The sequence below is a fragment of the Salvelinus fontinalis genome, chromosome 25 (genome assembly GCF_029448725.1).
Source record: "Salvelinus fontinalis isolate EN_2023a chromosome 25, ASM2944872v1, whole genome shotgun sequence".
NCBI classification, from domain to species: domain Eukaryota; kingdom Metazoa; phylum Chordata; class Actinopteri; order Salmoniformes; family Salmonidae; genus Salvelinus; species Salvelinus fontinalis.
In genome coordinates this window covers 25,875,502-25,928,001 of record NC_074689.1, presented here as the reverse complement: position 1 = coordinate 25,928,001, position 52,500 = coordinate 25,875,502, and the positions used below count along the sequence as shown (strand labels likewise).

The following is a 52,500-nucleotide window of genomic DNA, read 5'->3' as shown; positions in this document are numbered from 1 at the left end:
GGGCATAGGTATGGCTTTCTGTCAGTCCCACTCATAGGTAGCGCCACATTCATGCCCACTAATTATATGTGGGTTGTCAGCACTGGTAGAGCTAGAGGTTCACCACTGGGAGACTCTGGGTAGAATAGTTAGCGAGATTGAAGCAGGGACGAGACAAACCTGACAGGCCCGGCTCCCCACTCACTCTATTTCTGGGTTGGATTAGTTTGACGGGCTAGGAAGGTGAGGGTCTAGGACTGGGGCACTGGATCCAGGATGGTTGTGTGCGCAATAAAATTACATTGCTATTATGAGATGGAGATATCTCTGTTTTATAAAATGATTTATACAGACAGACACTGATCTCAAAATAATTGTCATGTTGAATAAATTGTTTGAGTTATGTCTGTGAATCTTTATTATGGTGTGTGTAAATATCTCTTACAAAACAACTACATACAAATCTACTGAAAATAAGACATCAACTATCAGATAGGCCTGTCCCTATCAAGAGGCATTTGCATTTAGGCTAGACATGCCAAGTAAACAGATGAAGGCTATTAGACCTATTACAGGAAGTAGAAACTGCAGTATGGAGTTTCTACTTAAGGGACACATAAGGGACTAGTATATACAATATTTTAATTGATGACTGTCAACCATAATGTCTGACTGAGCAGGATGTCCTGAATCAGTGTTTCCAGGAAGTGGAGGATTTGTCCGTGTGATATACATCTGTGCCTATCCTTAGACTAAGTGGATAATGCAGATAGGGTATTAATAGAGGTTCAAAACCTACATGCATATTGGTTTGTTTTTAAGCTCTCTCCGTGGCCCCCGGACTTAAATTGAGATAATCAGCCCCAAAGTTATTCAAACCCTATGTTATATCTCTCTGTATGGCTTGACTCTCTCTCTATATCTTTCTTTCTCTCTCTCTCTCTTTCTCTTTCTCTTTCTCTCTCTCTATATATATATATACACAGTATATGTAGATATATATATCTTTAACACACACACATATCCATACATATTTAACATTTTTATATACGAGGCTGTGACTTGCATTGCATACAGCTTCATTATTTAATTGAGTTAGCTGCTACGTTGGGTCTGACAATAATGTACTGAACAGATGAACGAGAGGACCAGATGCTGACCTGCTCACAACAGAAACGGAGGAACACGATCCTCATGTACTATACCAGCACTTCAGCACATAGACACTCCACCAACAACATTTACCATAAGAAAAATGTATGGATCATCCATACTCAAATTCCTTTTCCATTGCCATCCTCCATTCCCATTTCCATATTAATTGTTGCAAAAGTGTAATTAAATTGATATGGTGTCCGGGGTTGTGTCCGAAATGAATCCCACCCCAAAAAGAACCTGTGCTCTAGTCAAAAAGAACCTGGGCTCTAGTTAAAAAGAACCTGTGCTCTAGTTAAAAAGAACCTGTGCTCTAGTTAAAAAGAACCTGTGCTCTAGTCAAAAAGAACCTGTGCTGTAGTTAAAAATAACCTGGGCTGTAGTTAAAAATAACCTGGGCTGTAGTTAAAAATAACCTGGGCTGTAGTTAAAAATAACCTGTGCTGTAGTTAAAAATAACCTGGGCTGTAGTTAAAAATTACCTGGGCTGTAGTTAAAAATAACCTGTGCTGTAGTTAAAAATAACCTGGGCTGTAGTTAAAAAGAACCTGTGCTTTAGTTAAAAATAACCTGTGCTCTAGTTAAAAAGAAGCTGTGCACTAGTCAAAAAGAAGCTGTGCTCTAGTTAAAAATAACCTGTGCTGTAGTTAAAAAGTGTAACGGTTGTCCTCCTCCTCTTCGTCCGAAGAGGAGGAGTAGGGATTGGACCAAAGCGCAGCGTTGTGATATGACATAATTTATTTATTAAAGTAATGACGAAACACGAAAAATACTTCAACAAACTACAAAAACAAATAAACAATGTAGACAGACCTGAACGAGAGAACTTACATAAACACGAAGAACGCATGAACAGGTACAGACTACACAAACGAACGAACAAACGAAACAGTCCCGTGTGGTGCACAGACACAAACACGGAAGACAACCACCCACAAACAAACAGTGTGAACAGCCTACCTTTATATGGTTCTCAATCAGAGGAAACGTCAAACACCTGTCCCTGATTGAGAACCATATAAGGCTAATTACCAATGACCTAAACATAGAAACACAAAACATAGAATGCCCACCCCAACTCACGCCCTGACCAACTAAACACATACAAAAATAACAGAAAACAGGTCAGGAACGTGACAAAAAGAACCTGTGCTCTAGTTAAAAAGAACCTGTGCTCTAGTTAAAAGGAACCTGTGCTTTAGTTAAAAATAACCCCTGCTATAGTTAAAAAGAACCTGTGCTCTAGTTAAAAAGAACCTGTGCTCTAGTTAAAAAGAACCTGTGCTCTAGTCAAAAAGAACCTGTGCTCTAGTCAAAAAGAACCTATGCTCTAGTTAAAAAGAATCTGTGCTCTAGTTAAAAAGAACCTGTGCTCTAGTTAAAAAGAATCTGTGCTCTCGTCAAAAAGAACCTATGCTCTAGTTAAAAAGAATCTGTGCTCTAGTTAAAAAGAATCTGTGCTCTAGTTAAAAAGAACCTATGCTCTAGTTAAAAAGAATCTGTGCTCTAGTTAAAAAGAATCTGTGCTCTAGTTAAAAAGAACCCATGCTCTAGTTAAAAAGAATCTGTGCTCTAGTTAAAAAGAATCTGTGCTCTAGTTAAAAAGAACCTGTGCTCTCGTCAAAAAGAACCTATGCTCTAGTTAAAAAGAATCTGTGCTCTAGTTAAAAAGAACCTGTGCTCTAGTTAAAAAGAACCTGTGCTCTAGTCAAAAAGAACCTGTGCTCTAGTCAAAAAGAACCTATGCTCTAGTTAAAAAGAATCTGTGCTCTAGTTAAAAAGAACCTGTGCTCTAGTTAAAAAGAATCTGTGCTCTCGTCAAAAAGAACCTATGCTCTAGTTAAAAAGAATCTGTGCTCTAGTTAAAAAGAATCTGTGCTCTAGTTAAAAAGAACCTATGCTCTAGTTAAAAAGAATCTGTGCTCTAGTTAAAAAGAATCTGTGCTCTAGTTAAAAAGAACCCATGCTCTAGTTAAAAAGAATCTGTGCTCTAGTTAAAAAGAATCTGTGCTCTAGTTAAAAAGAACCTGTGCTCTCGTCAAAAAGAACCTATGCTCTAGTTAAAAAGAATCTGTGCTCTAGTTAAAAAGAACCTGTGCTCTCGTCAAAAAGAATCTGTGCTCTAGTTAAAAAGAACCTGTGCTCTAGTTAAAAAGAACCTGTGCTCTAGTTAAAAAGAATCTGTGCTCTAGTTAAAAAGAACCTGTGCTCTCGTCAAAAAGAACCTATGATCTAGTTAAAAAGAATCTGTGCTCTAGTTAAAAAGAACCTGTGCTCTCGTCAAAAAGAATCTGTGCTCTAGTTAAAAAGAACCTGTGCTCTAGTTAAAAAGAACCTGTGCTCTAGTTAAAAAGAATCTGTGCTCTAGTTAAAAAGAACCTGTGCTCTAGTTAAAAAGAATCTGTGCTCTAGTTAAAAAGAACCTGTGCTCTCGTCAAAAAGAACCTATGCTCTAGTTAAAAAGAATCTGTGCTCTAGTTAAAAAGAACCTGTGCTCTAGTTAAAAAGAACCTGTGCTCTAGTTAAAAAGAACCTGTGCTCTAGTTAAAAAGAATCTGTGCTCTAGTTAAAAAGAACCTGTGCTCTAGTTAAAATTAGTGCTCTGTATAGGGAATACATGGGGTGCCATTTGAAACACAGTCTGGGCTCCAAACAAGCACACAAGACCTACTTGCCTACCAGGTAAACATTACCGGATCCTATTCAGAGTGACGACCAATTCCTCCTCAGAATAATGTGAATGTTCAGCCCCCAACCCAAACAACTGACCCACAAGCCCTGCAAGGGGATTAGACCTAAAACAACTTCTGAGCACCTGAGACTAGACTCTATCTCCCTACAGCACAACAGCAACGCTGATAGGAAGTGATGGTGAGGGTGTAGTCAAACCAGGCGACCTTTCCACCTTTTTCAAAATGGCTATTTATCCCCATTTACCTCTTACAGTATCAGCCAAGGATAGATAACACGATTAGAGGTATGTTTATATGTACATGGCTGTTTGGTCACTGACAATGACATTGACCTTGATAGAGCCAAATGAAAAGGGTATTGTTAGTGACGCGTCATTACCCTGCTAAATTGGGGTGTCACAGAGAAGGGTAGGTGGAAGATGACATGGAAGGGCGGCCATCTTGAAGATTGCGACAGGTCTTCAGGGCTTTCTCATTGATTACCTGCCTGCCACTCTCCTTCATGAGGGGTAGACGTGGCCTCAGTAAACAAGGAGACCTGGATCAATGACTTAATGTTCAACAGTTTTGTAATTGTGACAATGTACTGGATTGTCATAATTAACATACATCAAGTAGAACTCAGTAATTCAGCATGTCTAACTTGATCGAACATGGATCTCACATTCCGTCCACTGTGTGACTGTGAAAATAAAGTTAAGACATTTGTGCTTCTAATCTTCCATCATGGTTTTACATTGTCAAGTCACTGATAGATATTAACAGCTATCATCGTCGACACGACTTATCATTAGTTTACAAATTACTATTTTTGTGTCAATAAGCTTGGAGGTCTGTTAATTGAAAATAATCTGAAAATACAGCAGGAGCTACTTGTCTTCTCAGAATGAATTCCCTTCCTCTCCCTCATTTACTGCTGTTGTTAGTCTCTGCTGTTTCTTGTCCTCCCCATAAGGCCCTCAGCACATTACACTTCAAAGGCGGCCCAGAATAAATCAAGACCACTCAAGATTAACAGTGGCAAATTATTCATGAACCCGAGGTCTCAGGACTGGAATAGCACAGCAGGACAGCTCGGCGCCAGCATCATGTCATAAAGTATCGCAACTAGTGCACACACACGCTAGTCTCTACTGCTGCTGCTAGGTCAACCACGCTGCAACCACCGCAGCAACCACTGCCGTTCCTCTCCCTGATTAAAATATTCATCTGTTTCTACCCCCATCCTGGTGCAGACAGAGTGGAGGGATGAGAGGAAGAGGAGGGATGAGAGGAGGAGAGGATGAGAGGAGGAGAGGAGGGATGGAGCGGTGGAAAGAGGTAGACAGAACCCAATACAATTACACATGCATTTTACAAGTGTTATATCTGGTCACGGAAAGTCAATCCCTTTTATATAATCAATGAAACAAGTATGTTTGGAGGGGAAAGGGAGGGGAAACGTGATTACTGGGGAGGGCTGGCTGCGGCTGCAGAAACAGGAGCCCCGATAATGCAGTCACGGGAAAGCTCGGAGGGAGTATCCGTTAGTGTTGACCAGCGCAGCCGGCGTTTATTCCTATTTAATAGGCTTTGGGCTCGGCTCCCATCGGAGAGTTTGCTTGACAATCTGACAAAGTTATCTCAAGATAAATGGGTTATGGGTCGGTAAAGGGAAAAAACGAGGGACTTGACTTCCCATGTATTTGGTTTGACGGAGGACGTGCCCGAGAGCGGCGAGTGCTGATGGCGCCCGGGAGTCCCTGCAGGTAGATTGGTATAGCCATATCTCCACACAGACCCACTCACAACACATCAGATAGTTTCATGATAACTTGGTTAAAAGGAAGACACCAGAGACAGAGAGCCTGGCCACCAGCTAGCCGTCACCTCGATCACTGGTCCAAAATGTAGATCACACCCTCTGATAAACAAGACCCACCCACATCACGCTGACCATTCCAGTCAGTCACGGGAACAGAGTAAAGCGCTTATCTCCTAGGGTCTGTTTCTAATGTCCATTCTCCTGATAAACTCACTTTTTGGAGATCCCTGTCAGTTCATGTTATCTCTACCGCCGGTGCTCGCTTTTTCCGCCGCGGAGCGAATTAGGCCCCTAAATGTCAAAATTGCTGCACTTTATTAAGTTAATTAGGCCCTATATGAGGAGACTGAGAGAGGACGATTGAAGCCGGCCACGTTACAAACATTGAGGAGCTTTGACAGGCACAGAGTTTTAGCACATATACTGTGCACACACACACGTACACACACACACGCAACCTTATCACTGTATATTGACTCACTAAGCCTAGACACCTGGGTCCAATGGTCATGATTAGGGCCCTGTGTTTTGGTTAGTCATGTCAAATGACCAGGATTTGAACCTTTTAATGAAAGCTTTTTCACCCCCTATCTTTTCTGTTTTATGTCAGATGGTCCAACACCATCCTCAGACAATTGCTTTAAGTTTGGATCAAGTTCTCATTTCTGGTAAAGGCTTTTTTACAACCAGTCTCTAGTCATAATGCAGGAATAGACGTTTTACTATACACTGTCTATATCCATCACTTCCAATGTAGTCCTACAGTATTTGAATGTTTCCACTTCAGACAGGGTGATCTGTACAAATCAATTTGAAGACTACTGTACAGACCAGGATTGGGCCAATGGTGGTGGCCTGTCTGAACTGGAACTTACAGTATATGAAACCGATTGTTCATTGCTGGGCTTTTTCATATTAGCCGTCTTTTATTCCTGGAGTATCGGAATGGCCTGAGGATATATTTTCTACTCGGAGCTCATGTGTTGTCATGCCAATTCCCAATGATTTGCCTTGTACAGTATGTTTCAAGACTTTGAAAAATGGGAAATATGCCACACAGTATGCTGAAAAATATATTACAGAAAAATTATATTTCTTACATTTGAGTGTCATAGTATAATTTAAATCACGATTCAATGTTTTTTATAAAAATGTGTTTGATTCTATTGTGTATTAATCATTGTTGCAATTATATTATTATAAAATAAAGGTATCGTATTGCTGTAAAAATATATTTAAAAATGTATAATCATAACCCCTGATTGATTGGATACAACACAAAAGTATACTGAACAAAAATGGAAACACAATCATTTCAACGATTTTACTGAGTTACAGTTCATATAAGGAAATCAGTCCATTGAAATAAATGAATTAGGCCCTAATCTGTGGATTTCACATGACTAGGCAGGGACCAGCCATGGGAGATTGGCCCACCCACTCAGAATGAGTTTTTCCCCACAGAAGGGCTTTATTACAGACAGAAATACTTCTCAGTTTCATCCGCTGTCCGGATGGCTGGTCTCAGACGATCCCGCAGGTGAAGAAGCCGGAAGAAGCCGGATGAAGTGGTCCTGGGCTGGCGTGTTACACATGGTCTGTGGTTGTGAGGCCGGTTAGACGTACTGCCAAATTCTCTAAAACAAAGTTGGAGGCGTCTTATGGTATAGAAATTAACATTCCCTCAAAAGACATCTGTGGCATTGTGTTGTGTGACAAAACTGCCTTTTATTGTCCCCAGCACAAAGTACACCTGTGTAATGATCATGCTGTTTAATCAGCTTCTTGATATGCCACACTTGTCAGGTGGATGGATTATCACAACATTTGAAAGAAATAAGCTTTTTTTTGTGCGTATGGAAAATGTCTGAGATCTATTATTTCCGCTTATGAAACATGGAACTAACCCTTTACATGTTGCATGTATATTTCTGTTCCATGTAGTATTGGAAGTGAATGATACACAGTCAGATGTAAATGTCATACAAATGTGCAATACCACCTTGCCCAGAGAACCCTGCTGGGTCTGTGGCTCATAGGGAAGAGACAGTATCCACAGATGCTACCTGTTTATTTATACAAGCAACATTTGCATCTCTGGTATGTAATCACAGGAGGTAAATAGTGGACTTTGTTAAGCCGTTAAAAAATTCTAGTGAACTATTGTAGCTTAACAGAGGATTCTAAACAAATATTTCCAAATATATTTGTGAGATGTGAGCGTCAGTACAGTACTGCTTCTGAATCCTTAATGAAATGCCACAAAATACATATCTCTGTCCCTTAATACTAGAGGTGAGCAGCTGGGCTTATATCTCCACTACAAGGACCGGTTCCAGTCATAACCCACTAGCCATAGATCAAAAAAATAGATCAATATTTTTAAGAACTCAGTCAGGGTCTTACTGTTGCTAGGTAGAATAGTAGAATACACAAGGTGCAATTTAAAAATGTGGATTTTCTCCTGTGATGTCACTGACAGTCACTCAGTTAGCCATGTCAGCTAACAGTTTGAGATTGGTAATCTAGCCAGGTATTTAAACTTGTAGTAATCATGGCCGAATACCGACCAGGCACACATGGCACCTGTTCAGGGCCCCTGACCTCCAGGGGGCCCCCATTGATTTTGTTAGTCACTCTCACTCATATTTCATTAACATGGCATAAGTAATGGCAGAATGTGTAGAATTACAGGAAATGTTTTTTTAAACTACAAATTTGAATTGCAGGAAAAGGTTAGGGCTGGTCCTGTCCACTATACACCCCACATAGCGCCACTCTAACCACTACTGAATAACAGTGGATATTATTCCTCTATCGTTCAGTGTGAGTCTCAGGTGAGGCCTGGTGGATGTTACCATGGTTGCAACCCCATCTGTCCCTGGGCTGAAATTGCCAATAAAGATGGCCTCATATAGATAATGGTGGCTGGGTGGGGGGCTGGAGATGTCAGCCAGTGTCAGACCATTGCCTGAGAGTAGGAGAAGGCCGAATAACCCTCCTCTCTCTCTCTCTCTCTCTCTCTCTCTCTCTCTCTCTCTCTCTCTCTCTCTCTCTCTCTCTCTCTCTCTCTCTCTCTCTCTCTCTCTCTCTCTCTCTCTCTCTCTCTCTCTCTCTCTCTCTCTCTCTCTCTCTCTCTCTCTCTCTCTCTCTCTCTCTCTCTCCCTCTCTCTCTCTCTCTCGCTCTCTGTCTCTCTCTCTCTCTGTCTCTCTCTATTGGAGTGTGCTATACAGATCGGGATATACTGGACACAACCATAGGAGAAAGAAGCCATGTGTCCTGTGCTTTCCCTTGGGTCCTCCAGGTAGTAGTGGATCAAAGTAATGGGCTAAAGACATGAAGATAGATGGAGAGGATAGAATGATCTGGTCCGCTGGTTCTGGCCTCACCTCCAACTCCTATATGTAACAGAGAGAGGGACACTGTGATCAATAACATGTACAGCATTCTAATAAAACATTGTTTTTACAGTACCGTATAGATGACTATGTACACTATATATACAGCAGTATTTGGACACCCCTTCAAATTAGTGGATTTGGCTATTTTAGCCACACCAGTTGCTGACAGCACACAGCCATGCAATCTCCATAGACAAATGTTGGCAGTAGAATGACCTAACTGAAGAACTAAGTGACTTTCAATGTGGCACTGTCATTGAATGCCACCTTTCCAACAAGTCAGTTTGTCAAATTTCTGCCCTGCTAGAGCAACTGCATGTGCTGTTACTGTTAAGTGGAAGCGTCTAGGAGCAACAACGGCTCAAGAGCGAATTGGTAGGCCACTCAAGCTCACAGAACGAGACCGTCGAGTGCTTAAGCACGTAAAAATTGTCTGTCCTCGGTTACAACACTCACCTCCGAGTTCCAAACGGACACTGGAAGCAACGTCAGCACTAGGACTGTTCGTCGGGAGCTTAATGAAATGGATTTTCATGGCCGAGCAGCTGCACACAAGCCTAAGATCACCATGTGCAATGCCAAGCCTAGCCTGGAGTGGTGTAAAGCTCGCCGCCATTGGACTCTGGAGCAGTGGAAACACGTTCTCAGGAGTGATGAATCATACTTCATCATCTGGCAGTGCGACGGACTAATCAGGGTTTGGCGGATGCCAGGAGAAAACTACCTGCCCCAATCCATAGTGCACACTGTAAAGTTGGGTGCAGGAGGAATAATGGTCTGCGGTTGTTTTTCATGGTTCAGGCTAGGTCCCTTATTTCCAGTGAAGGGAAATCTTAACACTACAGCATACAATGACATTCTAGACGATTCTGTGCTTTCAACTTTGTGGCAACAGTTTGGGTAAGGCACTTTCCTGTTTCAGCATGACTATGCCCCATGCACAAAATTTGTTCAATACAGAAATGGTTTGTCGAGATTGGTGTGGAAGAACTTTACTGGCCTGCACAGAGCCCTGACCTCAACCCCATCGAACACTTTTGGGATGAATTGGAACCCCCGACTGCGAGCCAGGCCTAATCACCCAACATCAGTGCCCGACCTCACCAATGCTCTTGTGGCTGAATGAAAGCAAGTCCCCTAAGCAATGTTCCAACATCTAGTGGAAAGTCTTCCCAGAAGAGACGAGGCTGTTATAGCAGCAAAGGGGGGATTAGCTCCGTCTTAATGCCCATGATTTTGGAATGACATGTACAATGAGCCGGTGTCCACATACTTTTGGTCATGTAGTGTACAGTATTCTACTAAAACATAGTAATGTGTATGGTACTGTAAACACAATGTACAGTATTCTACTAAAACATAGCAATGTGTATGGTACTGTAAACACAATGAGAAGCCAGCCCCACCATGAGGAAGACAGAGATATTGAGATCAGTCACACTTGTAGAAGATCAGTACAAAACTGTCTGTCCAGAAATTCCTAACCAGGAACGTGAGACAATGTGAAATGGCTTTTCTGAACAATAATTTTTTATCAAATACAACTGGTTTGTGTCTGATAATTGTGTCGGCCATTATGATTAGAATGTTCCGGTGTGTGTTGCTGCACCATCAACAGTCACACAACAGCTATTTTCTCTGATGGACTTGATTAAGCGTTGGCTTCAAAGAACGGCCATATCTGTGTTTGATCATGGAGGGCCTCTCAGTCTTTTTTTAAAGAACCACAGTGCTCCCTGCTGGCTGAAAGAAACATTGAATACAACAACAGAGAGCCTCGCTAAGCTGTACACAACACAGGTCAGATGCTGTGTGTGTGTGTGTGTGTGTGTGTGTGTGTGTGTGTGTGTGTGTGTGTGTGTGTGTGTGTGTGTGTGTGTGTGTGTGTGTGTGTGTGTGTGTGTGTGTGTGTGTGTGTGTGTGTGTGTGTGTGTGTGTGTGTGTGTGTGTGTGTGTGCGTGCGTGCGTGTGCGTGCGCGCTTGCGCTGGTGTGTGTGTGTGTAACTTACATATCCACATAGGTGTGCATAAGTGTGTGTCTGTGTATTTTTGAAGTCCATGTGTATTGCACATTCTCCAAAACTCTACATGGGAGTCTCTGTTATCATCCTCAGGGGCATAGCGAGAGCACAACCGCAATAGTTCCCACCAATAATCTGTCTGAATCACGGAGAGAGAACCTGCATGGCCAATGGGCAACTTCATTAAAGGCAATCTGAGTTTTCAGAAGCTATAATGATCAAAATCCTCCACTGAGGTTTATTTTTCTGAGGGGACATGGCTGAGGGTTAGAGAAATCAGAATAGTAATTAATAGTCCTAACTGACTGTTGTTGGAAGCTCTCTGGGATGGTACTATGAGCTGGTACTGTGTCCCCCAGCGTCTGGTTGGCATGGCAGCAAGGAGACGGACAAACTGTCTTTCTACTTGCTCAAACTCCTCCCTGGTTGTACCAATGCTGATCACAAGTGTTAACGGAAAGTCTAGAAATGCCACGAAAATATCCTTGTTCCATCATGTCGTCCTCTCATCTACCACCACCCTCAATGTGTGTGTGTGTGTGTGTGTGTGTGTGTGTGTGTGTGTGTGTGTGTGTGTGTCTTGGACATGTGAGGGAGGGGTCGTGTTCTTGCTGTGCGCGGAAGGCTGGTTTGTCAGTTCCTTACAGAGACCCCAAGGCAGGCCTGGAGCACTGGTGTTGTGACTCTCTTCAGTACTTCCACTGCTAGAGCCAGCAGGGTACATGTGTACACTGAAAGATTGTCACTTTTAGAGGCTATTAAAGGTTTGAAATCTGTCACAGTCTGAGCTTATGGCCCTTTCAGAGGGCTATAAGATTTACAGAGTTTTGCCTGTATCTGCTCTTAAAAACATTGAATATTTTCTGAAGCCTCCTCACAATCTTTTGCTTCTATTACAACAAGGCCAACACTGATACACAGAAATGTTACGTACCAGGTTTGTTCATCCACCAATCCTTTGTGAAAGCTGAAAGCTGTCTTGTCTCTGGTGTTGGGGAGATGTGAGACAGAGAGGATGCTGGGGTAGGATTTCAATCCATGTCTATCTCCATCCATCTCAGGCTTTTCTCAAATTGTCACACAGCCGCCCCGTGTCTGGGCCCATGTTCGTTCCAGCCCGGCAATCGGAGCCAATACGCAATTTCAACAATCCGTGCTGACAACATGCATGTCTCTGCTCACGAACTATCCCCCTCCATCTTGTGCATCTGTAGATTTAAATATCCAGACAATAACCTTACAGGTCATGAGAAGTAGCGGGGGAGACAGCTCTGCATAGGCCCTACATCCAAGCCAGACAAATCAGTGTAATGGGCGAAGAGATATCACGATTGAGGTACGCGGAAGCCCCTGGAAGCCCCACGGCTGTATGGGTGACCCCACAGTGTATTCTCTTACTAATGTGACCCGGGATTATGTATCACAATCGGCATAAGAAATACTCCCATGGGCTATGGATCATTCCCGGCAACTGGAGATCGTTGTCCTCAACACATCTGTTTACATACAGGATGTGGCAGCTCCAAGGCATTTGGGTGAAGGAGGTGCACTTTAACGCTGCAGGCATGCATTTAGGAAATCCTTACTGGGATAAAAGTGTACGACATTCTGCAATGCACAAACAAATGCACAAAACATGTTTTCTTTTTTTATATCATACCTTGTTCTGTGGCATCTAATCATGTATAACTAATTTGCATCCTGGGACAGCTTTTTTCTCCAAATTAGTTCTAAAAAGAACGTTTGCAATAGAAGATGAAGTGCACATGTAGTGATGGGGACAGGATACGGTGAGGATGTGTACAACGTAATAAACATCAACAAGAATGGTCCATCCAAGGCCCTATTTGCACTCGAACCAATCACAAAGAGGCCCTCGAATGATTCTGCTACAACTAGATGAAGAATGAGATTCAATATTATAGCCCTGACGTTTTACGTGACACTGCATATTGGGTTTATTTATATTGGAATATTGTTTTTATTCAACCTTTATTTTGCTGTAACCTGATAAATTGAATCAGAACACATTCTCATTTACAGAAACGACCTGGGGAAGGCTTAAAGGGGTTCATCAGTGTACTATCTGATCAATTCGATTTCATGTTATTGTGATGCATAACGTGCCGTGTGGGGAAATGGTAGAGTTCTACCACACGCTGTAGCTTATTCTTTTTTCCTGCTTAGAGTAACTGCCCTCCACGTTACTTCAACCTGGATATTCAGATACGTGTGACAACCAGGGAGGTGACTGACGGGAAGTTGTAGCATGCGACACCTCAGCGCAACAGTCACTTCCTATAATGTCATACACACACCTGGCCCTCATAGAGTTAATAAGCAGAGTTTGATTGACATCCGACATTTCATTATGGACGAGTCATAAGGGGACCGAACAAATCGAAACAGACATGACACACAACGGCAGAGCAAGGAGACACTGTGAGACAGACATGCCAGGAGACATGGGGGCAAACTTGCTGCAGGACTTAGGGAAACTAGACCTTCACTGTCATTTTGATTTAATTTTACACAAATCTCATACAACGCATTGAGGAAACAAGCATGTTACTATAAAATGTTGGCCCCTGTATATTTCCCATGTTTTGGTAGATTCAGCTGTAGAAAGGGTTTGAATGGTAGATTCAGCTGTAGGATGTGTTTGAATTACAGATTCAGCTGTAGGAAGGGTTGGAATTACAGATTCAGCTGTAGGAAGGGTTTGAATTACAGATTCAGCTGTAGGACGGGTTTGAAGTACAGATTCAGCTGTAGGAAGGGTTTCAATTACAGATTCAGCTGTAGGAAGGGTATGAATTACAGATTCAGCTGTAGGACGGGTTTGAATGGTAGATTCAGCTGTAGGACGGGTTTGAATTACAGATTCAGCTGTAGGAAGGGTTTGAATTACAGATTCAGCTGTAGGACGGGTTTGAATGGTAGATTCAGCTGTAGGACGGGTTTGAATTACAGATTCAGCTGTAGGAAGGGTTGGAATTACAGATTCAGCTGTAGAAAGGGTTTGAATTACAGATTCAGCTGTAGGAAGGGTTTGAATGGTAGATTCAGCTGTAGGAAGGGTTTGAATTTGGAACGATTCTCGTCTGTCGAAGGAGAAGAGGACCAAAATGCAGCGTGGTAAGTGTTCGACATAATTTAATAGACAACTGAACACTACACAAAATAACAACGAGGAGAAAACGAAACAGTTCTGCAAGGTGAACAGACACTAAAGCAGAAATAAACACCCACAACCAAAATGGGGAAAACAGGCTACCTAAGTATGATTCTCAATCAGAGACAATGATCGACAGCTGCCTCTGATTGAGAACCATACCAGGCCAAACACAGAAATACAATAACATAGAAAAAAGAACATAGACTACCCACCCCAACTCACGCCCTGACCAACCTAACACAAAGACATAAAAAAGGAACTAAGGTCAGAACGTGACAGAATTATAGATTCAGCTGTAGGAAACTTTTGATTTAGGGGAGTGGCCGAAAGTGCAGAGCACTCCCGTAACAAATCGAGGCACCCCTTTAGCCTATAATATTATCATGACATAATAAGAATATTGTTAACACATTGGTTCTATGACATCAGAAGTCTCTGCCCTCTGCCCCGTCTGCCTGTGCTTCTACGTCTGCATGGTTTGCTCTTTAGGGTTTTAGGCTTGGTGTCTGTAAAGCACTTTGAGACAACTGCTGATGTAAAAAGGGCTTTATAAAATACATTTGATTGATTACAGTTTGATCATAAAATGGAGCCAAGACATGCTGTATAGTGCCATGTGTAAAGAAAATATCTATGCCGTGCTGGCTTGGGTTGGCATGAAAAGGATCATTGATCAGGCTTGGTGAATTAAAATGAGACAAGTATTTTCTGTAGGATAACATGCACATCCATTACAAAATACACTTTTAATTCATTAAAACTCCTCAGTTAACAGTATACCTTATATTATTAACCAAATACCGTGTGATTTGTGAACACGAGCTATCCTTCCAACAATCAAAACTTCTCTTTAATGTGCCTCAGTGGGTTCTCTTTTTTTTGCTATTTTATTCTCCTGAAATATTGTTTTTTATTAATCAAGAAACATATAATTTTTGATATTTGAATTAAACAATTAAACATTCTCAATTTGATAATGTATGTGTAGCCTACAATGAACATGTAAGTGTGTTTTAAATATGTTTTAAAATATTCTGTAACAAAATATTCAGGGAGAAATTAGACCTATACTATTTTATAGTATAATTGTTTCAACTGGTCATTAAAGTTATTGATCTGATCTGATGCAATGTAACCTAAAAGCTAGCAGGGCTAAAAAGACAATGTAATGAAACGAAATAAAAACCACTTTTCATGTCACCATTGGCTGAATTTGTTGTCCATTTGAGTCTAGTGGGCGTCAATGACTAATCTCGACCAATCGTGTTGCCATCCCATTGCCCAGCAGACATATCGCAATGATGGCGTTGAGAGAGCTGTCATCGCTGGAAAAATCTTTAGGATTGAAAAAGCCTAACAAATACAGTACTCAGGGAGACAAGAAGGTGAATTTGCCATCTAATGGTTGCGGTCACAGTTATCTATATGTGCCAAGTATTATAGACCTTACCACATGAACAGTAGGTTAAAAAGAGTAGCCTGCACATGCTACTCTACTGTCCTTAGAAAAGCTAACGTTAGCTAGCTAACAAGATAATGTCCGTAACTTTAGCAACTATTTTATCTTCTATTTTTAGCGAAGGCAGGTCACTTAGGAACAAAGATGTGTAATAATCATTGTTTCAGATAAAAAGGTGTTGTCATTAGCCAGTTAACGTTAAGCTAACATTGAATGAATTTGCTGTCTGGCCAGATAGCTGACGTTAACTAGCTAACGTTACATGCCATGTGAATTGCATATTGGATTGTCAACATATCTTGCTGCTACTACTACACGTACTATAGCTAATTTCAGTGAGTGTGCAGTACTAGTTCTGCCTCAACAGCCTTCATTGCAATGCTAGAAACAAACAGACATACTGTACACATGGGGTAGTGACAGTGCGTGTGTTGTTGTTTAGGAAGCTAGCCAGCTATACAAATGACTTGAGCAAGTATGCAACTAGCGCTTAAATAGTGTCTCTAACAGGATGTTGACAAGTAGTTACAGGGTGGTCGTTTTATTTCATGTGCCCATAATTCCTATCAGGCTCTTATTGTGCCCAATAATGTTTGTACAATGTTTTGTGCTGCTGTCATGTTTTGTTGTTTTGTTGCTACCATGTTATGTTATTGTATTAGGTCTCTTATGTAGCGTCGTGGTGTCTCGCTTGTCGTGATGTGTGTTTTGTCCTATTACATTTTTAATCCCCCGTCCCCGCAGGAGGCCTTTTTGTAGGCCGTCATTGTAAATACGAATTTGTTCTTAACTGACTTGCCTAGTTAAATAAAGGTATACATTTTTTTTAAATGTGTAATGCACACACATTATTTTTCTCTCCCACCCAGGTACCCGTGCTCCACAGTAATAATGGCCCAGCTCTGGTCGGCTTGGTGACCATCGCCACTCACCTGGTCCAAGAGGCCAAACGGCCGGAGTTACTGGGTGGGTCAGCAGAACACAAGGCTGTAGTGCACCAGTGGCTGGAGTACAGGCTCACCAAAGTGGATGGATGCCACAAAGACAATATCAAGACCATACTGAAGGTAGAGACCCAGAAACAATAGTGAAGATTCTTCAGTATTAGAAAGTCAAAACATTTTAAATATCTTCCTCTTGCAAGTTAGTCAGTTTTATTGTAGTCTCTTGTCAAAGGAAAATGTGTACCACTACCCACTGTTTTTCATGAGAAGTCCCTTCTACCCTTGTGGGATAGAGGGGCTTGGTGAGCTGTGTACGGAGAGGGTCTAACAGGACCTTGGAGAAGCCCCTGAGCAAAACTCTCCAATCTTCTGCCAGCAGGGGCCAGACTGACAGTGTGTGTGGCTCATTAATGCGAGGCGACATGAATCAAGACTGATGTATGGCCCTTCAGTGACATGGCCGAGACAGGCAAAGCAGTGGACAACAGTAAAAGTCTTTAATGGGGGCCGCTGTGGCTGTCGACAGCGTGAAAGAGATATGAAGCCATCGATTGGCTGGACAGGCGCCTCTCGCCATTTTTAAATCCTCCTGCGTGTGTGTCACACGTTTTAGTTTATCTGATTGTGCATAATGTTAGATCTGATTTCAATAGTTACTCTGATACTACGGTACGGTATTGTGATACTACAGTGCCGGTATGGCGTTACTACGGTGCCTGGCGATACCACGGTGCCGCTATGGCGATACTATGGTGCCTGGCGATACCACGGTGCCGGTATTGCGTTACTACGGTGCCTGGCGATACCACGGTGCCGGTATGGCGATACTATGGTGCCTGGCGATACCACGGTGCTGGTATGGCGTTACTATGGTACCTGATTTTGTATGTTAAAAAAAGAACACGAATTAGACTAAACTCCTATCGTCCTATAAAAAAACGACTTTATGTAAAGTTGGCCAGACTGACAGTGTGGATAGTTTGCAACAAAAAAAACTAAGGAATGCTACTCTAGGTGAAAACATGATGCTGTTTGTTTCTACCATTGGGACTGTTTTCCCTTTCATCACTATGGCAGATATGGTCATGGTGCTGTAACCCACAGCCTTTCAGCAGCAGGGAGGTCTTGTGGCCCCAGGGAGGTCTAGTGGCCCCAGCGACTGCAGCGATATCAGAACTCTCGGGCAGAATGTGGTTAGGGTGGAGGAGCAGAGCCCAGGTTCTGATGTCCATGTGGGGGTGATGGGGGTGGGGGGTAGTCTCTTGTCTGCCTGCGCCTCCAGCTGTAGGGAAGGCAGGGATCTGATTGTGGCGGAGGAGTCTGTCTTCATGCCTTGCTTGGCAGCATACACTGCACAATAACTCCATTAGCCCTCAAGACGCTGTATGTGCAGTGTAAGTGCTAAAGATGGTCCCATCCCTTGGGACCTGCATAACCACACACACACAGCCTCCTTGCTCAGCCCATCCACAGCCTGGGTTTGGGGAAGGTTCATTAGATTTGCAGGCGCCCGTGTAAGTCGGGAAAGGAGTGAGCCACTTGTAATGCACCTGCGCTAGCCGGAGTGGCCAGAGTTGTGGGGATGGCATGCCACGGCAGGCTGATATTCCCCCTCGGGTTGTGCATTGTTCATGTACAGATACCGAGCTCTCCACCCGTACGTCCCAGATATATAGGTTCAATAAATCTCAGGCCTGAGTTGGCTCTACCGGCCACAGCTTTCGTCTTATATTTCAACTCTCTTGACTATTGAAGAAGTGTATTTGGATATTTTGTCTTTTACTGTGTATATGTCATTATCACACCTATCACGCTGGGAAAGTATTGTTATTGAGACGTGTCGGGAAGTTCTCACTCCTGCTTTTACTGTTCAAATACATGTTATGTGGTTGATGAACTTTGTTGGTTTTTATTGAATCTAATGTCTAATTAGGTGATTATGATAAAGAAATACTAAGTTAATGTCATGAGTTACATTGTAGTAATTATGTGACCTGCAGTGTTCAAGATGTTTATAGGTGTTTGTCTCTATTGAGGATCTGTGAAATTCTTCTTCTTCTTTTTTTTTTCTAATCAAGCAATTCTGATGAACTTAATGATGAAATTTTTATTTTATTTATTTTCTCATGCAGGACCTCAACAGCTATCTAGAAGACAAGGTTTACCTGGCAGGAAATGAGTTCACACTCGCCGACACACTCATGTACTACGGAATCCATCACATCATCGTAAGTCTAGCGTCCAATAACCAAACAGAGCCGACTTCAGAGTTGAAATTAAAAGGCGGTTTGTCAAACGGAGCTCACAATTAAGAGTCATACGGTTAAAGGACATGGGACAGAGAACTTGACACAAGCCCCCAAAAATTAAAAAGAGGCCCAAAGAGGCCAAGGAAGAAGTTTGTCGGCCCCGGAGGCTGACGGAGAGAGACGGGATCACATGTTGAGAAATGTCAGCGGTTGTGGCGGAGATGGATCCTTGACACAAGGGAGTCAATTTTGTTTTTTATCATGGCGGTTAACCTCAGGACAGAGGTCACTCAGCAGTCTAGGTCCTCATTGTATTTGTTAGATGTACAGTCATGGGAGGGCTATCGTAGCTACTGAATCCAACTGGTATGATTCTAGACTCTGTTTCAGGGACGGTATAGCTAGCTAAGACCAGGTTTGGGCAGCCTCACAATGAACCTGAAATAGGATGGTCTAATAGGTTCTAATAGGTTTAGTAAGGCATTATTATTGTGTTCAGCTAAACAATGACTTGTTTTTTGGGGAAAGAGATGTGAGTTAGTAACAAGCAGAGTTGCTGCGTTAGTTTGGGTATTAGCTAGCTAGCCAGCAAGATGCATTTGCAAAATAATGGTGGTTCAAAACATTGCTATACATTTTCTTTCCTTGCTGCCTTGTAGTGTCACAGTAGCGTCATTCTCAACCTTTTAGCAATGGCAAATGGAAATACTGTTAGGAGAGATGGCGACCCGAACACTTTCCAAGAAGTGTATTGGTCCACTTTTTGGACAGTGTGCAGATCTCCATCTCTGCTAACAGTGTTTAATTTGCCCTTGCTAAGTATTCTAATTTTGAAAGCTACACACCTGTAACAAACACTATTTCATATAAAGGACCTTTTTAAAGAGCACAGACGGGACCACCCATTTAAATGAAACAATGGCAGATTTGTACAGCGTAGTTTGGAGCATCAGTGGAAACAAGGAATGTCTCCCCCTCTCTCCCAGGTGGACCTGGCCGTCCAGGAGAAGGAGAAGCACATGAATGTGACGCGGTGGTTTGACCACGTGCAGCACCACACCGGTGTCCGGCACCACCTACCCCCAGTGTTGGTCCTGAGGAACAGAGTGTACACCAGCGGCCACCACTGAGGTCTTAGGCTGGCTGCCAGGATGGCCGAGGGCCGGCGTGAGGAGTACACAGGCGTGTGCTGACGTCTCAACCTACCTAACACCACTGTGGCCCCCTCCCTCCTTTGCCTTGGAGACATGTGGTTATTTTTCCCTCTAAAACCCCAGGCGAATAACACATGCAATGGAGAAATGATCACAAAGAGATGGATGGTTTGTTTTTGTGTGAGTTGGTTGTTGGGAGTCTGTGTTTTGACTGTAGTCGTCAGGGTCAATGTGCAGGGATAGTCTGAAACGGCCTGAGAACATTCTTACTGATGCCTCTCTCCTAACCTGAGCCTTGAACGTGATAAAGTATTATTAAAAATTACAATTGACTTATTCCTTTGCTATGTCCAATTTAAAGAAATCCCTGCTATTGCGTTTTCAATGTATTAACATTTTCCTCAAACAAAACTAAATATGTCCAGTCCGCCCAACTGTGTGTTCAGCTATGTAATCATCATCCTCCACAGTTGTCCAGTCCACTATCAACTTTCCGCCCTCATGAATTTAGTCTTGTTTCTCAAGCTGCTGCCTCTGCTGTTCCACCAGCAGTGTGGGCAGCAGCCTCTAGCTCAGTCACTCGAATCGGTCCGTGTGTTGACGCTGAGGGGGCAGAGGGCAGACTACCAGCTGCCATAGAGGCTCCAGTGCGCCTCTGTCCAACGTCAGAGCCCTGGGTGACAGCCACGCATTGTCATTTCACCCTCTTACCAGGGGGCGGGAAATCCTTTTGTGACAACATCCGAGCGACAAAACACACTCAAACCACTCACACAAGCAGACTGGATTTAGCCATTAGCTCTGTCAGCAGTGAAAATCACAGCTAATATACACTACATGATCAAAAGTATGTGGACACCCGCTTGTCGAACGTCTCATTCCAAAATCATAGGCATTGATATGGAGTTGGTTCCCCTTTTGCTGCTATAACAGCCTCCACTCTTCTGGGAAGGCTTTCCACTAGATGTTGAAACATTACTGTGGGGACTTGCTTCCATTCAGCCACAAGAGCATTGGTGAGGTCGGGCACTGATGTTGTGCGATTAGGCCTGGTTCACAGTTGTTCCAATTCATCCCAAAGGTGTTCGATGGAGTTGAGGTCAGGGTTCTGTGCAGACCAGTCAAGTTCTTCCACATCGATCTCGACAAACCATTTCTTTATGGACCTCCCTTTGTGCATGGGGTTATTGTCATGCTGAAACACAAAAGGGCCTTTCCCAAACTGTTGCCACAAAGCTAGAATGTAATTGTATGCTGTAGCATTAAGATTCCTCTTCACTGGAACTAAGGGGCCCGGACCATGAAAAACAGCCCCGGACCATTATACCTCCTCCACCAAACTTTACAGTTGGCACTATGCATTGGGGCAGGTAGCGTTCTCCTGGCATCCGCCAAACCCAGATTCATCCATCGGTCTCCCAGATGGTGAAGTGTGATTCATCACTTCAGAGAACGCTTTTTCACTGCTCCAGAGTCCAATGGCGGTGAGCTTTACACCACTCCAGCCGACACTTGGGATTGCGCATGGAAACCCATTTCATTAAGCTCCAGACGAACAGTTCTAGTGCTGACGTTGCTTCCAGAGTCCGTTTGGAACTCAGTGGTGAGTGTTGTATCCGAGGACAGACGATTTGTATGTGCTTCAGCACTCGGCGGTCTTGTTTTGTGAGCTTGTGTGGCCTGCCACTTTGTGGTTGAGCCGTTGTTGCTGATACACTTCCACTTCACAATAACAGCACTTACAGTTCACCGGGGCAGCACTAGCATGTTGGAAAGGTGTCATCCTTTGACGGTACCACATTGAAAGTCTCTGAGCTCTTCAGGAAGGCCATTCTACTGTCAATGTTTGTCTATGGAGATTGCATGACTGTGCTCGATTTTATACACCTGTCAGCAACGGGTGTGGCCGAAATAGCCAAATCCACTCATTTTAAAGGATGTCCACATACTTGTGTGTGTATATCTTGGATTTAATCACAGAGTTTGCACAACAAAATAGTCGTTGACTTTCTTAATTTTGGTAAAGCCTGTGTTTTGTCATGTAAACCCTGTTAACCCTTCTCCAGGTTTTATATGATCATCTTCCCTATAAGCCTTCCTTATAACATGTATACTGCTTTAATGCTATGGTTTGTGTTATTGAAGTCTACAGAAGGTTGTCCTGTGCCAATAAAAAAAACTAAGGGAAGCAAAGAGGACAGTTGTCTCATCTGGTTCTTTTAATCAATTCGTTTTTCACATTTTGTATGTCCATCGAAACACATTCGTTTTTGAAAATTTGGTGGTTCCGTACATCATCGAACAAAGTGCTGTGTGTTCCCGGAAAGTGTAAACTTGTGAAAGCAAACAAATCCCGCAGTCATTTGAGCAGGCCTTGTGACTAGATTAGGAAGAACATTGCACTACTAGACTATAATAGAACCACTGTCCTGTTGTTTATTTCAGTCCCATTTAGATATCATCACTGCTGCTTTTATCTTTGACCTGTCGCCAAGATTGAGGAGACTGAACTTAAGACTTCAGTTTTATGAGTGTATTCACTTGAAATTAGTCTTTCTGAAGTTTTGTGTGCTGACTAATGCTGTAATGTAAAAATGGCAGTGGCATAAGGTCTTCCAGCTTTGCAGCTGATGATCTAACCAAAGTCCAAACAACCCAACATGAAGTCACAGCGGGTATCCCAGACAGCCCAATTAGTAGGACCCTCTCCTAGTCATCTGAAGACTGAGGTGCACCTCTCTACAGGGGTGGACTGCCACAATGAGCTCACATTTAGATATTTCCCTCCTGGCAGCGGAGGCAGCCTTCATTTCTCCCACCCCCTGGTCGGTGATAGTTCAGGGGTCAATTGGCCTGGTGGATCAGCAGGGTTCACTGGTGATTTCAGCTCTCACCAGGAGTCCATCTCTCAGTATGTGGTCCGGACCAGACGCCACCTATCACTCGCTTGTCTTCACTCCCACAGGGGGTTTCATTGTGGGAACGGCGTGGGGACAGAGTTCAGGGCCAGGTGGGGTAAAGTCGTGCTACGGACAACTATCTGAAGGACCACACCTCTGTTGGGAATCAACTTTTAAACTAGGTAGGAATGCCACGTTCCACAGGTCAGGAAGTAAATGGTGCCATGCAGGACTTGTAAAAAATATAAAAATAAAAGAGGGAAGTGCTTTCCCACAGATTCAGGCGGTTTCCAGTAGTAGGTTCCTTAGTACCATCTCCCTAATGTGCGGCAAACGTGTGGAGTATTCACGTGGCATAACGCCCCACGGTGTTAGTTAGATAGTTAGTGCCATGTCTGCACAGAAAAAAAACCTGTGTTAAGTCTCGTTAACGAGATCGAGAGAGCGGCGCATCCGACGGGACATGTATCTGGCAAAACAGCATTCCCTGATTGATTCAATGAAACAAATCAACACTGTGTGGGGGCGGGTGAGCATGTCATAAGCGCTTTTGACAGGCCTTGCCTTATCATCCCCTTACAGATAGTGACAATTCTACCATGCACCCATAAAGATGGCATCTGATTGTCAATTGCTATTACACGAGTGCAGAGGCGAGGACCAGGCTGCGGGGGGGGGGGGGGCAATGTTCTCTATACACACTTTAGTGCTGTCATTGGTTCAGACTTCCATTGCTTGAAGGCAAGTTGGGAAAGACATTTTGCTCTAGTTTCCTCTCCTCTTTAAAGGTACAGAGAATCTTATGAGATTGTTGAGTGAGCAAGGGTTACATTCCAAGGGTGAATCAATTAAATTCGGTTAAACCAACGTGGAATAGATGTTGAATTGACGTCGGTGCCCAGTTGGTCTGTTGACGATGTATTATCCTTATCTCCAGACAGCTTCTGTATTAGAAACATAGAATCAATGCAGCTTCTGTATTAGAAACATAGAGTCAATGCAGCTTCTGTATTAGAAACATAGTCTTAATGCAGCTTCTGTATTAGAAACACAGAGTCTTAATGCAGCTTCTGTATTAGAAACATAGAATCTTAATGCAGCTTCTGTATTAGAAACACAGAGTCTTAATGCAGCTTCTGTATTAGAAACATAGAATCTTAATGCAGCTTCTGTATTAGAAACACAGAGTCTTAATGCAGCTTCTGTATTAGAAACATAGTCTTAATGCAGCTTTCTGTACTAGCAGCATGGAGTCTTATTGCAACGTCTGTACTAACAGTAAGCTTCAGGGAGGTGAACACTGAATGGGTGGGGGGGGGGGGGGGGTCTTGTCTGAAGTTTTTGTCCTTCGTTCTCTCTGGGGTGCAGCCATGCCGCGGAGCACAGAATGAGCCCAGGTGTGTGGTGAGGAGTTTACGAGATGCACTCACTCACTTCATCAGTTAGAGAGGTGCGGCTGATTCGGCCTAGGTGCTAAAGTGCATGTGTGTATCCCGGGGCAATGGGATCACACCTTAACTCAGCACGGATCACAGGCAGCTCCAGAATTAGCCTTTGCTCACCCTCTCTCTCTCCCAACCTGCCTCAGCTGCACACACACTTCCTGGCTGCCTCTCTCTGATGTCCTGTGTGTGTGTGTGTGTGTGTGCGTGCGAGTGAGCGTGCGTGCGTGTGTGTTCATTCAGGGTGTTGTGGATTTGGCTTGGGGGCAAGGGGTGAGAGGGGCGTAGTGATGTTGGGGGATGGGAGGAATACATACCCGTGCGAGACTCAAGGATTGCGATTCTCCATGTCTGAATAAGTTCAACCTCTCAGTTGTCTTGTGTGGATTTGTCCTGCGCTTTGTTCTCAAGCTGCAAAAGGATTGGTATTTTTTCTTTAAGACCCCTGCTGTTAGGAGTCAGTGGGGTACGGGTGCAATAACATGCACATTATAAAGGACATATTTTAAATAGAACCAACATGCGACTGGGTCTCCATACATTTTGCCAGGAATGAACTCCTCCAGGACATGTCATGGGCTACACCCTGGCCTTGGGGCATAGTCACTGGATGACAGAGAGGCCACTCGTTGTCCTCATATTCTAATTCTGAAGAATGTGTCGCATATTACGTCTGCATTTTGTCTCCTACTCCATGCACCCTTGCCTCTCTTCCCCACAGGTCTATGCCACTTAACTTTATACTGCCTTGATGGTTTCTGATAGGATGTCTTCAGGGGGGACTCACTGCCCCGCGAGAAGTGATACCAAAAGTAATTGCATCTGAAGCCCCATGACAAGGGCTATACTTTTAAAAAGCCACTGCTCAGGGAAGAGAGGGCAATAAGCTGAGAGAATGGGGATGCAAGAGGGATGGCTGTAAGCCTCCAGTTGCATTCCTGGGTGAAGAGAGGGAACGAGGAGGTCATTGCCCTCAGCGTTACCCTATAATGACCACCCTGGGAATAATAACAACATCTTCATTAACATTTCTGCTCAACTCATCTGCATATCCGTCACCCGGCTCTGAATTTTTAATTTCCGCCTAATTACAATGCCCGTTTTAATTTGGGGTGACTCATTTATTTAAACCTGGAGTTAAATTAGCCTCTTCTCCCAGCACTGTTTCCCTCCTTTTCTTGTCACATTTCCCTAATGCAAAACACACCCTGATACAGATTTAGGAGAACAACACAAGGTTTGATATGATTAACTGTAACTATGTGTTACCTAACTAACCTCTATTCTAAATGCATGTATGTATGAAAGAGGAGGGAGTTTACAGTAATAGTATGTGTTTATCTTCCATTTTAAACCCAAGTTTGCATTTCCACTTTTTACCGAAAGCCACACGATGCAATGACAGTACTTTCGCATATTTGACCTCTGGACTGACTGTATCATAGAAGCCAAACCAAAAGACAGTTCCCAGTGTCCACCTCACTGAGCATGGCAAAATGGCAGAGCCCGGGCACAAGGTGAGCCAGCCGGGGTGGCGGTAACGGATGAACCTTGACAGGACATGATTATGAAGCAGAAGTGCACCTTTTACTCGTGCCTGGCTGTTTCCAGTGGGTGGGTGGGTGGGTGTGTGTGTGTGTGTGTGTGTGTGTCTGTGTGTGTGTCTGTGTGTGTGTGTGCTTCACCGCTCACTGGCTTGATTCTGGACTGGGGGCATGAAGCTGCAATCTGGTAGAGGGGACACCCACTCACTCACCCGACCGCACTGCTCACTCCACCCCCCCCACGTCTCAGTCTTTCCCCTCAGTGAGCCTGCTCTGCTGAACATCAAACTCATGTCATGGGATGGCTCTTTGATTCTTGCAGTCTTAGTCTAGCGATTCAAGTCACCAATGTGAAGGGTTAGGCCCAATTTTTCCATCCTCTCTTATACAAAATGAGTCATTGTGATCTTTGGTGGATTTTTTGTTGATCTTGTAGTTACCAGGCTGCTTCAGGAGGTCAGTTAATGGTTCTAGTTAGTGTTAGGGGCTGTTGCATGCTTAGACCAGAAACAGGCTTAATTAATCTGTGTCTGTACAGCCGCCCCTCAGTATATTAACTAGTCTCGAGTAAACATGCAATAGTGCTTTGTGTCAAGCAGCCGTGGATGAAGGAAAGACAAATGATTGCAACTGCCAAATTACAGAGTGAGTGGGGCACATCTATTCAGAGAGCCTATGGGGCATTCCTCACAAAAGACGGTCTCGAAGTCCTAGGATTTAAGGATACTGTCTTTGAGCCTCGACTAGGGATTTGTTCACGTTGCCACCCCCGACAACAACCCCAGGGGACACACAGGACGGGGGGGGGACACCAAGAGGTACGATGTCCTGCAGATGTGTCCCTCTTGGAAACATGACATGACGTAATACAGTCATCCAGCATCCTGGCAATGAGCTAATGCTAGGGATGGGGGAGCTCCTCAGTCAATCACACAGCTGATCTCAGGCTCCTTTGAAAACATATATGGTAGAAGCCTGCGTGAAATCGACATTTGTGAGCGAGACAGGACAAAAATGGGGTCGACGAGGCCCCCGTCTTATCTCGTGTTTCCCCACACGCTTTGAACTGGGCGCCAGAAGCCCTGAGGGCAGCGGCGGATTGGTACGCTATCAAAGATGCTGTTGATGGGCTGGATGGATGATGGTTGAAGTTATACGGCCATGGAGATGATGGTATTACAATAGGCCCAGTGTGCTCCTCTAGGACCCACTCTATCGCCGCCTACCACCATCCCCGGTCGTCCCAGGGATGGCCTTCTTTACAGCCCTTGCGGACTACCCTTGTGACTTTCACAGCTGTCATGCTGCACTCTGCAGCCATTCATTCATTCTTAAGATATGTAGTGGGTGCTTTTTAGCAAGCATGTTTTTTATTTTATTTATTTATTTCACCTTTATTTAACCAGGTAGGCTAGTTGAGAACAAGTTCTCATTTGCAACTGCGACCTGGCCAAGATAAAGCATAGCAGTGTGAACAGACAACAACACAGAGTTACACATTGGGGTAAACAATAAACAAGTCAATAACATGGTAGAAAAAAGAGAATCTATATACAATGTGTGCAAAAGGCATGAGGAGGTAGGCAATAAATCGAATAATTACAATTTAGCAGATTAACACTGGAGTGATAAATCATCAGATGATCATGTGCAAGTAGAGATACTGGTGTGCAAAAGAGCAGAAAAGTAAATAAATAAAAGCAGTATGGGGGGTGAGGTAGGTAAATTGGGTGGGCTATATACCGATGGACTATGTACAGCTGCAGCGATCGGTTAGCTGCTCGGATAGCAGATGTTTAAAGTTGTTGAGGGAGATAAAAGTCTCCAACTTCAGAGATTTTTGCAATTCGTTCCAGTCGCAGGCAGCAGAGAACTGGAAGGAAAGGCGTCCAAATGAGGTTTTGGCTTTAGGGATGATCAGTGAGATACACCTGCTGGAGCGCGTGCTACTGGTGGGTGTAGCCATCGTGACCAGTGAACTGAGATAAGGCGGCACTTTACCTAGCATAGCCTTGTAGATGACCTGGAGTCAGTGGGTCTGACGACGAACATGTAGCGAGGACCAACCGACTAGGGCATACAGGTCGCAGTGGTGGGTCGTATAAGGTGCTTTAGTAACAAAACGGATGGCACTGTGATAAACTGCATCCAGTTTGCTGAGTAGAGTATTGGAAGCTATTTTGTAGATGACATCGCCGAAGTCGAGGATCGGTAGGATAGTCAGTTTTACTAGGGTAAGTTTGGCGGCGTGAGTGAAGGAGGCTTTGTTGCGAAATAGAAAGCCAACTCTAGATTTGATTTTGGATTGGAGATGTTTGATATGAGTCTGGAAGGAGAGTTTGCAGTCTAGCCAGACACCTAGGTACTTATAGATGTCCACATATTCTAGGTCGGAACCGTCCAGGGTGGTGATGCTAGACGGGCGTACGGGTGCAGGCAGCGAAAGGTTGAAAAGCATGCATTTGGTTTTACTAGCGTTTAAGAGCAGTTGGAGGCCACGGAAGGAGTGTTGTATGGCATTGAAGCTCGTTTGGAGGTTAGATAGCACAGTGTCCAAGGAAGGGCCAGAAGTATACAGAATGGTGTCGTCTGCGTAGAGGTGGATCAGGGAATCGCCCACAGCAAGAGCAACATCATTGATATATACAGAGAAAAGAGTCGGCCCGAGAATTGAACCCTGTGGTACCCCCGTAGAGACTGCCAGAGGACCGGACAACATGCCCTCCGATTTGACACACTGAACTCTGTCTGCAAAGTAGTTGGTGAACCAGGCAAGGCAGTCATTAGAAAAACCGAGGCTACTGAGTCTGCCGATAAGAATATGGTGATTGACAGAGTCGAAAGCCTTGGCCAGGTCGATGAAGACGGCTGCACAGTAATGTCTTTTATCGATGGTGGTTATGATATCGTTTAGTACCTTGAGCGTGGCTGAGGTGCACCCGTGACCGGCTCGGAAACCGGATTGCACAGCGGAGAAGGTACGGTGGGATTCGAGATGGTCAGTGATCTGTTTGTTGACTTGGCTTTCGAAGACCTTAGATAGGCAGGGCAGGATGGATATACACTGCTCAAAAAAATAAAGGGAACACTTAAACAACACAATGTAACTCCAAGTCAATCACACTTCTGTGAAATCAAACTGTCCACTTAGGAAGCAACACTGATTGACAATAAATTTCACATGCTGTTGTGCAAATGGAATAGACAAAAGGTGGAAATTATAGGCAATTAGCAAGACACCCCCCAAAACAGGAGTGATTCTGCAGGTGGTGACCACAGACCACTTCTCAGTTCCTATGCTTCCTGGCTGATGTTTTGGTCACTTTGAATGCTGGCGGTGCTCTCACTCTAGTGGTAGCATGAGACGGAGTCTACAACCCACACAAGTGGCTCAGGTAGTGCAGAGCTACAGGATACAAATTTCTGCTCGAAAAAGCTGGCCTTTGCTTTCCTGACTGACTGCGTGTATTGGTTCCTGACTTCCCTGAACAGTTGCATATCGCGGGGGCTCTTCGATGCTATTGCAGTTCGCCACAGGATGTTTTTGTGCTGGTCGAGGGCAGTCAGGTCTGGAGTGAACCAAGTGCTATATCTGTTCTTTTTTGAACGGAGCATGCTTGTCTAATATGGTGAGGAAGTAACTTTTAAAGAATGACCAGGCATCCTCAACTGACAGGATGAGGTCAATATCCTTCCAGGGTACCCGGGCCAGGTCGATTAGAAAGGCCTGCTCGCAGAAGTGTTTTAGGGAGCGTTTGACAGTGATGAGGGGTGGTCGTTTGACCGCGGACCCGTAGCGGATACAGGCAATGAGGCAGTGATCGCTGAGATCTTGATTGAAGACAGCAGAGGTGTATTTGGAGGGCAAGTTGGTCAGGATAATGTCTATTAGGGTGCCCATGTTTACGGATTTAGGGTTGTACCTGGTGGGTTCCTTGATGATTTGTGTGAGATTGAGGGCATCAAGCTTAGATTGTAGGACTGCCGGGGTGTTAAGCATATCCCAGTTTAGGTCACCTAACAGAACAAACTCTGAAGCTAGATGGGGAGCGATCAATTCACAGATGGTGTCCAGGGCACAGCTGGGAGCTGAGGGGGGTCGGTAAGCAGGCGGCAACAGTGAGAGACTTATTTCTGGAGAGATTAGTTTTTAAAATTAGAAGTTCGAACTGTTTGGGCATAGACCTGGAAAGTATGACAGAACTTTGCAGGCTATCTCTGCAGTAGATTGCAACTCCTCCCCCTTTGGCAGTTCTATCTTGACGGAAAGTGTTATAGTTGGGTATGGAAATCTCAGAATTTTTGGTGGCCTTCCTAAGCCAGGATTCAGACACGGCAAGGACATCAGGGTTGGCAGAGTGTGCTAAAGCGGTGAGTAAGACAAACTTAGGGAGGAGGCTTCTGATGTTGACATGCATGAGGCCAAGGCTTTTTCGATCACAGAAGTCAACAAATGAGGGTGCCTGGGGACATGCAGGGCCTGGGTTTACCTCCACATCACCCGAGGAACAGAGGAGTAGTAGGATGAGGGTGCGGCTAAAGGCTATCAAAACTGGTCGCCTAGAGCATTGGGGACAAGGAATAAAAGGAGCAGATTTATGTGCGTGGTAGAATAGATTCTGGGCATAATGTGCAGACAGGGGTATGGTGGGGCACGGGTACAGCGGAGGCAAGCCCAGGCACTGGGTGATGATAAGAGAGGTTGTATCTCTGGACATGCTGGTCTCAATGGGTGAGGTCACCGCATGTGTGGGAGGTGGGACAAAGGAGGTATCAGAGGTACGGAGAGTGGAACTACGGGGTCCATTGCAAACCAAAACAATGATAACTAGCCTGAACAACTGTATACAAGGCATATTGATATTTGAGAGAGACATACAGTAAGGCATAAAGTGATTGCAGGTCTTGATTGGGAGAGCTAGCTAAAACAACAGGTGAGATAACAGCAGCTAGTCAGTTAACACAGCAACAGCAGGTAAAAATGGCGACGACTAGGCAGAGAGGGTCGGATTAACTACACACAGAGCCTGAGTTAAAACACAGAGCCGACAGATAAAACACAAACAAACATGTGATGGACAGCCAATGTGATGGCCAGGCTATACACACTAGTGAATGATTCCTGTGCCTAATGGGGTGTGTTATTTGCCATAATGTAATTTCACGGGGAGTTACGGCACTGCAAAGTCAATGATATGGATCTTTAGCAAGGCAGGTGTACGAGGCACCTAGTTTTCAATGGATTTGGTATCATCTGGAGAAGAGTATATTCAATGCTAACATAATACCTGAGTAATGTGAGAGGATGAATCAAAACCAATCTGATGAGAACTTCTATTCATTGAAATCTCGATCAATTTCATGGTGCACAGTTAATGCTGTATACTATGGATTGATATTCTTGGCAGTATTAATGTGGATAATTCCAACGACTCGTGACTCATAAAAACTCCCTGGGTCTATGTGGGAATCCAAATGCATTCTCCCCAGTTAAAAATGGTGGATTCGTCTTCAATTTTTGGGGTGGTTGGTTCTTTTTATGGTGACACAGTGTGATAGTCCTTGCCCTAGAACCCTCCATTACGCTCATAATATCTCCCTTTCACTCCCTTTCATAAAATATGTCAGCTGTGAGGATGGCGGAAGTTTAGTCAAAGACAGTTGGCGATCACCTCAAGGGACACAGAGAGGAGCGAGAGAGAGAAGATGAGAGAGGGAGAGACGTTAGCAGAGTGCCTCGTGGCTCGTAGCCCCCTGGTCCGCTCAGTGACACCTCTCCCGCAGCCAGCAGGATTAATAACTGGAGCTGCTGCTCCCACTCCTCCCTCGGGGAGGAACCTGGCCTGCGTCCATCCTTACACACACACACACCCACTGACACGCATTCAAATTGATACCCTCACACACATTTGTTTGCACACACACAGGCATAAGGATACACTCCCACCAGGGTACACACACACATCGGCGCACACACAAATACACAGGCATCAGGCAGGGGGCGCTATCACTGCTCTTTGCCTCCCACTGTCATTGCTGAAGGGCTACTGAATGTAAGCTACAAGACGACATGGTGTAGCAGGCAACAAAGATCTGGACAACCACAGAGCTTCTCCTGACCTGAGGGCTCCCGTCCTTCCTTCCTACCTCACAGACCTCAAGAGTCAGATGGAGAGAGAGGGAAGAGGCACGAAAGTGAAAGAGAGCAACAACTCTGGGACGCACGGACGACAGCATCTCCCTCAAGGAGGCCGCTGTCCCCCACCATGGCGGACACCAGCACTAAACTCCTGTCAGGTCCCATCTCACGCCCCCCCCCCCCTCCCCCGTCTCTCTCGGGCAGGACGCGCCTCTCCGAAGGGGGTCACGTCACACACAGGGACGGCAGTCACTTGTCCCCCTCTGAGGGGTCTACTGTACGAGCATGTCGCCCTGTCCAAAGACGACCCGCTCTTTGATAGAGATGTTTTGCTGGCTAATGTGTACTGTATTTTTTACATGACTCTTATTCTAATATTTTTTACTCTAACAGTTGAGATCTTAGAAAACAGAAATTAAATTATGTTTCAATTAATAATCTGTACTTGAATTTGTAACATCTCGCTTCTTTAACACTAACATCTCACGTGGATTTTCCCCCATTCAAAAGCACCTACTGTGTACAGCAGAAGCAAACGGTTCTAATTAATCTATTTTAACTCCTTTCAAGACCTACATTTGATTAAAATAAAATGTCATCAAAAATCCTTTGTCTCATATTATTTCTGAACAATAAAAACAATCTGTTTAGATGTAAATTAAATAATGTTTAAAAATAAAATAATGTTTAAAATGTTATGTTTTTTTCTTAGAATGAGGACAAGGGAGGGGAAAGGCTTATTGGAAATGTATTTTTCCACCAACACAGTGCGTCTCTCCTAAGAGACTGCTTAACACTGGCAGTAATCGTAAACTTGCCTCTGGCACTGTGTGTGTGTGTGTGTGTGTGTGTGTGTGTGTGTGTGTGTGTGTGTGTGTGTGTGTGTGTGTGTGTGTGTGTGTGTGTGTGTGTGTGTGTGTGTGTGTGTGTGTGTGTGTGTGTATATAAAGTGCATGTGAAATGGGATACTCTCCTCCACAGGTCCACACAGAAGGAAGCCTGTCTTCTGTTGTTCCCTACATACTTCTGTTGTTCCCTACCGTCTTCTGTTGTTCCCTACCTGCTTCTGTTGTCCCCTACATACTTTTGTTGTTCCCTACCTGCTTCTGTTGTCCCCTACATACTTCTGTTGTTCCCTACATACTTCTGTTGTTCCCTACCTGCTTCTGTTGTTTCCTACATACTTCTGTTGTTCCCTACAGACTTCTGTTGTTCCCTACCTGCTTCCGTTGTTTCCTACATACTTCTGTTGTCCCCTACATACTTCTGTTGTTCTCTACATACTTCTGTTGTTCCCTACATACTTCTGTTGTTCCCTACATACTTCTGTTGTTCCCTACATACTTCTGTTGTTCCCTACATACTTCTGTTGTTCCCTACATACTTCTGTTGTTCCCTACATACTTCTGTTGCTCCCTACATACTTCTGTTGTTCCCTACATACTTACATATTTCTGTGTGTGTGTGTGAGAGAGAGAGAGAGAGAAATGGGATACTCTCCTCCACAGGTGTGTGTGTGTGTGTGTGTGTGTGTGTGTGTGTGTGTGTGTGTGTGTGTGTGTGTGTGTGTGTGTGTGTGTGTGTGTGTGTGTGTGTGTGTGTGTGTGTGTGTGTGTGTGTGTGTGTGTGTGTGTGTGTGTGTGTGTGTGAGAGAGAGAGAGAGAAATGGGATACTCTCCTCCACAGGTCCACACAGAAGGAAGCCTGTCTTCTGTTGTTCCCTACATACTTCTGTTGTTCCCTACCTGCTTCTGTTGTTCCCTACCTGCTTCTGTTGTCCCCTACATACTTTTGTTGTTCCCTACATACTTTTGTTGTCCCCTACATACTTCTGTTGTTCCTTACATACTTCTGTTGTTCTCTACATACTTCTGTTGTTCCCTACCTGCTTCTGTTGTTCCCTACCTGCTTCTGTTGTCCCCTACATACTTCTGTTGTTCCCTACCTGCTTCTGTTGTCCCCTACATACTTTTGTTGTTCCCTACATACTTTTGTTGTTCCCTACATACTTCTGTTGTTCCCTACATACTTCTGTTGTTCTCTACATACTTCTGTTGTTCCCTACATACTTACATATTTCTGTTGTTCCCTACATACTTACACACGTCTGTTGTTCCCTACATACTTACATATTTCTGTTGTTCCCTACATACTTACACACTTCTGTTGTTCCCTACATACTTACATACTTATGTTGTTCTCTACATATTTCTGTTGTTCCCTACATACTTACATACTTATGTTGTTCCCTACATATTTCGGTTGTTCCCTACATACTTACATACTTATGTTGTTCTCTACATATTTCTGTTGTTCCCTACATACTTACACACTTCTGTTGTTCCCTACATACTTACATACTTATATTGTTCTCTACATATTTCTGTTGTTCCCTACATACTTACATACTTATGTTGTTCTCTACATATTTCTGTTGTTCTCTACATATTTCGGTTGTTCCCCACATACTTACATATTTCGGTTGTTCCCCACATACTTACATACTTATGTTGTTCTCTACAAATTTCTGTTGTTCTCTACATACTTCTGTTTTTGTTTCTTCTCATGACAGGAAGCAAAGAATAATTAATAACATTTTATATTAACCCCTCCTCACTAGGAGGGACCAAATCTTTTCAGCATTTCCAATCCCGTGAGCTAATTTGACAGCTCATGGGATGATGCAGATTCCACTTCAGAGAGACAGGTACCCTAGGGCTAGCCAGCTGGATTGTGGATGCTTACAGATTTGGCTCTCCCTTCCTGCTGGGTGTCATCTGTCTCCTTGGTCTCGCGGTGGATAATTTTGTGTCCTCCTGACATCATGTGCCTGAGCAGTCTGTGCCTGGCAGGGCTTGTCTTTCCAGGTTGGCCATCAAACCCAGCCAGCATGCATCTAATCTGACGAGGCAACTCTCCAAATACAACCGCCCCCCGGGCGCCCCCTCTGTCCAACGTCAAAAATCACGGCCCCACAAAAAAACTTCCCATCCTTCAAGACCGCGCGCGGCCCCCGCTCCTCCGACGACATGGTAAAGGGGGAGAAGAGGGGGTGCGGGGTTTCAGAGGGAAGAGGGGGGACTTATTTCGCTCACACAAAGAAAATGTTCCCACTTTCTGTCCCGTGGCTGTCACTTTGATTGCCATCGTGGTGCGGAGGGTATGCCTCAACAGGTTTGGGCCTCTCCCTGCCTGTTGCCGGCAGTTGACTTGGACACCGCGCCATTCGGATGAGGCAATACTTTGGTTGGATTATCGTTACAGCGGACGTCCCTGTGGGAGAAGTGACAGCACAGCGGCCCGCTAATCTCGGGGACAGCACCAAACCGGGGCCCGCTGAGAACGCTAATCGTAAACGACACAATCGTTCCACTCCAAGGAAAGGCAGTTTACATATCGCAAGATGCGGCTGACAAGGTTGCTTGGCGGATAAAAAATATTTTTTCCCAAAAAGCACATGATGACTACATATGTTGATTTTCAGGCTGAGCTACGTGTCTGCTGCTGCTTCTTGCTGCTTCCTTCCACCGCTCGTCCTCTTGCTTCCTCGGCCCTGGATGAGGATGTGACAGCAGGGCAGCGTCATGCTCCACCGTGCCTCGTGAGGTGCCACTATTACCGGGGCTCCAGTTATTTCCTGAGGCCTCTTTCTCTCTCTCTCTCTCTCTCTCCCTGGCAGAGTTGTGGTGGGCAGATCAGGAGCAGCCTCCAGAATAGAGTGGCACCAGGACGACTGACCTGTTCAGTGCCCAGGGAACTGCAGTGAGCTGACTGACTGGCTGAGGAAGAGAGGGGAAGAGGGGGGCAGGTGGGTGTACGGAAGGAGGGGCCACGCCTAGGGGCCTAGGCAGTGAGTAATCCTCCCCATCCACCCCCTCCGCCCCCCACCTGTTTAGAGCCACAGTCAGTGGCGCTCAGCATGCTGTGAACGCCAAGCACCATGGTCCCTCTGGCCTTCTCCAAGGGCCCAGAGATCATGACCAGAGCCAGAGAGAGAAAGAGAGGAGGAGTGAGTGAGAGAGAGAGCAATGTAATGCAACATAATTAAACCCATTGGGTAATGTGAGCAGCACCGTCGTTAGGGGCTGTGTGGAGGGGGAGAAAAAAAGAGCTGTGTTTTCTAAGCCATCACCATGCTAACAGGCCCGATGGGTATGTTTTGTAAACCACTCGTACAGACCTCCCACAGAACACTCACCGTTTGTCTAAGGACTCAATGCTCCAGGACCTCAGCCAATTTACTGCAGTCTGAGCAAGTGAAGAGCAAGCCTGTGGTTTCACATGCTGTGTGTGGAGGTCTATGAAACAAAGCTATATGCTATGGAGGGAAATACTTAAGCAATAAGGCATGAGGGTGTTTGGTATATGGCCAATATACCACGGTTTATGGATGTTCTTATGCATGACACAAAGCGGAGTGCCTGGATACAGCCCTTAGCCGTGGTATATTGGCCATATACCGCAAACCCCCGAGGTTCCTTATTGCTATTATAAACTGGTTACCAACGTAATCAGCATTCAGGGCTCAAACCCGGTTTATAAAGAGAAATAAATGACATGTACATCTAACTAACCTGTAACCTGTAGTTCATTGAATTAATGTATAGTTAAATATGACTACACATTTGAAATTGTATAGGAATTTCTTATAAAACATTTAATGTTAAGCACATTGTTAAAGTATTGAACATTTTTTACACCTTTTATTCAGAAATATTGTCGATGTTATTTATTCTGTAAATATTTCCGGAAACTTTTTAAAAATGTAACTTTTTTTTTTACTATTTGAAAACAATACACTTTGTGTTATTTGGCCTTGAAAAGCTATTCTATTTCAGAACGGGTGTGCAAAGAAGAGATCACCCCTGTTGCTGTATTCACTTAATAGACCTGTGAGACATATGAGTCTAAACACATGACATGGCTCATGCAAGGGACTATTGCATGCGAACCTAACTGGAATCTGGGAACACAACCCTGGCAGATAATAATGGGCAAAGACAGTGTCATCGTTCGTGCAGTTTTTTGTGGCTTTAGTTCAGTTTGCGGTCCTCACTCCCAATATGTAGGCCACATTTCTTTAGGTGTAATTAATTCACTCTCAACTATAAGAAAAAAAATGACATCCTATTCATCCTTTTACACAAAGTCAATGAAAATATAATTAATTTAAAAAATATATTTCATTACAAATGTACCAGTGAAAAATAAGGTATATATAATTCAACAACTGTAAATTAATAATGTGGGTCTATGCTTTATTGAGGAAATTGACATTGGCAGTTTTTATATATATGTATATATTTCATGGCTGTTGATGTCTAATTACATTTTTACCATCACAATAATAATGTTATACTCTTAAACTCTCAAATTCTGCGAGTGTACTACAATGTATCTATAATACAATACATTACATTGCAGCCTATTATACATAAGTATTTTTAGTCTTTAACAAAATATTTGATCTATCATAAATATTATTTGCCTGCACAGCTGCACATCAAGGGAATATTGGTTATGACGTTGTCATACTGTGTAGTGTGTCCGTGTTGTTTTGGCATTATTTCATGCTCATCTGACCTTGTTTGTAGGCAATCAATTTAAAAGCACCCCAACTTATTTTCACGAACGTCAAAGTTTACTGAACGCACTCTTTTTTCCAATGGGCCCTGGAGCACTCTGCGATGGCAGTCAATCAATTGCCACAAGAACTGCTCATGACTGCAATATCTAGTAGCCTCGGATCAAAATCAATGGGGCGGATAGGCTAACAACTATTTAGCTAGGACGGTAATTAGTGCATGTCTGAAGACTTTATTTTATGTGGAAGTGACAATTGTGAGTAAATGCGGCCACCTCTTTTAGAACAAATGTTGGAAGTCTGAACATGCAACACTAGCCCCCAAACAACCCCGTTCTTAATGTGGTCTTGCCAGGAGTCCTTGTCTCTAAATATGCCTACACTGAGAAGAGGTGAGATATTTACATTTAGATACTAAATTAATTTACTAACCAGTGTCTCATTAACCAAACTGGCAATTATAAAACTGGACCTTGTTTTCACCTAGTGGCAAATTATGTGAACAGACTTTTTCTTCAGTAAAACAAGTCTTCCGCTCCTCGCCAGAATTAGCATAACATCAAGTGATACTCTCAAACTTCTTCTCTGTATATTATATCTGCATGACTTTTGAAGAATGAGCCCACTAAATCATCTAGTCTCTACACGTACTGTACTTTGTACTTATCTTTGGCTCATTCATCCCCCCTCCTCTCCCCTGTAACTATTTCCCAGGTCGTTGCTGTAAATGAGAATGTGTTCTGTCAACTTGCCTGGTAAAATAATGGTTAAATAAAAATACAACTTGGTGGTCTTTGTGGGATACAGTGGCCCATAATATTATAGTATTTAATTTACTGAAGTTAATGTACTATTGCGTGTAGTGTATAATCTCACTTTTAAAGTCATATTCAGATATCTACTATTTCCTGCTATGGCCGACATTGTACACACAGCATAATGTTTCAATTCTAAATCCATGGCAGACACACACAATAAGGTATCACATGATGAAATCCCTCTAAATGATGGCCAATCCTTCTAATTACCACTGTCGTCAACCTGAATGGGGTACGGGAATTCTATAGATGTAAATGGACTATCACTCTGTTATGAGACACTTCAATTTATTGTATTATAGGCAATGCAGAGGTGACTCATCAGCCACATCCTCAGTGTTAGACTTTATGTGGCTGTGGGGAACTCACTGATAAAGCCACACCATAGAACAAGACTGACATCTGCAGTCCTAACTCATGCAAGACCTCCTGTCCTCCATCATTATCCTTGCATTGAGATTTACACCCTGAAATAAATGGCATTTCGTCAATAACAATGCAGCTGTTTAAATGCCTTATCATACACACAGACACACAGAGAGAGAGAGAGGGGAATTTGCACATCATTATAACACTGTACATAGCCATAATATGACATTTGAAACTTCTGTGAGTGTAATGTCTACTGTTAATTTTATTGTTTATTTCACTTTTGTTTATCTATTTCACTTGCTTTGGCAATGCTACCATATGTTTCCCATGCCAATAAAGCCCTTTGAATTGAATTGAGAGAGAGAGATTAAATACTAAACCATTGAAGATGGAAATGTGCTGCTAAATGTGTAGGCTACACCCATAGTATACATTCACAAAAGTGATGATTGATGCTACGGAACTGTACCTACTGGTACCTTAGAATCAGCATTGGTATGCCTCTAAGTGTGCTCCCCGTTTTGGGAGGTTTGGTTTGATCCAAGACCTCGTACCCGGAAGTAGTGTGAATATTTACTTCAGCTGACGTCAAATCAACTGACTACAATTACAGTTTAGGTTTTTGTTAGAATAACCAAAAATATATGCACAACTACGTATGATAACTTGCATGTAAATAGCTACTAAGCATTTATATCTTCTGTAGCTAGGCTATAGCGAAAAGAGGCTGCTAAAGCCAGCTTACTCAATTCTAAACAAAGTAACGTTATTTCACGTGTTGTCGGGATTTGTGTGTTTTAACGCGTGACTATGGACAAGCTAGCCATAGGTGAGTTCATTATTATGTTACCATACATCGCATTTAACTTAGCTAGCTAACCTACAGAACTCGAGAGAGTCATATGTTGCAGAATGTACGAATACTGGGTGCCAATCTTTTTAGCTCGCTAACATTTCACTCCATGTATGTACAACATTTTTGTAATTTTAGCAGACGCTCTTATCCAGAGCAACTTACAGTAGTGAGTGCATACATTTTCATACTGGTCCCCCGTGGGAATTGAACCCACAACCCAGGCGTTGCAAGCACAATGTTCTACCAACTGAGCCACACAGGACCAATTACTCTGTGTCAAATGCCAAAGATTTTATTTGTATGTTTAGCATGACAGGAGTGTCAAGGTTTGGAATGATAGCCAAACGGACTGGTACCAAGACTAGTAGCCTCTAACCTGGTCCCAGATCTGTTAGCCAACCTCTAACCTGGTCCCAGATTTGTTAGGCATCCTCTAACCTGGTCCCAGATCTGTTAGGCAGCCTCTAACGTGGTGGCAGATCTGTACGAACATGGTCCCAGATCTGTTAGGCAGCCTCTAACCTGGTCCCAGATCTGTTAGGCAGTCTCTAACCTGGTACCAGATCTTTTAGATAGCCTCTAACCTGGTCCCAGATCTGTTAGGCAGCCTCACCGTGTCCTTGTGTAGTTTCCTTTTTTTCTCAATTCAGGAGCTAAATTGAAATGTAATTCTAATTTGACTGTCAATGACAGATATGTGGAACATTTTACAATTTTTCCTCTAAGGTGGGGACACAATTCCTTGAGTTTAAATGGAATTGACCACAGTGTTGACTGCTAGCCCTAGTCCTCCTACGATAGAAAATAAAGTTGTTTCTTTTCAATATATCTGACACAGAGGAGGCTGGTAGGAGGAGCTATAGGAGGTTTCCATATGTTTGAAGCACTTTCCATTTATTCCATACCAGCCATTACAATGAGCCCGTCCTCCTATAACTCCCCCCACCAGCCTCCACTGATCTGACATGATCAATTACTCAACATGACATGTTGATGGTTTGTGTCTCCCATTAGATGTTGGTGATATTCAGTCCAAGCCAATGGCGTGTCGTAAAAGGGGAGATCTGCTATTTTGTGAATTTTTAGGTGAGTTTTTAGCTTGCACCATAATATGTCATTTGACCAATTGATTAATTGTAATTTGATCTTTGCTAACATACACGTTTTTGTGATTTTTTTTTAAAGGAAAAACATGGATTCAGAGAGAGCCGTTTCCTGGACAACCTGAACAAAATGGTGGTGGAGACCAATGAGGAGTTGTTGCCCAAATGTTCAGAGCACATGCATAGGCACCTCTGTGAGGCCCTCACACGATGTAAGCCCCTTCCTGACCTAGCCAGTGTATTTTTCAATTGCTAACCATTGCAGTTGAAATATGGACTGATTGAATGCTATCGTAGTGTTCTCCAGATTACTTGACTGCGTTGTATTATTTCAATGTGCCTTACTGATAAAGCTGGAAAGTACTTGAATGTTACATTGTTCATTGTGTTTTTCTACAGTGGAGGATGGGAATCACACGTCACACAGGATCCAGGAGAGGGAGCTAGAGGCAGACCAAGTAAAGACACAGGCTCTCTTCAAAGCCCATGAATTACCAATAGTGATTTAACCATTCACAGGCATGGATTGTGACAACAGACCAGGGCCCAGTTTCCCGTTATCGATGGAACTTAAGCTTACGAGTGTATGAACAAGGCATCGTACAACAACCGAAGAAGTCGCTTATGTTTCCCAAAACACTAAGCAGGGAGAACTTTCACTAAGTCTGTCGTTGGAGCAGGTGTCATTACTGATAGGATGGAAAGAAAGGCAGCGCTGCTCACGGATCAGCTTGGTCCATTCAAATCTTACCTTAACATTATAATTATTCCACAATACTGAGGAAGGATCAGCTGCTGCTCCTAGAGAGCTATTATCACATATAGGCTATGGCTGCAAATATTATGGTGGCTTATTAACCTAATGCTTATGCCCAGCCTACACATCATTGCTCGCATGTTGTTACACATCATGAAATATATTTAGGCAAAAATTACAAACAGTAGCCTACAATTAGCCAAATAGAACTCAATTGATTGAACAAGAAATAGATTTCATTTCTGTATTTACCTTTTATTACAGTCATCTGGGTTTTCATTTGAAGCATATTTTTATTCTTCGCTTGTCTGTAACATACAAAGACTTTGGTAACTTTGTAGTCAACTTTGTTCTGAATTTATAGGCGTTTACAGAGAGACAGATAAACATCTTGAGTCTGTGTTTAGCAGAGATCTTCTATGTATAAAGTTATGTGGAAGGGCAAAAAAAGCACCTAACAATGCACTTAGCTGTTCTAAGAGTGATCTGAGACAGTTAGTAAATAAAGATTGTTTTCAAGTGCAACATTAGTTCTAATGGGTTTGGGAAAACAACTCAGGGATTTACCAATGCTCCTACAAAGATTCTAACGATGAACTTGGTTTTAAGATGCTTTCGGGAAACCGGGCCCAGGGGCGGATCATTTGGCATCTAACAGGAGATGGCTGTTTGAAACAGAGTGCCACCCAAGTCTCCCCAACAAGAGGGTTTTCATTTCCAATTTCATTTTTGTCTAGTTCAGATTTTTTTTGGTCTTCGAGCCTGACCCAGATCCCTGTGTGTTGTGCACCTTAGAGCACCTAGTTGCAGGTGACCATAGACAGACAGAAGGAGGACTGGGACAAGTGTCTAAAGGACCAGCAACGGTTGAAGGAGGAGGTGGACGAGGAGCATACCAAGGCCATCGGACGCCTCAGCATCATGTACAGCAACATGAAGAAGAATCTGTCCAGATTCTCTCACTTTTAATCCTCTGTGTGTCTGTCTGCTTGAAATTAAGTTGTTGAATTTGATTGATGCGGTACTTAGTCATTGGCGCTAACAGAGGACTTCTGAGGACAAAAGTCAACAGTTTCCAGATCACAAATGACAAAGTGTGATTAACAACGTGGCATTTTCACAGCCCTTCAAAATCACAATTTTCTGGCCTAAGCACATGGAATATGTATGTCAAGCTCTGGAAAAATGTCATTTTTAAACCATAAAGTACATGATTGTTCCTTGGCTGCTAAACTTATTTTTTAATGGAATTATGCTAGGAGGTGTTGATAGATGTGTGTTTTCTATGGTAGGGCAGATTTTCAAACCGTCACAATTTTGGCAACAGGGTTCTCGATCCAGGAGGGGATTGAATGTCTCTGCTGTAACCAAGAAACTTGATCTAGACATCTGGCCACTTAGCTAGCCAGGTTATTATTATTATATATATATATATATATATATATATATATATATATATATTACCTTTATTTAACTAGGCAAGTCAGTTAACAAATTCTTATTTACAATGACGGCCTAAGTTAGCAAACCAAATGCATAGCTGGAGCCCTGAGTTTGATATAATTTCACACATCTTAGATTTCTTATAGTTATACTTATAGATATAAACAGTGGCGTAGCACAAAAAAAACGTTTGAACAGTATTGAAAGTCATACCGTTGGTATTTTTAAATACCCCGGTATATGGTATCAACGGTATATCGCCCAAACCTAGTGTTTCCCTCCAACTGAATAAGAAAAGAAACTGGATTTTGCCACTGATTTAGATATTTGAAGCTTCAGGCGAGTGAAAATGTTGAATGTCAGAAGTGCAATTCAAAGCTGGGTTGTCAACGGCACAGGTCAACATCTCAAACTTTACTCACTGAGCAATTTCCCCAACTATGCGTGCCTCACCAACTCTTCAGATTAGGGTACAGTGAACCTTTGACATCAAGTACAACTAGCAACATCTCAAAATAAGTCAATCAGAAATGGTTTTACTGAAGCAGGCTCAAGCTGTCAGAAATTGACATTATTTAGTGGTGTTTTCCTGGGCCTCTTATGTACCTTGTTAAATGGAGAGGTATACTTGTAGCGCTGTATAAAGTGTTTTGTTTAAGGACAGTATTTGCACTGGGCAATGGCATGCTGTTTAGACTGATGGATGGATGGGCACGCTGACACATTCCTGACCTGCTGGGAACAGGATTAATCTTAGCAGAAAGTGACAGAGCAAATATTTTAAATGGCTCTCATGAACACAGAATATGGGCACGGACGCTTTAAATAAAACTTAATTGTTGCGTGGGGGGGATGCAGACCTCATCAATCAGTATAAGTAAAATAAAGCGTTGCTAAACTCTGCATGACTCAAGTGTGTGTTTTTTTCTCTCTCGACTCGAATGTATACAACGTAGTTCAGCAATGCCTTTGACATGTCTGACAGCCGGCCTCGAAACGAGGCCCAGTATCCAATTTCAGTATGAGGTTGAGGCGCAGTCTTTTTCATTTTTGTTCGTGGTGACCCCTTTCCCTTCTACCCGCGATGGCAGCTGCTGTCCGGTTATCCTGGGTCACCCTCTGTGAGTGACTGACATCAGGGCAGGGCCGGTGTGTCATCAACAGAGATCAGAGAGGGTCCGAACATGCCAGCAGATGTGGAGGTATAGTAATGTAGACAGGGGAGCCCTGACGTCCCAGCCAGCTAGAGCCAGACAGGGCATCACCACTTAACGAGGAGTGACAATCCGGAAACGCAGCTCACCTCCGCCAATCTTTCCTCTGGCCCTGTTTATTTCTTCGGTTTAGTGAGAGAGAAAAACTGCCTGGGTATATTCCCAAAAGGTCAACAATAAAGTCAGTGTTAGGTATTCATGAGAAAGTACTGTAAGCCCTTTGCCCCTATTAAGTCCTCTGGTGTGGTGAGAATCTGGTGCACCCCTAATGTAAGTCTGGAGGATGTCACACTGTACTGTACATAGCAGATGTCCACTCAAGGGAAGCATGGCCTGCGGCGGTTCTTACTCAAAGTACCTCTGGAGTGTGGGCGTCCCGTCTTTTGCCAGATACACTCACCGTTCCGGGAAGTAGAGTGTGGAGCAGATTGGACACCGAATGACCCCGGCGTTATCGTCCCTCCTGCCCACCGCCACGTGGAACCAGGGCTTGTTATTCATCTCCTATGTTTACGAAGTCATTGCGTTCTTCCTGTTATGCAAAGAGAGTGGCGATCCCAGTCGACGAGCTGGCGGCCAACATAAATTGTCAGGGAAAAAGCACCCGTAGCACGTCAGGGTGGGGGGGTGGGTGACTATGGAAACACAGATTAGAAAATGTCTGATCACAGCCTGCCTCCATTTCTCTGAAACAAAAGAGGGGCCACATCCATTGGAATGGCGTTGATGGCGTGTGATTCAGGATGGGTATGGAGGTTGCACAAGAGTGGAGTGGATAGAGATTCACTAACCTCTGATATCACTTTCTTATTGAATATACCTAATATAACCCAGGTGCATTGAGATAGTCTCTTCTTCGATGGCCTCCACTCCGTCTGAAGTGGAGAATAAAGAATGGAGGGCTGTAGCCGTTCCTGGCCGTGTCTGCAGCTCTATTGTCCCAACTCCCAGCGTTCTCACACATTTCAGAACCAATAAACCCTCACTGAACTGCTGCTTCTGAAAGCCTGAAAGGGGCCCTTGGCAGTACCCCAGCTCTTGAGATGTAGCTTCTGTACGTAAAGGGCATTCATTACAACAGCTCCTGAGATGTAGCTTCTGTACGTGGAGGACATTCATTACAACAGCTCCTGAGATGTAGCTTCTGTACGTAGAGGGCATTCATTACAACAGCTCTTGAGATGTAGCTTCTGTACGTGGAGGACATTCATTACAACAGCTCCTGAGATGTAGCTTCTGTACGTAAAGGGCATTCATTACAACAGCTCTTGAGATGTAGCTTCTGTACGTAGAGGGCATTCATTACAACAGCTCCTGAGATGTAGCTTCTGTACATGGAGGGCATTCATTACAACAGCTCCTTGAGATGTAGCTTCTGTACGTGGAGGACATTCATTACAACAGCTCCTGAGTTGTAGCTTTTGTATGTCCGCTCTCCTCCATTGAATCATATAATAGGCCTCTCACTCAATTACTGTGGGGTCCAAATTAAAACGGCAATGAACAATTGGGTGTGCTCCCAAGTTAATAACCTAGTATTACAACACCACAGGGAGCCAGTGGATGGGTCCTGTGGGGTTGCTGATGCACATGGTAATATGAATTCTTTGGCAGTGGCAAACGATCACCCTGAGAATTACTAAGTGGCGAGAATGAGCTCTGAGGGCTTACATTTTGGTAATTTAGCAGACTCTCTTATCCAGTGTGATTTACAGTTAGTGCATTCATCTTAAAATATGTGGTTGTCCCACCTAGATATCACAGTCACAGTAAGTACATTTTCCCTCAATAAAGTAGCACAGTCAGAGCTAGAAGACGGGGGAGGGGGAGTATATTGCGAGTGTTAGTTCACAAATGGCTTTTAACATTTTTGGGGTGCTGTGGGATTATTTAAGATACTCTTTGAATAGGTAAGATTTCAGATGTTTTTGGAAGATGGGCAGGGACTCTGCTGTCCTAGCTTCAGGTGGAAGCTGGTTCTACCATTGAGGTGCCAGATCATAGAAGAGCTTGGACTGGGCTGTGCGGGAGCTGCCCTCCCATAGGGGTGGGAAGGTCAAGAGACCAGAGGTGGCAGAATGAAGTGCTCGGGTTTGGGTGTAGGGTTTTAACATACCTGAAAATAGAGAGGGGCAGTTCCTCTTGCTTCTCTGTAGGCAAGTACCGTGGCCTTGAAGTGGATGTGAGCTTCGACTGGAAGCCAGTGGAGTGTATTGAGGAGTGGGGTGACATGGGAGAACTTGGGAAGGTTGAACACCAGGCGGGCTGCAGCATTCTGGATAAGTTGCAGGGGTTTGATGGCACAAGCGGGGAGCCCAGCCAACAGCGAGTGGCAGTAGTCCAGAAGAGAGATGATAAATTCATGGATTAGGACCTGAGCTGCTTCCTGTGTAAGATAGGGTCGTACTCTACGAATGTAGTAGAACTTTGATAACTCCAACACCATGGAGTTATCAACCGTGATGGAGAGGTCTTGGAGCGGGCAGGCATTCCTAAGGGAGGAAGAGCAGCTCCGTCTTGTTGAGGTTGAGCTTGAGGTGGTGGACTAACATATCAGCTGAGACATCTGACAGGCACGCAGAGATGCGTGTCAGAAGGGGGGAAGGAAGAAAAGTAGTTGAGTGTCATCCGTATTAAGATATTTATATTTTTCTGAGGGGAAGTATGGTTATCCTCAGACACTGCCAGTTTAAAAAAATGAGAACGAGGTGGCACATAAAAGCAATTAGACAGTGATTCAAATGGAATTCTCTCACTCACACTTCACCTGGAAAATACCCAATAGGGGTACATTTTGTCTACATTTTGTCATGTAGTGTTTTTGGTCGTCCTGCCAAGTCCAATAAACCCAGATAAGGGCCAGCAAAAACAAACACTTTCCTCCGGTCAGTCAATAACAGCCAGAACAATGGCCAGCGAGGATGCTGGGAATGGCTTGTCATCGCTGGCCTCTACTGGGAACATGCCGCTTGTTGTCGTCTACAAGTTGTGGAATGTCTGGATCCTTTGCCAACTACATACCTCCACAGATGTTTTCTTTCCTTTCATATAACATGTACTATTTATAAATAATGACTATTTGAAAAGGTTTTTGTCACCCCCAACGTCTAACCAATGTAGGTTCCAGAGATTTTTGTCTGGCAGGCTATTGGGTCATTCCCATGGCTGGAAATCTCCCAGGTATTCCTCTTCTACGCCCTTCTCTGTGTCGTTGGGAATGACGACGGAAAGGGGAAAAACCATTATGATTCCTCTGTGTCTCCCTGTAAGTTAGTTGATAAGAGGTTATAGTCTGTGTCTTCAGGGGACAGTGGAGATCTGTGGTTGTTATCAGACGGGTGTTTTTAAACTACTGCTTATTGTTCGATAACGGGTAACGGATGAGCTTTTAATGACCACAATAACAGTGACCTCTACAAGCTACCCGTTATCAGTCACAATACAGAAGAATTAGAATTAGTGAAGAATTAGCCTAATTCTGAGATTTTCAAGAATGTCTCTCAATCAAGTATGCGTCAAACATCTTTAGACCACGATACCCGTAGTCAAACGCAAGTGTGGCCTGAAACCGAAGGACCATTTTTAACAAAGGACAGAAAAGGCCACAGTATCTACCACCTGCTTAATGGAAAAAATTCCACCCCAAAATTATCATTTGGTATTTGTTTCATTAGTCCATTGTTGACATAGTCCCAAAATGGTTTGCTTGTCAGCAATCAAGTTTTCAAGATATGTACCTTTCAAAATGCAAAAATCATCCCCGTATGATGCAAAATGCACGTGGGGCAACTGCCCCCCCACCCCCCCTGTAATTTTCACAGAAACCTCTGTCACCCATTTTTTCCCCCAACACCTTCCCTTGCTGAATTTAAAAAATATATTTTGTGTGTTGGGGGAAACTACCCCAACTCCCAGCAATCCAATGTGAGTCAATGGTAGGCCTACCTTAAAATCATGTCTACAAGTAACTTAATTAAGTTACACAGTCATATTTTACATACTTTAGGATGATTTGGACTTTACATCAAAACCTTATCATAGTGAGGATATTAATAGTGAGATGGGCAATGCCATTTTGTTTCAATATCTAATTTATTTAATTAAGATATCTAGACCATAGCTTTTAATAAGAGTTCATTACAAAAACAAATCAAAATAAATGTATAAAATAGATTTTAACAGACTAATCCTTGGGGCCTTAAAGACATGCTACTGTACTTTGGCAACATGAACATCATCCATATTGTAATGATGTAATTGTAATGATGGGGCGGTGAGTCGGAAGCAGGAGAAACGTTTTAAATAAACCAAGAACACGACGCTAATATAAGGAAGTGGTCCGATACACAAGAACAATACCAACTGGTGAGTGAACCTGGGAGAGTGGCATATAAAGGGGAGGAAATGATGAAGGTAATGGAGTCCAGGTGTGAATCATAATGATTCACGTGTGCGCAATAATGAGTGCCAGGTGTGCGTAATGATGAATCCCAGGACCGGTGGTTAGTACTCTGGCGACGTCGTACGCCGGAGGGGAGAAGCAGGAACAGAAGTGACACATACATCAAATTTTTACCAAACTTTTCTTTTTTTGTGTCAGCAATTGGTTCATTGTTCTAATCGCTCGGCAGTTATCCCACATGACATTATCTGAGTGAACAAAAACCCAGTACACCAATACATTAATTAGGGCATGTTGGGATAAACTTGTTTACTTTGCCTGATTTACCTCTAAACGTAGTACTTAGTGTTGTACAGTAGGCTGAATTTACATCCTTCCTTGAAAATGTTTCCCGTTTTGATGTCGTGAAATAAAGGAAATGATTTAATGAAATCTATTGTTAAACGATCATGGGGAAACCATTTCCCAACCTTTTTATCAGTTATTTATCGCTCGTTGTCGGCATATTGATGATTTAAGGAAATAGCTCAACAAACAGAGATGTAATAGCTGGACGTAATATAAAAGATGATTCAGGAGCCTTCTCCTGGTGAGTGAAGTAGCAGGGACGGTAAGCTAGGCAAACACCATGGTGATATTCCCTCTGTCAGTTTCTTTCAGTTCCTCTCTGAGGTCAAATTGGATCACACGGATCATCGATAGAGTGCTGTATTGCTCTCATCTCCTCAACATGAACCTCTCCAAACGTTGGAGGATGCTCATGTATTCCCAGGCACACACTATGCATTATACTGGGAACGGTTCCCAGTCGGTATTTTCCTTTTGACATCAAGCCTTTCATTTTAGCTATGAATTATGTTATAATATTCTGGTCAAGATCAGGCCATTGTGCATGGGATCCCGGCTAGAGTGGATTTTTTTCTACCGTAATATTGGAACCACTCCGTCCAGATGCTGCATCATTGTGAGTAGCCCTCTCCTCTAAACAGAAGGTTCCGGAATAAGATCTCTGAAGCACATCTCATATCCAACTAGAAACAAGCCCTGAAACCCAATAAATCAATCAATTGCGTTTTATAAGGGGGTGTGTTACCCACTCAGGAAATGGAGTATTCCTGCTGTTGCTTAGCCACCTTGTATCATGCTGAGTAGGAGACTGACAGCACAATGAGTGTGTGTATGTGTGCGCTGTGTATGTGTGTTTACGCAAGCTTACAAATGCACATGTGTGCATGCAATTGTGCATTTGTGTCTGTGTGTGGCACAGCTCCAAATGATAGAACCCTGTGTCTGAGTCAGTCTCCCATCCTCGCTGATCCTGGGAGGCCCAGGCCGGGCCGAATCTCCCATCCTCGCTGCTCCTGGAAGGCCCAGGCCGGGCCGAGTCTCCCATCCTCGCTGCTCCTGGAAAGCCCAGGCCGGGCCGAGTCTCCCATCCTCGCTGCTCCTGGAAGGCCCAGGCCGGGCCGAGTCTCCCATCCTCGCTGCTCCTGGAAAGCCCAGGCCGGGCCCAGTCTCCCATCCTCGCTGCTCCGGGGAGGCCCAGGTTGGGCCCAGTGTCCCATCTTCGCTGCTCCGGGAAGGCCCAGGCCGGGCCCAGTGTCTTAGCAGAGGAATACCTAGGAGTGGGCTTTTCCAATAAAGGAAACTCTCTTTCAGGGCCTTATGACGGCCTTAAGTTTTCATCCTCTCCCTCTCTGAACCCAAGTGGGCCGCTTCATCTCGGGCTGGCTCTCAGCCCCTAATGACTTTACCTTGAGGAACAGAGGCCTGGAGCTTAAAGCAGCATTACTCATGCCCTGGCCGCCCATGTTAAGTGCGCGACGCACTGCTATCGTGTCATTCGGTTAAGAACCTGGCCCTGCAGCCGTGGGACTCAACAGAACACTCTGGTCTCTGTCTCTGACAGGCTGGGATCATCATGTACGAACATTGTCTGAACTGATACGTAACGTCTGTTGTTGTTTGGAGTGGAGTCATCTTCAGTCACTTCAGGAATAGTCCCCAGTGGTCATGACACAATTAAAGCACGGGTAGAAGAACTTTCAGGGCATGTAGAAGGAGTTTTTGTATTTGTCATCCATTATACCAAGGTGTTAGCCTACTCCTTTGTACTTTGTATGTCATAACATTTAAAAACACAACAACAAAAAAGCATTATATCACCATATGTCATTTTAACCTGTCAAATTTCAGACCCTGGCAGCACTTTGTTTTCCATAAGTCTTGTCTATAAATTTCAACTTACACTCAATATGATATACCCTGTTGTATTGTTGAGGGCTAGCAAGCCTGTCAGCAGCAGTTGTGTGGGGCTGGAGCCTGCAGCAGGGCTGAGTCCTCTAGCAGGAGCGGAGGGATGGAGGGTGGGAGGTAGGACCCTGGACCACAGATCAAAGTAGCCACAGTGAATGGAAGCCCTGAGCAGAACACCTGCTCCTGCCTCGCCGGCCGGCCAAGTCAGACACATTATTCCACCAGCCGCGCTGTTTAATGGCTTCTGTGGGGACCCCGCGAGTGGAGGGCCATCCAGGGCTGCCTCATGCTACGCAGGTACAGGCCATACACACACACAGTACACACATTCTAATAACGCAAACACAGAGACAAACTCACACAACAGACTCACACATAAATGCACATGCACACACCTGGGCTTAGCCTAAGAGGAAAGCCTTTGCTGCCCCCACGCTCCGATTCTGTTACACAGCGCTCTGGTGAGGGGAGTGTGGTTATGCTTGGCCTGAGATCAATAATGAGCAGAGAACAAATCATCCTAAGGAAAACAGTAAACATCTGTTTTGAGACTTGGCCACCTCTCGTTGGCAACGTCAGGCTAACTTCAACAAGGCTGGTGTTCCATGAGCGAGTGAAGGAAAATAAAAACAAACCTCGACGTAGGTATTAAGTGTCTTGTAATATGTCTAAACAGAATGATTTGGTTGTTTCTCAGACTGGCAGGTGAACGTCAGTGGTCATCGTGATTTTTTAGAGCCATTGAAAATATTGGTTGTTGAAAGATTACCTGCGACAGGACCATGTCTGTACAAGTCTTTGTGTCAGCTATGTGATTTGTACACTGACGATGATGTTTTGATTACTAGACCACATGCATTCAAATAAAAGTAATCTCTTTTAAATAAGGTGGAGGACCAGCATGCTCCATGTGTCTTACTATTTTTATGGCCTCTGTCTAGAAGTGGACCTTAAGACACACATTGTTTCCTGTTACTATGGGGTTTCTGGTTTAAGCTCTGTCCTGACTTTTCTGTCTCAATGGCCACAATAACGTTGAATGTTAATCTCACCAAACAGAATTTGCCCCCATCCTCCCTCCCCCCCGAAGCCTTCGCTGTCTGCCTTGTTAGTGGGGATCTGACTGGGTTGCCATGATGGCCGACTCCCTCCTGCCGCACCTATGGGCAGCGGTGTGGTGATAGACTTTGCAGCTTGGCCCCTCTGCTCTCTCAATCTCAGCATCCAGCCACAGGGGAGCCTGAGATCTGGCAACCACCAACGTTTCTACAGGTCTGTGTGTGCTCTCCCCTGGTCCCTGATGGCTTTTCCAGCAGGAAGACGGAGCTTAACGTTTGGAGGGGACCGCTGGCCGGCCAGCGTCTGTGTGAGGTAGCCCCGGCAGAGGGTCCTACCTACAGGGCTCAGATTGCGCCACGTACGACTTGTTCAACAAGGAGCCGTGTTCATATTTCTTACAGACGTGGTGACACTTGACAAGGCAGAAAGTGAAAGCAAAAGGAATCTTCCAGGATAACCTTTTCTGTTCCTTTCCCTGCTCAGCCAACAGAGGTATCTAGACCTTGTTACCACGGTTATAGCTGAAGAATATTGTGGCGAATCACTACGCCAGGTCATTAAGTCTTGAGCATG

At 43.9% G+C, this 52,500-nt stretch overlaps 1 protein-coding gene and 1 long non-coding RNA gene across 2 annotated transcripts; both read left to right on the top strand.

Annotated features, from left to right (window-relative positions):
* The first annotated feature begins 15,498 nt into the window (after window positions 1-15,498).
* On the top strand, window positions 15,499-22,234 carry LOC129823039 (eukaryotic translation elongation factor 1 epsilon-1-like). Its single transcript, XM_055881709.1, has 4 exons — window positions 15,499-15,617; window positions 16,561-16,758; window positions 18,768-18,863; window positions 19,871-22,234. The coding sequence occupies exons 1-4, from the start codon at window positions 15,531-15,533 to the stop codon at window positions 20,012-20,014; spliced, it is 525 nt and encodes a 174-aa protein (XP_055737684.1). The 5' UTR covers window positions 15,499-15,530; the 3' UTR covers window positions 20,015-22,234.
* Window positions 22,235-39,386: 17,152 nt separating this feature from the next.
* On the top strand, window positions 39,387-43,898 carry LOC129823038 (uncharacterized). Its single transcript, XR_008754558.1, has 4 exons — window positions 39,387-39,666; window positions 40,708-40,779; window positions 40,879-41,008; window positions 41,196-43,898. It is a non-coding gene; the product is annotated as an uncharacterized LOC129823038 (long non-coding RNA).
* The last annotated feature ends 8,602 nt before the right edge of the window (window positions 43,899-52,500 follow it).

Coding starts and splice junctions, on each gene's coding strand:
- LOC129823039 (XM_055881709.1), top strand. CDS start 15,531: ATGATGGCGTTGAGAGAGCTGTCATCGCTGGAAAAATCTTTAGGATTG. Junction 15,618..16,560: donor GTACTCAGGGAGACAAGAAG/GTGAATTTGCCA, acceptor TCTCCCACCCAG/GTACCCGTGCTCCACAGTAA. Junction 16,759..18,767: donor ATATCAAGACCATACTGAAG/GTAGAGACCCAG, acceptor TTTCTCATGCAG/GACCTCAACAGCTATCTAGA.